General features: G+C 39.7%; 2 protein-coding genes and 1 long non-coding RNA gene across 3 annotated transcripts; all 3 read right to left on the bottom strand.

Moving 5' to 3' along the window:
• Positions 1 to 34926: 34926 nt before the first annotated feature.
• On the bottom strand, positions 34927 to 36974 carry LOC127971922 (uncharacterized). Its single transcript, XM_052575249.1, has 2 exons — positions 35596 to 36974; positions 34927 to 35417 (listed from the first exon to the last, which is right to left on the bottom strand). The coding sequence occupies exons 1-2, from the start codon at positions 36972 to 36974 to the stop codon at positions 35201 to 35203; spliced, it is 1596 nt and encodes a 531-aa protein (XP_052431209.1). The 3' UTR covers positions 34927 to 35200.
• A 598-nt stretch (positions 36975 to 37572) lies between these two features.
• LOC127971927 (uncharacterized) lies at positions 37573 to 39206 on the bottom strand. Its single transcript, XR_008156970.1, has 3 exons — positions 39059 to 39206; positions 38624 to 38665; positions 37573 to 37622 (listed from the first exon to the last, which is right to left on the bottom strand). It is a non-coding gene; the product is annotated as an uncharacterized LOC127971927 (long non-coding RNA).
• A 24921-nt stretch (positions 39207 to 64127) lies between these two features.
• On the bottom strand, positions 64128 to 66796 carry LOC127970802 (uncharacterized protein K02A2.6-like). The gene is given in 3 exon segments (XM_052573542.1): positions 64128 to 64146; positions 66085 to 66280; positions 66283 to 66796. Coding segments are annotated over 3 exon segments (729 nt in total).
• Between the last annotated feature and the right edge of the window lie 5293 nt (positions 66797 to 72089).

Below are 72089 nucleotides of genomic sequence, written 5' to 3'. Positions count from 1 at the left end.
GAAAGTAGGGACACAAGTCGGTTGTGGGGCATTTTGAGTTATTCACAGATTCTTAAAGTGTAGTCTCCAAGCTTTCCAACGATGTGTAACACATGGAAATCTGATAATATTTGGAGAAGTTGTGGCCATTTGAAGGTAGGCACTCAAAAAAGCTCAAAAAGCAGAAATAGCCTCTGAAGATTGTGCAGTTCTCACTGCTACGAGTGACAATGGGGCTCATTTACATCTCATTTAGATAAGCCATACCCCCTGCATAGCAACAACAGACACAACGGGAAAAATCGGACCGCATACTATTAATAATAAAGGAGAATGTGCATTGTAAATGTCAGTAATTAATCTTTTTTGACTTTTATAAAAATTATTTAGAGGCTGAAATATGTGAGTTTTATCTTTTTATAAAAACTCTTTAATCTTTCAAATGTGGCCATCATTTAATGTTATTATTTTAATGTTTATGTAAACAAAAAGTACATATTGATGCTAATTTTATTTGTTATTTGCTTGTTTTCTACATAAAACTTGGTGAATTGATTTCATTGTGTAGCATTAGGACTTTTTTAACAGGATTCTGTGACAAACTTTGATGTTTATGGAAACTCGCCCCATAAGAAACAGAAAAGTATTCTTGCAGATCCGAAGCTTGCACTCCGTCTGTTTGCCTCTAAATGTTACGGATTTTCCCCATTTCTCTGTCTTTATCCCCATCAAATGTTACTATCGATATAGCCTCTGATATCTTACGGTCCAACTCGTCTGACGCCAGTCCAATACATTCTTCCTCGTCGTCATCTTCGCTCAGTTGTAGATTAGGGATATTATACAGTCTTATTATGCCGCTTTCATCGTCACTCAGATCGTCTTCAGAATCAGTGAGTGCTTGTTTATAAGCATCCAGCTTGTCGAAGAAGTTCTTCAAAGCATTTTCGGTGTAACGGCCACGGTTCAGCTCGTCTGCGTTCATCTTTGCGGCGTCCATCTTCATTGAATTTTGATATCAGTTAGAGCCGGCCAGAGCGCTGCATACTCAGTAGCCACACTTCCCTCGGAGGGTGGGGGCAATAACAAAAGAAACAAAAGCCGGCTTATCCAGTATGGAAATACAGACAGACAATGAAACGCCCCTACTGCGTGCTAGAATCTCTGACAAACAAGCTGATTTCAACCTCAAAATGTACACTTTTAAATATACCAATACTGCTATCTCAAACACGAAGAGGCTTCTTTGTGATATCAACTAACAGATTCTGCAAAAAAAACGAAAATCACCAATTTTGAAAAAAAACGATTCTTTCTCATTTTGCTCGAAAGTTGTGCCGCCGACTTGTGTCACTGGTTTCCGTGACGGGTCACATATGTTCCTGGCTGTTACTTCTAAACACTTCTAAAAGGGAAAATATATATATCTGTCCAAGCATGCTTCTACCTATACGTATATAGATGGCTTTTATTAATTTAGTTACATCGTACAACAATCTTGGAGGTTAAATACTGATCAAACACTTGATTAATAATTACACAATATTAATGAGATAATATATTTTGAAGAAAGGATATGATCAGCGGCATCCATTCAATCCTCTCCTTCAGTCCCCCGTTTTAGACCGGTATGGAGTCCAATAATCCACGTCTGGTCTATCAAGTGAGTTCACTATGGAAGGTGGAGTGGTGACGCATGTTTCCCCTAAGGGTCACACTTGTCTCTTCACCCTATCATGGACAAACTGGATACTAGTTAATCCAGTCCCCATGCTTAGGGCTCTCCCTGCCCTTCCACTCACAACAGGGCATTGACGTCATCCTTTGTCAGCTGCTGCACACTGTTGGTCAGCTTCCGTAGTCGCAAATCTTCCTCGACCGGATTTACATTCCTGCAAGCAGATTTATACACATAGGACAGACAACAGCGTACAAATCCCCACGCAAATAAACACAGGACAACAATTCCCACAAATCCTCCAAAAACATACAAGACATATTTTAAGATTACCATAAGCGCGTCCTCTGAGGCTTCCACAAAATCTGTAACATCTGTAAAAACAGCCCCTACTGTGAAAGCAAACATCCACGCTAATGCTAATGCCGTGGGTTCTTGAGGATCTGACAAGAAAGGGGTACCTGTTGATCGGAGCCATAATGAATTTGAATATTCATAACCAGCAAACACATCATAAGTCTTGACCTATTTCAAGAAATTATTAATGTATTTCTTACTTGCTTGCTGCGATTTTACTTGAGGGTAGTATTCTGTGGAAGTAGTCAAATTAGCAACACAATACTCTGTCTCAGAACAATCTTCCTTTTCACACCTCTCAGCTGGATACCACTCAGGACCTATAGTATGGACAATGTTCCGTTTTCTTCCCACGGAAAGGGCAACCCAGTGTACAAAAGGATATTACTCGGTATTCCACATTTGTTTGTTTATTTTTTTCCACAAGGATAATCAAGTAACCAGGTAATAAACCTGAAACAATAAGAAATACAACGTTTCACTTTTCAAGTGCATACTACAAACAGCCTCTGTTATTTACCTCAATAGCCCAATAACAATAAGCAACATTAATCAAAATACAAATATATAATATCATAATCATCATTTCATTATTTTCATGTACAAGCTTCACACTTCAAACATTATTCAACATACTCAAATCCTACAAAGAACGTATGCATACAGTCTTATCAAAAGCAGAAAACTACAGCTCCCAAAATACCCCACGGCAAACCAGGAAGTATGTTAAATACCGATCTGCGATTCATACTTAATCAAACGTTTACAAAACTAAAGAAAGTAAAAACAAATAAACACATATGACTTAACAATGTTAGAAGTTTAAACGTTGACTATGTCCCAAGGCTTCGCCACCCCGTCCAATTATAACATTTGAACATAGCATTATCTTTAACAGTTAACTAAACTGCTTAGATCTACCAAACAATAATGTTATCTTTAACATGCAATGAACATAACATGATACAACAAAATAGCATGGTGACAGCAAACAACATGAAGCATACATACTAACAGACAAGAAACCATTTAAAATTAAGAGAGCTTACCAAGTGTCTGCACACCAGGTTGAAAGTCATTACAAACAAATGAAGTTCATGCTTCCTTTTCACTAATAGACATCGGTCACATGTACTCACAGCACACTCCTCTCTTAAAGAAACACTACACTATTGGGCTGCTAAACCTCAAACATTTTCCATAAATTCTACTTACAACATTTGTAGCTCTAGTTTAAGGTTACCATTTGATTAAACATAAAATAACAAATAACAAACTTCAGAAATGACAGAACTCCAGAGAAAACACAACAGACAACCTTATGATGCAGACAATGACCTAAATTCAACCTACAATGTAACTCTCGTAGCTCTTGAACGGAGGGAATTGGCCTTATGAATTGACTAAATTGTTTCTCTCTGTCAAACCACTCATCTCCCATAGCAGCATCAGATACTTGTGGCCACATGTAGACTTGATGGGGCTGGAAATCTTTCCATATCAAATCCTCCATGGTTTGAGGAACCCGCATAGTGGTTTTCCTGCTGGCAATCATCTCTAAACACAAATGAAACACATTCAACTGCATCCATGCAGTGACATTATAGAGCATTGAGGTGGGACTATGACACCTACTTCCTTTGTCTTCTGGTGACTCCTCCTGTAAATGCCCCGTGACTTTGACCACAGCTCCAGCAGCAGACAGGTTGCAGGCCTCCATCAGTTCAATGCCCTACTTTTGATGAGAAATAGGAAGACCAGCAGTAGTAAAAAATTGTGAGCAGTTCCTTCTTCTGGCAGAAGGGATGCAGGGTTGATTACATTGTCAGCACAGTCACAAATCCGCAAGCATGGATGCTGACCGGCCATGGAAACGGGAATAGTTGTCGAGAAATACCCCACCATACCATAAGACGTTCTTCCAGGAACACGCTGACCCAGGGCAGCTGAGTAGGATTTCTTCCCTACCCAAGTACATAGGTGAAAGGCCCGCCGGGCATCTGCGTGTCTAAGTGCAGGACATGAAGAAAGAGTCTCTTTGATACTTACAGACGCCTCTTCCATCTCCTCTGTCCATTCAATAAGCTCCTGTCCAGGCTTTCCTCCCTTCAGTGCTTCTGTGAGGGAAAGTTCATTATATTCAGACACATACTGGCGGCAGTAATTCAAAAGTCCCATTACCTGCCTTAGACCAGTCACAGTGTTAGGCTTCGGCAGCTCAACGATAGCTTTGACCCGTTCAAGAGTGATGCGTCTGCCATGGACTCCAACGATCTGTCCCAGATACATCACCTCGGGTCTTGCCAACTGCACCTTCTGCAAATTAATCTTAAACCCTCCCTGGTTTAACGTTTTCAAAACAGTCTGAACAGCATTCAAATGTTTAAGTTTGGTAGGACTACAGATCAAAAGGTCATCCACATACTGGAGTACGACAGACCCATCAGTTTCAAGTTCTTTTCGAATGGGATAAATAAATGAAGACTTGATTGAACAGACTGGGTGAGTGGCAGATGGGCGAGTCCATGTCCATTGTCGTCCGGAACAGGAAAATGCTAATTTCAGTTGATCCTCTGGTGCTAAAGGGAAAGTCCAAAAGCCATTAGCAATGTCTAAAGCAGTAAAATAGCAATGCTCAGATTCAATCTCATTCAAAATAGTGACTGGGTTGGCCACCAGGGGGTGCATTGGAGCAGTGACTGCATTCAAGGCGGTATAATCGATTGTCAAACACCAGCTTTTATCAGCTTTTTGTACCGGCCACATAGGAGAATTAGTGGGGGCGGAGCATGGCACAATTATCCCCCGTTTATGCAACTCATTAACAACCTTTTCAGCTCCTAAGCGAGCATAATTTTTCAAAGGATATTGGCGTTTGGCATCATGCATGGGACCTGGGATGCTGAGTGGCTGAATGTTTGCCTTACAACAATCAAATTGTCTTTAGCCCATACATTAGGAAATTTAGAAATAAGGTATTTCCACTCAGGCCTATTTTCTGTTATATTTGAGGCACTTACAGCTCCAGCCACTGCACATCCAGCTCCATGGTGTGGCCTCGCATGAGATAAGCGAAGTACTTCATTGCAGCCAAGCACAAGCTTATCTGTAGAAAGCAAAACATCAGCTTCAAGATTATTCAGAATGTCAACACCAATTATGGTTCCTACAGTATTTTTCCCAACCCAGGATTCTGTCCAAAATACTTTCTGAGAGTCTGCAATAGAGAGAGGAACAGGAACAGATTTATAATACATTTCTTTGCCATTCAATCCTTCAATGTACATGAAATCAGAAGTAGTGTCTGAATTAATGTTGGTGATGCTAACTTGAGCCCCAGTATCAATTAATGCTATACATTGCCGGCCTCCTAACAACGCATGAATATAGGGTCTAGGGTCAGTCACATCACAAGAACCAGAGACCCCTAGTCCACTACCAGTTTCTTCAGCTTGGCGATGTCAGCATCAGACAGATTCAGCCGATATGGCTGCCTGTCTCTTCTACCCTTTTTGAAGTTAGATTGGGACAAATTAACTCGACATTGTGTATGTAAATGCCCTTTCTTATGTCATCGGCTGCATTTCACAGGTTCTTTGGGACAATTACGGCAGAAATGACCTGGTTGGTGGCAATTATAACAACTGACCTCAGGTGGATTTTTTTCCGCTTCAGCCCCTGCAGCCACCGCCGCGGGGTGAGCACCTGGTTCACTCTGCAGACGACTCCAACCTACTGCACTCCACTGGAGCAGAGATTCCCAATTTGGGATGTTAACAGAGCCTGAAATAAGCAAATCTCGATAACGTTTAGTCAGTCCGCTTATAGCGGATTCAATGATGATCGCTGAATCATAATCCTCATAATTATTATTAGCAGCACAGTAATTCTCATATGCATTACGAAAACGTTCAACATACTCTAAGGGACTCTCTGTGGATCTCTGCTTAATTTGGGTCACACTAGTCCAGGGAAAGGAACCCCTCCCTAACAGAGCTTGCACCTGCTCTTTGTGTTCTCTATATGCTATACAATACTCCTCCCAATTAGCAGGAACAAGAGGTTCAATTCTGATAGTTTGAACTCTGCCTAATTTACTGTGGGGCACAATTGTTTCTATCATATATTGAATGTCTGCAATTCCTAAATTTTGTCTAGCTACAGACTCTAGTTTATCCCATGACACCTTATTTGGACTAAACAGTTTGAAGGGTTCTATGCCACTCAACAAATTGTTTTTCTCAACCGCTGTGAGTCTATTCCAATCCCCTACTTCATATCCCGCCCCCATTTCAGTGTTTCTCTGTTACCCAGCAACAGCTCTAATGGGCGCATCAGAGCCTCCCCGGGAGGAGGAGGCTTCACTACGCTCAGGAGGATGAGAGAGTGGAACACCAATCTTTTCAGCCCTCTGGTTGAACACCAATCTTTCCAGCATTCAACTACTAAGGGGAATTGTGCCATCTTCAGTTAAGGGAATTCCTCCCTGTTTACAAATCGAATAAGCGCATACAGCTAAGAATTTATGCTTTTCTGGCTCTTTCTTAGACTGTAACCATTCTAACTGTTTCTCTACTTTCCAGTCAGAGTCAAATCCTTGACTAACCATACACTTAATTAGTTCAGAGAATTTCTTTGAAGTCAAAGTTTCAGAGCAAATCTGCTTACAGAGTTTACTCGGATCTGTTTCAACAGATTCTAGTTTTGTAGGCTGCTTGTTACTTTTGCCTGCCATTTCAAAATACTATATATCAAACTGTATATACTGAGAAGAAAATTTATATTTTATTTATTGATATATATATATATATATATATTGATATTTTTAAATTATTTTAATTGAAGTCCCTGAGAAATGCTAGCAGCAATCAATTTGAGGTATTAAGACTATAGCTTATCAAACAATAGCTTAACTTCTGCGTCTGAAACTGCGAAGTATTCCTGACAACACCTGTCCACTATACATTACCAATTTAGCTCATTCGGGTTTTCCAGATGCATCCCAGATAAATCAATACTTTCCCTTAACCTACAGGGAGTGCAGAATTATTAGGCAAGTTGTATTTTTGAGGAATAATTTTATTATTGAACAACAACCATGTTCTCAATGATTCCAAAAACTCATTAATATCAAAGCTGAATATTTTTGGAAGTAGTTTTTAGTTTGTTTTTAGTTGTAGCTATTTTAGGAGGATATCTGTGTGTGCAGGTGACTATTACTGTGCATAATTATTAGGCAACTTAACAAAAAACAAATATATACCCATTTCAATTATTTATTTTCAGCAGTGAAACCAATATAACATCTCAACATTCACAAATATACATTTCTGACATTCAAAAACAAAACAAAAACAAATCAGTGACCAATATAGCCACCTTTTTTTGCAAGGACACTCAAAAGCCTGCCATCCATGGATTCTGTCAGTGTTTTGATCTGTTCACCATCAACATTGCGTGCAGCAGCAACCACAGCCTCCCAGACACTGTTCAGAGAGGTGTACTGTTTTCCCTCCTTGTAAATCTCACATTTCATGATGGACCACAGGTTCTCTATGGGGTTCAGATCAGGTGAACAAGGAGGCCAAGTCATTAGTTTTTCTTCTTTTAGACCCTTTCTTGCCAGCCACGCTGTGGAGTACTTGGACGCGTGTGATGGAGCATTGTCCTGCATGAAAATCATGTTTTTCTTGAAGGATGCAGACTTCCTGTACCACTGCTTGAAGAAGGTGTCTTCCAGAAACTGGCAGTAGGACTGGGAGTTGAGCTTGACTCCATCCTCAACCCGAAAAGGCCCCACAAGCTCATCTTTGATGATAGCAGCCCAAACCAGTACTCCACCTCCACCTTGCTGGCGTCTGAGTCGGACTGGAGCTCTCTGCCCTTTACCGATCCAGCCACGGGCCCATCAAGACTCACTCTCATTTCATCAGTCCATAAAACCTTAGAAAAATCAGTCTTGAGATATTTCTTTGCCCAGTCTTGACGTTTCAGCATGTGTGTCTTGTTCAGTGGTGGTCGTTTTTCAGCCTTTCTTACCTTGGCCATGTCTCTGAGTATTGCACACCTTGTGCTTTTGGGCACTCCAGTGATGTTGCAGCTCTGAAATATGGCAAAACTGGTGGCAAGTGGCATCTTGGCAGCTGTACGCTTGACTTTCTTTTTTTCTTGCGCCTTGGTTTTTCCACACGCTTCTTGCGACCCTGTTGGCTATTTTGAATGAAACGCTTGATTGTTCGATGATCACGCTTCAGAAGCTTGGCAGTTTTAAGAGTGCTGCATCCCTCTGCAAGATATCTCACTATTTTTGACTTTTCGGAGCCTGTCAAGTCCTTTTTTTGACCCATTTTGCCAAAGGAAAGGAAGTTGCCTAATAATTATGCACACCTGATATAGGGTGTTGATGTCATTAAACCACATCCCTTCTCATTACTGAGATGCACATCACCTAATATGCTTAATTGGTAGTAGGCTTTCGAGCCTATACAGCTTGGAGTAAGACAACATGTATAAAGAGGATGATGTGGTCAAAATACTCATTTGCCTAATAATTCTGCACACAGTGTATATCTCTATCTATATATGTGTAGGGTTGGGAATCGTTAGAAATTTTCCGGTTCCGATTCCGGTTCCGGTTCCACCTAACGGTTCCGGTTCTTATTTCGGTTCCATTAAAATCATTAAACAATTATTAAGAAATAGTGGTAAGTAAAAATGCACAATACTCAACTACTCAATGCTCAATACTGTTTATTACTTACTGTCAACTTAAATTAAAGGTTGGTAATGTCAAAATGCAACATATATTACAGTGTAAAGATCTTTTTAAGTAGGGTGGGATTTTTTTTTGACATTTTCTGGTTCGGCTTCTGGTTTCATTTAAATTAACTATGTTTTTTTACTATTTTACCTTCACTGAATGTAGCATTGCTGGAAGGTAGTAGGTAATGTTTACTAATGCTAGTCCATCAATCAGCATATGTTTCAAAGTTGTTGTTTTTTACAATATCAATAACGTTTTGCTTTTCAAGCAGGAATAAGCTCCTAAATAGTCCCTTGAGGGCTGAGACACTTGTTAATTTCACTTAATTAATGAAATATAAACGGTTAAATATTATAAACATGTATACACACTCTCCATAAAGTCCCTATTTTACAAATAATAATGCAGTCAGGAGATGCTGTGATGCCATGAGTGGTTTCCACATTTTTAAACATTTAAAATGCATTAAAATTAATATTTCCTATCACTTTGTTTACCAGTCTTGAAATGACCTGTACACTAAATAATCTAACTCTCATACTTTCATAACAATAGCAGTCTATTTATTTAGTGGTCCAAGTTGAAGCCAGTATGTATATGAATGACAATATGGGACAAATATAATGTAATTTAGTGGCGGCAGGTGCAGCGCGCTGCTGTTAGATGTACAGTCAGGCCGGTGACACACTGGCTGCATTGTGTTTCTGCTGCGTGGCGCCTGCTTCGCGTTTTCTGTGTCTTTACACACCAGAATCGTGCCTGGCGCGCTGCTGCTACTGTGGGTGACATAGAGGGAGACTGCCGACAGACCAGGCTCTTGTCTTCATGACAAAAATATAAATATATAAATATATATACGCGTTTTCCGCGCGGCTCGAGCGTGGCTGAGACTCGCATCTCACGCAGGCAGTCTGCAAGCTCTAACCTGTTAACATGGGAGCCGAATTCAAAACGGACACGCCACGCAGCTGAGACGCTTGCGCCATGCATCCAGTGTATCGCTGGCTTCAGACAAAACGATGTGCAGTTATCAAAGGCGCGAGTGCACATACAGTCGTGGGAAACAATGTGTTCGGCAATTAAATACGCGACAGCGCAACGAGTCTGTGGAATGTGCGTTATTGGAATCAATGTGCGCAGTAATTAAAGAGGCAGAGAGGTGTGTCTGTCATTCGGTTCGTGACATCCTTTACGGGAAACGCCGAATATTCAGAACAGCGGCGCAAGGCTGCTCACAGCGCTTGGTCACGTGTTGCACAAGAACCGTTTTTAGAACCGAAACTTAGAAAATGCTCACGGTTCCGGTTCTTTTCAAAGAACAAAACCGGTTCCGAATAAGAACCGGTTTTCGGTTCCCATCCCTACAGTATTGTTCAAAATAATAGCAGTACAATGTGACTAACCAGAATAATCAAGGTTTTTCGTATATTTTTTTATTGCTACGTGGCAAACAAGTTACCAGTAGGTTCAGTAGATTCTCAGAAAACAAATGAGACCCAGCATTCATGATATGCACGCTCTTAAGGCTGTGCAATTGGGCAATTAGTTGAAAGGGGTGTGTTCAAAAAAATAGCAGTGTGGCATTCAATCACTGAGGTCATCAATTTTGTGAAGAAACAGGTGTGAATCAGGTGGCCCCTATTTAAGGATGAAGCCAACACTTGTTGAACATGCATTTGAAAGCTGAGGAAAATGGGTCGTTCAAGACATTGTTCAGAAGAACAGCGTACTTTGATTAAAAAGTTGATTAGAGAGGGGAAAACCTATAAAGAGGTGCAAAAAATGATAGGCTGTTCAGCTAAAATGATCTCCAATGCCTTAAAATGGAGAGCAAAACCAGAGAGACGTGGAAGAAAACGGAAGACAACCATCAAAATGGATAGAAGAATAACCAGAATGGCAAAGGCTCAGCCAATGATCACCTCCAGGATGATCAAAGACAGTCTGGAGTTACCTGTAAGTACTGTGACAGTTAGAAGACGTCTGTGTGAAGCTAATCTATTTTCAAGAATCCCCCGCAAAGTCCCTCTGTTAAAAAAAAGGCATGTGCAGAAGAGGTTACAATTTGCCAAAGAACACATCAACTGGCCTAAAGAGAAATGGAGGAACATTTTGTGGACTGATGAGAGTAAAATTGTTCTTTTTGGGTCCAAGGGCCACAGGCAGTTTGTGAGACGACCCCCAAACTCTGAATTCAAGCCGCAGTACACAGTGAAGACAGTGAAGCATGGAGGTGCAAGCATCATGATATGGGCATGTTTCTCCTACTATGGTGTTGGGCCTATTTATCGCATACCAGGGATCATGGATCAGTTTGCATATGTTAAAATACTTGAAGAGGTCATGTTGCCCTATGCTGAAGAATACATGCCCTTGAAATGGTTGTTTCAACAAGACAATGACCCAAAACACACTAGTAAACGGGCAAAGTCTTGGTTCCAAACCAACAAAATTAATGTTATGGAGTGGCCAGCCCAATCTCCAGACCTTAATCCAATTGAGAACTTGTGGGGTGATATCAAAAATGCTGTTTCTGAAGCAAAACCAAGAAATGTGAATGAATTGTGGAATGTTGTTAAAGAATCATGGAGTGGAATAACAGCTGAGAGGTGCCACAAGTTGGTTTACTCCATGCCACACAGATGTCAAGCAGTTTTAAAAAACTGTGGTCATACAACTAAATATTAGTTTAGTGATTCACAGGATTGCTAAATCCCAGAAAAAAAAAATGTTTGTACAAAATAGTTTTGAGTTTGTACAGTCAAAGGTAGACACTGCTATTTTTTTGAACACACCCCTTTCAACTAATTGCCCAATTGCACAGCCTTAAGAGCGTGCATATCATGAATGCTGGGTCTTGTTTGTTTTCTGACAATCTACTGAACCTACTGGTAACTTGTTTGCCATGTAGCAATAAAAAATATACTAAAAACCTTGATTATTCTGGTTAGTCACATTGTACTGCTATTATTTTGAACAAAACTGTATATATGTGCATATAGATTGTCTAGGTATATATTTTACAAACTCAAATTTTGGATACTCTGTTCCCTAACCACTGACCTGACCTATTTTCTAAGCTCGGGCGCGCCCCTGTCTGTACAGACGAGTGGTCAAGAACTGGAAGAGCGAGATACGTCTAAAACCCCTGTCTAGCGTCTTACATTCTTCTCGGAATTCCTAAATCCCTACTTGGCTCCCCCTGGCCGTAAATGCACTCCCCTCGGCTATCAATTGTTGCGACACCAATTTACCTTCTCCACTCCGGAGCTGGTGTCTACCCCCTCACATCTGAGTCTATCGTTCTTCCCTCTCTTGACCCCCATCCTTTACAGACAGTCCCGAACCAATAATATTAAATATAAAATCTTTCCTACCTTGGTTTTGATGATTGATCGGGGATATCACCAAAGAACGATTGCCCGACGATCCTCCACCATTAACTGTTGGGGAATTTACAGTTAAAACCCAACTCAATCCTCTCCTTCACTAGAACCAGGAAGTATGACCATATTAGCCCGGTCCTGTCAACACTGCACTGGCTCCCTATCAAACATTGTATAGATTTTAAAATATTGCTTATTACTTATAAAGCCCTGAATGGTTTAGCACCTCAGTATTTTAATGAGCTCCTTTTACATTATAAACCTCTACATCCGCTACATTCTCAAAACTCAGGCAATTTGATAATACCTAGAATATCAAAATCAACTGCGGGTGGCAGATCCTTATCTTATTTGGTGACTAAAACTCTGGAATAACCTACCTAACACTGCAAGAGTGCGTATGCCACCCGAACAGTTTAAATCTAGATTAAAGACCCATCTCTCAACCTGGTTTACACATAACACACTAATGTGCTTCTAATATCCAAGTCCGGAAAGGATTTTTAGGCTGCATTAATTAGGTAAAACAGAACCTGGAAACACTTCCCATAACACCAGATCTACTTGCTACATCATTATATACATCATTAGAAGAATTTCTAATGATGTATATAATGATATATATATATATATATATATATATATATATATATATATATATATATATATATATATATACAAATATATATACAACTTCTAATATAATATTTCAACCTTTATTAAGTTTTTACAGTATACAAAAATAAAGAGGCACAGAAAATTATATTACTATGGCAAATATGAGTTAACGATAGTGTTTATAATTAAACCACAGTAGCCAAAAATGTACAGTTGTCTGAGACGTCATGAAATGTTCGTTAGCATCACAAACCATACAATGTAGTCAGGGTTCTGCTATGGTTTATTTTCATAATGGGTAAACACAAGTTACAGGTTACTCCTGTCTTGAATCCAGAGATCTGGAGCTGATTCAGTGTAGATCGGTAGCTTGGTGGTTTGTGACTGTTGTCTCGTGGCGCGCCGTCTTTTAACGCATGTTCGAAACCCACACCAACACAGGCTTACTTTATTTTTTTGTTTATCCTACTTACTTCAGCTGCTACGGGTGATCATACCAATAACTTTTAATCTTTACAATAATATAAGAATCATGCAATGAGCAAGTCTTTATTAGACACTTAATAAGATCACATCAGTTTGTGCTTTTAGAAACACAGAACCTGCTGCGGTCGTTCCATCACATCTGCAGCGGAAACCTGAACAAGGATAACACGGTAACCAGTTAAACCGTAACACCGGAGAGCCCCAGAATGTTTTCTTCTGAAGTACAAGTGCATCGCAGTTGTGCTGCCGTCTTGCACCATATCAGTTTTGCAAATGGAACAAAGGACCATTTTATTTGGCTTCTGTTTAAAGTATTCCCATACTTTTGAAAACAGTGGCCTCTGTTTTTTTGATAGAATGCAACTTTCTCCATTCCCAGGAGCAGAAGCCGCCATTACGCGAAATGTAAACACTGTGACGCGTCGACGCATTTTACGCACGTCAACGCATTTTTGTAGTCAATGTAATCGATGACGTCCACACGTCATTGCAGCACTAGTCCATACTATAAAAGGAACCCCCGAGCCTTCTAACCAGTGGCGCCATTCCTCCAATGCCATCTTGACTGCCAACAATTCTCGGTTACCAATATCGAGCGTTGCGTTAGTTCAGTCAGGTCACGTGAGTCACGCTTGCATCAGCTGACAGTCAGCTGTTCCTGACGTGTACCAATCCAGTCTTGACACCTATCACCTGCGGTCTATTTAAATTCCCATTATTCTCTCCATGGCATTGCTGCTTGCAATTAACTGATCCCATCGCTGCTTGCAAATCAAACTGTTGCATCGGTTCTTGCAAATCGAACTGTTGCAGTTTGTTTCAGAACATCTGAAATCCGCATCTAAGATAAGTGAATGCTTTTTAATCCATATCGCTGTGTATGTTGCCTGGTGGTTAACATGGTTTTGCATCGGTTGCAGGAATGAATATTAAGCATATTTGCAGCAGCATTTATACATCTGTGTTCATACAGCTGGAGCAATACGCAGCTAGAGCATGCAATAGCTCTAAGGACACGCCGATAAGGCCATGAGAATCGGGTTAAACGAGACCAGCATTCTCGTGTAAGCGTTTCAACGGGGGTTTGCTGTATTTAGCGGCGAAATATCAATGTCACTGGTGTTTATTTCTAAGGTTGAGGTCACATTAAATGTGTTTCAGATGCACGCAGCTTCAAAAGCAGGCATTTATCGCTCTATGGCTTCTATACATAGGGTTATAAGAACATGACAAAAATAGCCATGTTTACATGTATTTTATTTCTTCATCCAGATTTAAAGATTCGGTGGACCACATGAGACGTTATCTAATCCGATGTGGTGTTTACATGTGCTTGTGCTTCGATTTTGGGACATAAGTGGCTACGATGACATGCAAATTATCAGAAAAAAAAAAAAAGAGATTTCATTCATATTTTTAATAGCTGCTGCATTCATATTTTTAATAGCTGTTCGCACTTGCTTGGAATTAATATTGAAACCGTAGTGTTCATTCATGTGCTCCGTGTGTAAGTGACCGTGTTCAGTTCACATGACCAATGCCGACTTCTGTCGTACCACTGGTGTGGTCGGGGCCATTAAGTGTATACCCACTTGTTTTGTTGCTTCACAAAATCTGTAATTTACTATCAGGAATCGTTCCCTTTAATGGTGTACCATACAGTTGAGAAACTAGTGGTTCTTTGTTGTAATTGGTGCATTATCAGTTCTGTCATCTCACATTTCCATGCCCATCATATACTGAGTGCGAGTGTCCGCCCTCTGGTGCACCGGGACATTTCTGGTCCGGTTGAGTGAGAGCTGATCGCCAAATCGAGGGAGTTCTCCCCCACTTTAGGCACCGTTTCTAAATTACACCAAACTGCAAAAAAAGTGTGAGGCGGCGCTACGCACTGCATCCGCCAGCTGAATGCAAGAGCAGAGTCTTCCGCGCAGCGCTGCGTTTGCGCAACAATGTAAAGTGATAAACCGCTTCAGCCATTCGGATGTTACACAGAATTATTGATACTGTTTGACGCATGAGAAAATTTAAAGGTTCTGTAATGTTGCTGGCTGAAAACATCCAGAATCATGTTAATGGAATGAAGAGGGAAAACTGGGAAACACCAAGGCATGTCAATTCAGCAAGGGGAAATAACTGCCTAAGACCTTTAATGGAGCTCTGAAATGAATTGTATTATGAAATATATATATATATATATATATATATATATATATATATATATATATATATAAAAAGGGGGGGGGGGGTAAATTTTAATGGTAAAATACATTATTCTCTCCAAGTTTTGTTAAAACATGAAGCACGAGGGGGGCAGCTTATGAATGCAAAGTGCTTACAATGAGCTACAACATTTACAATGGGCTTATGAATCTGTAATAATTCATACAATAACAGGCAAATTTTGGTCAAGTGTTTTCATTGAGCTATTCACTATCATAAGCTGCATACGAAAACTAAAAAATGCTGTCTTCGGAGGTTGCATTCCAAGGTAGGAAGGCTTCAAGGCACGTCCGAAATCAATGTCAGCTTCATTTCCTGTCTCCTGAGATGACTTCATCTGGCCGGTTTTGAAGGCAGCATAGATGTATCCTTCGCTGCCTATGATATTCCACAATCCCATGCGTTCCATTCTGTGACAGTTAGCCAAAAATAAAGCTGGCGTCTGAAAGTTGCGGTCGATGGTCAGTTTGTGTGTAAATGTATGTTTCTGCACAACGTTTTCCACTTATGTAATATTAAGCGAGAAATTAATATTGCAGTAATGAAATATCCACTTAGTTATAACCAAAGCCTCTATATTTTCATGTAGATCATTAAAACATTACTCTGCCTCAGAAGCCTGTCCGAAATCCGTTGCATGAGGTTCCTTTGGGAAAAAACACTGCCTGCAAAGTCATTGAATGATTAGACCGCAGCCAGCAAGTCATCTGCCTAAGTTTTCAGATGCAGCCATAGTGTTGTTTTTAAGCTGAAAAGCAGTTAATTGTGCTTCACTTATTACATCAGCTTTCTGCTCTGGTCATGAGATTCCAGATTCCATTCTAATGTGTGTTATTGTATAACTGGAGTTTTATTATCTTTGTCCACGATTTCCCAGTCTCCACTATAATGTCAGTTTCTACTAATCATTGAATGCACAGCGTTGCCGACATCACTTTCCCATTCTGATGACCGACTATTGATGCGATTACTTGGGTACAAGTAATCAGTTTAACATGTTTACATGGCAGGATTTCATTTAGTTGGTTCTAGAAGGTTATCCTACCTCTCAACAGATTACCATTTCGGTTTAGGCATTTTTATACTGAGGGAGGTGTTTCTATAGAGCACTTTCATTCATACTGGACGCCATTCTAAGTTTCCGAAGGGTGCATGCTTCCCCTGCTGGAATACAACCCTCCATTATGTAATCTAAAGCATTAATGCATATTACGTGTTCCTCATGCCGCAGCAAGGGGTTGTATGTATCACACGTTTGCTTAAAGGGGGGCTGCAATGCTGTTTCATGGATTCAGAGTTGTTCAGTGTTAAAGAGATGGATTTTCATGCTAAACATGGCCAATTCGGTTGACTGGAGAAATCTTATTTCTGGGTGGTACAAGTTTCGGTAGTTTTCGATGATGGGTCTATGATGTAGACGATGATGGAACTCCATATGAGCATTTCTCTTGGGAAAGCACGCCCATGCGCATTTCGACCAGAGGAGAGCGAGACCTCGCCCGTAAACATGCTTCATCAGGAAATTGTTGGCAGCGCTGCATAGGATTTGTTTGAGAATGTCTCCAAATAAGTGTGTTTTGGATGTGAGGGGAAATTTACCACATTCAGCTTCTCAAAAAACCTAGCATTACATGGACCATGGATGCAGTTGCTTTTCTGGGGCAGCAATGGAGTGTAGCAAGTGTTGTTTTCGTCATTTCAGTGATGAATGTTTTATAAACAAGACCAGGTGGACGCTGGATTTGCACATCGTTTGCTATTAAAATATGGTGGAAGACCCCAGTCAGGTAAGTACAACTGCATCAGATTCTGTCTTTTGTTGGAAATCAGCACATAAGTGAATATATGTTATGGAAACAACACAATCAGTATTATAGCTCTACCCACAACATGCCTACAGGAGCTTGGTTTTCCAGAGAGAATCGGAAGCTGTATTTTTGTTTTGCAGATATGACCAGGCTGGGGACTTTTGGAGATGGGGATTCGTACTGCTCTGTGGGTACTCTGGATTGGCATGAGATTTAAGCATTTTCAAGAAACTTGCTTGTTGCACATACTCAGTTGCTTAACTTGGGGTGACGCTTCCCCCTTTGTGAATTTTGCAGCATGGTAGATGCATAAAATTGGATAATACTGCCATCATATCAGACTGCTGCTACTAGGGGCGAATGCTTCCCCCTCTACAATCACAGCTGCTTAAGCAATCTAAGAACATAATTGTTGCACATCTTCAATTGCTTAACTTTGGGTGACGCTCCCACCTCCCACCTTAATGTGATTTTTCAGCATGTTAGACTTAAATTGAATGATATACAACTGGCATCGTATTAGGCTCCTGCTGCTAGGGGTGCATGCTTCCCCCTTAATGTGATTTTTCAGCATGTAATACTTCCATTGTATTAGGCTGCTGCTGCTGCTAGGGGTGTATGCTTCCCCCTTAATGTGCTTTTTCAGCATGTAATCCTTAACTTCCATCGTATTAGGCTGCTGCTGCTGCTAGGGGTGTATGCCCCCCCCCCCATACTGTTCTCTCAAATATTTTACATAAGCAGCTAAGCAACATGCTTGTTGTATGCTTCTCTCTGAGTTTGGGTGATGCTTCCCCCATAAATATAGTATCAAGCAACATTTCTCATTGCTGGCCATTCAAATTGCATCAGTTGTGTTGGGGAGTTTTGGCATATGGTTGTTTTGGGGGTTTGTCTTGCTGCTTTCCCCGCTCTGTCCAAGCATGGCTGCATGGACAGGCGTGTGGAGTGTTGCCCAGAACATAACCATACCGCCAACACTAACTGTATGCAATTATAATTGTCATTAAAAATACTTGATGGAAGTGGTCCTGATTGAAATCGAGCGTTGCGTTAGTTCAGTCAGGTCACGTGAGTCACGCTTGCATCAGCTGACAGTCAGCTGTTCCTGACGTGTACCAATCCAGTCTTGACACCTATCACCTGCGGTCTATTGAAATTCCCATTATTCAGTGTCTCTCCATGGCATTGCTGCTTGCAATTAACTCCCTCCTCCAACCCCAACTCCACCAACTGAACCTGTAATCTTATCTAATTTGTTCTTTCTTTACAATGTCTTCATTGGAAGCAGTCTCCATGACATTTTGTTTACAACTCATGTAATTGAGAATTGTAATAATGTATGCTTATGGTTCTGTTCTGTACCCCAGGGGGGTTTGTCTTGCTGCTTTCCCCGCTCTGTCCAAGCATGGCTGCATATACAGGCATGTGGAGTGTTGCCCAGAACATAACCATACCGCCAACATTAACTGTATGCAATTATAATTGTCATTAAATATACTTGACGGAAGTGGTCCTGATTGAAATCATAATTACGTTCGGCAGGAGATAATCTGCAAGAAAAAAATGCTCTCAAGGGTGCACCTTGTCATCTGTGGAAAATGTTAGGATAACACCGCACCTACCCCCACCTCTGACGCGTCGACCTCCACCACAAACTGACGTGATGGAACAGGGGTAATTATGATGAGGGCCAAAACATAGCAACCCTTCAGTTTGGCAAACACAGCCTTGGCTGTGTCTGACCACCAGAACGTAGTTCTGGGGAGGTCAAGGCGGTCAGAGGTGCAGCTAGTTGGCTGAAATTGCGAATAAAACCCTGGTAGAAGTTGGCGAACCCCAGAAATCTCTGTAGGGCCTTACGGTAATCTGGACTTGGCCACTCTACCTCAGCCTTAACCTTCTCAGTATCCATAAGCATTTCCTCAGTCAACACGATGTATCCAAGAAAAGCAAAAGACTGTGCATGAAAAGCGCAATTCTCTGCTTTGACAAAAAGCCCATTCTCTAACAACCACTGAAGTACCCGTTGGATGTGCTGCACGTGTTCCTGCAGAGAGGAGAAAAAAAAAATCAATATTTCATCCATGTAGACATGTATTAATTGATTGACCATATCTCGCAGCATGTCGTTGACAAATGCCTGGAAGACTGCTGGGGAGTTGGACAGCCCAAAGGGCATGACCAAGTATTAAATGTGCCCCCTAGGGGTGTTAAAAGCGGCCTTCCATTCATCCCCCTCCCTAATACAGATGAAATGATAAGCATTACATAAGTCCAATTTCGTGAAGATCGATGCTCCCTGCAACCCCTCGAAGGCTGAAGACATCAACGGTAAAGGATAAGTATTCTTTACCATGATGCTGTTCAGTCCCCGGTAATCAATACAAGGTCGCAGAGACCCATCTTTCTTTCCCACAAAAAAGAACCCCGCCCCTGATGGAGAAGAGGAAGGGCAGATGAATCCCAAAGCTAGAGAATCAGAAATATTCTCGATAGCCTCCCTTTCTGTAACTGAAAGTAATAATAATTTGCCTTTAGGCGGAGACTTACCTGACAGTAAATCTATGGCAGAGTCATAGGGACAGTGCGGAGGGTGAGAAGCAGCACGAGACTTACTGAACACTTCCTTCAGGTCAAGGTACTCCGTGGGCACGTTAGACATATTCACTGCTTCCTCCTGAAACACAGACATAGAAACAGACGGACAAGCAGACACAAGAGAAGACTCATGACAATTATTACTCCATGCTAAGATAGAATGTAGTTGCCAGTCCACTTTAGGGTTGTGGCGGAGGAGCCAGGGGTGTCCAAGAACTATGGGTGCAAGAGGGGAAAGAGGGGAAAGTCTAATATATAGAAGGAGGTGATCTCAGAGTGGTTGCCTGATGTGATGAGGTTAATGTCTCCAGTGGCGAGTGAGATGGCAGGAAGTCTTTGACCCTTGAGGGCGTGAACAGCGATACGGTGAGTGAGGGGTTTAAGTAGATTAAGTGGATTTAAGTTTGTGTGCAAGTGCATGGTCCATGAAATTACCTTTAGCCCCGGAGTCCAGAAGTGCTTGACAGTCGTGAGATTGTGAGGACTATCTGTCTTACTGGGAGAAGCATAGATGATGATGAGGTCTTTTCGGAGGAGATCCCACCTGATAGTAGCCTCATACTTACTACCGGGTTTGGCCTTTTACCGGACAGATGTAGGCATGATGACCGGTTCCCCTGCAGTAGAGACAAAGGCCCAGGGATCTCCGCCTTTCCTTCTCCTCCTGGGAAAGCCGAGCTCGCCCTACCTGCATGGGCTTGTGATCGTAGAGGGGGCTGGCCGCGTCCCTGCCACTGACCCGGGTACCAGCAGGATCTCTTGGATTAAGACTGGGTAGGTTACATCATTCTACTCGGGTCAGTCCTGCATCTACCCTAAGTTCCAACTCTATAAGTCTGTTGACAGAGGTCCGAAAGTCCAGGGCGTAAATCTCCTTCTGGATGCGGTCAGCCAGCCCATGCAGGAACATGTCCCACTGCGCCTCCTCATTCCATTGACACTCCACCACATAGGTACGGAATTCGATGTAGAAATCCGACACTGATCCCTCTACTTGACGCAGTTCAGCTAGCCTCCTAGCTGGCTCTCTCCCGGCGACAGCCCGATCGAACACCCGTTTCATCTCCGCGGCTAGTGTCTGGAACGAGGCGCAGCATGGCTCTTGGTTCTCCCACACCGTTCCCCATAATGCTGAATGCAACTTGCTTCCTGTCAGTTATGCCCTGACAGTTTCTCTCTTAGTCCGAGGTCATCGTAGCCACCAAATCCAGTCTGTATCCAAGTCAACGTGGATACCCTAAAAGGCAGCGGAGACCAGGACAACTAGAGCCCCAGAGTAAAAACCTTGTTTCAGATGACCACTGGGACAAGACAACAGGAAACAGATGATTCTTGTGCACAATCTGAATCTGACTTTGCTGCAGCCTGGAATTGAACTGCTGGTTTTGTCTGGTCAGAGGAGAACTGCCCCCCCCCAACTGAGCCTGGTTTCTCCAAAGGTTTTTTCTCCATTCTGTCACAGATGGAGTTTTGGTTCCTTGCCGCTGTCGCCTCTGGCTTGCTTAGTTGGGGTCACTTCATTTACAGCAATATTGTTGACTTGATTGCAAATGATTGCACAGATGAAATCACTGAATTCAATGATGGACTGCCTTTAACTTTCATTTTGCATTATTGACACACTGTTTTCCTAATTAATGTTGTTCAGTTGCTTTGACGCAATAATTTTTGTTTAAAGTGCTGTATATAAATAAAGGTGACTTGACTTGACGGTGTGTTTTTTCCCCTGTGACTAAGTTTCTATCTCTCCTTGATTATTGATTAGTTCCCAGGTATGTCTCCTTAGTGCCCTCGTTAGCTTGTCTTTTCAGCTTTGTCGGGTCTACAAGTAACATACTGTATGTGTGTCTTTCTCCTGTTCTCCATGTTGGATATACTCCTGTGTTGGGTTAATAAAGACTCTTTTGATAATTCTTGGCTCTGTGTTCCTTCCGGCAGCGTATAGTGTGACACTGGCTCACAAAAACAGGCAATTATCACTACTATAATAACTAAAAATATTTACAACGTTTTTGTCCTGCTGGTGCATTTTCCCTCAATCTTCCCTATTAATTATAGCCATCCAACATTATAGTATAACTGAAAGCCATTCATTTTAACATTTGATAGGTTCTGAAATATAACTTTTAGTTGAAGTTATTTTAAAACAATCAGTAGTGCTGCTTCCTAGACAGACACGTGACGTGCCATTCCCACAGCCACACGCGCACACTTTCACCTCATGTTTGCGGCTGACTGCAAATGATCATAACTGATGGATATCTATACCCAGGAAAAGACAACAGTAGTCTGGCACCAAGATAAGAAAAAAAAGCCCAAGATGAGGCCCTTGTGTCACTTTTAGGTAGCCTACGTTTATGTGAAGTGACATTCAATGAAGTATGGTGATTCTATTGTACGGAACGTGAAGATAGAGACACCAGCCACCATAGTCAAATGTTTTCAAATCAACTGCGGGCGGCAGATCCTTTATCTATTTGACACCTAAACTCTGAAATAACCTACCTAACATTGTTCGGGAGGCAGACACACTCTTGCAGTTTAAATCTAGATTAAAGACCCATCTCTTTAACATGGCTTACACATAACATACTAATATGCTTTTGATATCCAAATGCGTTAAAGGATTTTCATGCTGCATTAATTAGGTAAACCGGAACCGGGAACACTTCCCATAACAGGTTCTGAAATATAACTTTTAGTTGAAGTTATTTTAAAACAATCAGTAGTGCTGCTTCCTAGACAGACACGTGACGTGCCATTCCCACAGCCACACGCGCACACTCTCACCTCATGTTTGCGGCTGACTGCAAATGATCATAACTGATGGATATCTATACCCAGGAAAAGACAACCGTAGTCTGGCACCAAGATAAGAAAAAAAAGCCCAAGATGAGGCCCTTGTGTCACTTTTAGGTAGCCTACGTTTATGTGAAGTGACATTCAATGAAGTATGGTGATTCTATTGTACGGAACGTGAATATAGAGACACCAGCCACCATAGTCAAATGTTTTCAAATCAACTGCGGGCGGCAGATCCTTTATCTATTTGACACCTAAACTCTGAAATAACCTACCTAACATTGTTCGGGAGGCAGACACACTCTTGCAGTTTAAATCTAGATTAAAGACCCATCTCTTTAACATGGCTTACACATAACATACTAATATGCTTTTGATATCCAAATCCGTTAAAGGATTTTCATGCTGCATTAATTAGGTAAACCGGAACCGGGAACACTTCCCATAACAGGTTCTGAAATATAACTTTTAGTTGAAGTTATTTTAAAACAATCAGTAGTGCTGCTTCCTAGACAGACACGTGACGTGCCATTCCCACAGCCACACGCGCACACTCTCACCTCATGTTTGCGGCTGACTGCAAATGATCATAACTGATGGATATCTATACCCAGGAAAAGACAACCGTAGTCTGGCACCAAGATAAGAAAAAAAAGCCCAAGATGAGGCCCTTGCGTCACTTTTAGGTAGCCTACGTTTATGTGAAGTGACATTCAGTGAAGTATGGTGATTCTATTGTACGGAACGTGAATATAGAGACACCAGCCACCATAGTCAAATGTTTTCAAATCAACTGCGGGCGGCAGATCCTTTATCTATTTGACACCTAAACTCTGAAATAACCTACCTAACATTGTTCGGGAGGCAGACACACTCTTGCAGTTTAAATCTAGATTAAAGACCCATCTCTTTAACATGGCTTACACATAACATACTAATATGCTTTTGATATCCAAATGCGTTAAAGGATTTTCATGCTGCATTAATTAGGTAAACCGGAACCGGAAACACTTCACATAACAGGTTCTGAAATATAACTTTTAGTTGAAGTTATTTTAAAACAATCAGTAGTGCTGCTTCCTAGACAGACACGTGACGTGCCATTCCCACAGCCACACGCGCACACTCTCACCTCATGTTTGCGGCTGACTGCAAATGATCATAACTGATGGATATCTATACCCAGGAAAAGACAACCGTAGTCTGGCACCAAGATAAGAAAAAAAAGCCCAAGATGAGGCCCTTGTGCCACTTTTAGGTAGCCTACGTTTATGTGAAATGACATTCAATGAAGTATGGTGATTCTATTGTACGGAACGTGAAGATAGAGACACCAGCCACCATAGTCAAATGTTTTCAAATCAACTGCGGGCGGCAGATCCTTTATCTATTTGACACCTAAACTCTGAAATAACCTACCTAACATTGTTCGGGAGGCAGACACACTCTTGCAGTTTAAATCTAGATTAAAGACCCATCTCTTTAACATGGCTTACACATAACATACTAATATGCTTTTGATATCCAAATCCGTTAAAGGATTTTCATGCTGCATTAATTAGGTAAACCGGAATCGGGAACACTTCCCATAACACCCTATGTACTTGCTACATCATTAGAAGAATGGAATCTACGCTAATATGAGTCTGTTTCTCTCTTATTCCGAGGTCACCGTAGCCACCAGATCCAGTCTGTATCCAGATCAGAGGGTCACTGCAGTCACCCGGATCCAGTACGTATCCAGACCAGATGGTGGATCAGCACCTAGAAAGGACCTCTACTGCCCTGAAAGACAGCGGAGACCAGGACAACTAGAGCCCCAGATATAGATCCCCTGTAAAGACCTTGTCTCAGAGGACCACCAGGAAAAGACCACAGGAAACAGATGATTCTTCTGCACAATCTGACTTTGCTGCAGCCTGGACTTGAACTACTGGTTTCGTCTGGTCAGAGGAGAACTGGCCCCCCAACTGAGCCTGGTTTCTCCCAAGGTTTTTTTCTCCATTCTGTCGCTGATGGAGTTTCGGTTCCTTGCCGCTGTCGCCTCTGGCTTGCTTAGTTTGGGTCACTTCATCTACAGTGATATCGTTGACTTGATTGCAAATAAATGCACAGACACTATTTAAACTGAACAGAGATGACATAACTGAATTCAATGATGAACTGCCTTTAACTGTCATTTTGCATTATTGACACTGTTTTCCTAATGAATGTTGCTCAGTTGCTTTGATGCAATGTATTTTGTTTAAAGCGCTATATAAATAAAGTTGACTTGACTTGACTTGACTATGGTGACCCATACTCAGAATTCATGCTCTGCATTTATCCCATGCAAAGTACACACACACAGCAGTGAACACACACAAACCGTGAACACACACCCGGAGCAGTGGGCAGCCATTTATTGCTGAGGCGCCCAAACCTTTTTGGATTTTATAACATTAAGTTAATAATGTGTTTTAATGTCACCGCTGCATCTGCCTTAATATTCTATGAGTTTCCATGTTGTTCCCATTGGAACATTAACCATTATTTTACTACGAAAAAACAAAACAAAACATGGTTCTTGTAGTAACAGTAATTACAAATTAACCAATAATAATTTAATCTGAAGCATTCAGATAATATTTTTGTGGTAATAAAAACACACCTAAGTGAACAAAAACCTTTTAAAATGCTATAAAATGCATTATAAAAAACAATGAGGCAATAATGATTGGTTAATTAATAAATATTGAATAACACTGTTAAAAAGCATAATGTAATACAAAATAAACTAATTATGTACATAAAATAGGATATTATTACAAATGTCTACAAAGGGCGCTAAAAGGCCTGATAATTGCGGTTTTAACACTTATAGGATGATCAAATCCTTGTTTAATATTGACCAAAACATTTAAATCAAATATCCACTATATCTTTAATTTGTGGCCATATTTTTGTGATAGAAAAGCTAGCCTCTATAATTTCTTTAACAAAAACATGAACATCACAACCCTTGGTTTTATTTAAGTTAAATTGTCTTTTGTGTCATTTCTGAATGCTCGACACTATAAAATCAATCAGACAACTGTATATCTACAATTGTAATTATTAAAAAATAAAATTTAATTTACAATTTAGTTGTTTACTTTTATGTTTTATTAAAGTTATATTCTGACCCCTATAGTAGGTGTTTTTTATTTTTATTAACTTCCATAATAATTTTGGGAGGGGGCACAACAATACATTTCTGCTTAGGGCACCCATTTGGCCAGCAGCAGCCCTGAAAACAATATTCATATAAACTATATCTATATACAATACAATTCAATCTTTATTCAAGCTACAAGTTAATCAGCAATTAGAACAATCCCAGGATTTCTCTTTTTCTTTGATTTACATCAATGACAAGACTTCAGTAGGTTACACTTTAAAATCAGTACTGTCTCTTTAAAACCTGATGTATATGACGCGGCTCCAATTTTTTCCAACTCTGAGCTGTCTGAAGTGGCTCTGAATACAGCCGAACATATACTTTAATTCACTGCACCGTGTAGGCGGCGTAACCCCAGGTATGTGTCGCCTCATTCTCAGGTTATGAGAAGGTTATCACCTTTCCCAAATGAAGCAGCAAAATCTTCTCAAGTAAAGTTATTAGAACAATGTCTAGGGACAAGTGGGCCATCTATGCCATCTATTCTGACATTATCAGCCCATTTGTATCCTATTGTTTGATTTGCTTTTGTCACTTATGACAGAACAGCTAATCATTGTCTTCTGAAAATATTATTTTGTCTGCTTAGTTCAGAAACTCTTAAAAAAAAACTGGCTGTTGTTTTCACTTCATTGCATTGTTATAATTGGTAAAAATTTAACTCGGCAAATGTCAAATGACACTGTTACATATACTTAATATGCTAATGTTTACTCATATTTGGCGCTTGACCAGTGTTAATTTTAGGCCCTGCCTGCATACATACATTAGATAATAAATTCAACTCCAAAACTGTATTACCTTATATAGCTAAGAAGAGAGAGAGAGAAAATATTTAATATGGATGAATGTCTAAATTTAATCATCTGGGGGACAATGTGTCTTATGTATAAATTCAAAAAGCCTCACGCTGTAAAAGCATTTTATTGGTATCACCCACGCGACGTGGACACTTGACTACGTCAATACTTATGTACTGTAGAGTGGAAACTGATTGTCTCAAAAATACTTTTTGAATCGTGATATCTTATTGCACACCAATGTTCTGAAATGCAACTTTTTGAGGTCTGCTTATCTTACCAACATAACACAGACCACAAGGCAATGCAATGCAATGTCAATGGGGAAGTCATGGCCTAATGGTTAGAGAGTTGGACTCGCAATCGAAAGGTTGTGAGTTTGAGTCTCGGGCAGGAATTGTTGGTGGGGGGAGTGCATGTACAGTGCTCTCTCCACCCTCAATACCACGACTTAGGTGCCCTTGAGCAAGGCACCGAACCCCCAACTGCTCCCCAGACACCGCAGCGTAAATGGCTGCCCACTGCTCTGGGTGTGTGTTCACACTGTGTGTGTGTGTTCACTGCTCTGTGTGTGTGCACTTCGGATGGGTTAAATGCAGAGCAAGAATTTGGGTCACCATACTTGGCTGAATGTCACGTCACTTCACTAAATAACATTGGCAGTCTTTCACAAAATAGTACCTTGAGTTTTACAAATTTTTGCCATGTGAGGATATGTAAAAGTAAATATTTTGTATGTGAAATTGCACTGTTGACAGTTTCCACATCTATTATTCCCATTAGTATTTTGTTCAAAAAATTAGGAGCAGATTTCAAATCAGCTCTAACCATAATATTTCAGAGGTAGAACAACACAATGCAATGCACAAGATAAAATCCAGGAATATGTGCAACAATGGGTGTTTTATCAAAAATAAGGGTGTACATTAAATGTGTTGAAAAAATTATAATCTCAGTATTTAAGGTAACAATGAGTTTTTACTGTGGATCCTGTATCATTAATATAGTAAATCTAAACTGTTAGTTTTAAATATTATGTAAAAACACATAACCTACTGTTTAACTTTAAAGTAATGCAGTTACTATAAGGCAAGGCAAGTTTATTTATATAGCACATTTCATACACAATGGTAATTCAAAGTGCTTTACATAAAAGAAAGTAAAATAATCATGAAGAAAAATAATAACAAAAATAAAAGAAGCCATTTTAAAATTTTTAAAATGATTAAAACATTTACTAAATAATTTAAAACAGTTAGAAAATTATTTTAAATTAAAAAAACAGTGCTCATTCAATAAATCCACAGCTAAACAGATGAGTTTTGAGTCTAGATTTATATGTGACTAGTGTTTTAGCACTTCTTTTTAGCACATAAGGTGGCACTTAACCTGTTAACTGTCACCCGTCCACCCTGTGGGACGCCTACATTTACTTCACTATATTACAAATAAATCTAATCTAATCTTGACAAACTATATATCGTTGGAAAGGTCTAAGACTCCCAAATATATATTTTACCAATACTTTTTGTTAAAAATTATGTAGGAAAAGTAATCGATTAATGTATAACAAGAGTGCACCCTCAAAAATCTAAATTATAACTGGAGGTTTGACCTTTGTTTAAAAAAAAGACTTCTTTGTTGCCTTTTTCTCTATCACATTTTAGAAATCATCACAAATGATATATTGACTGAAAACTTAAAATCTCAAAATTCATCCTTTAAAACCCATTTTAAAATCAGACATTGCATTACCATGAAAATGGTACATCAATATCATGTTACAAAATGTTTTCGTTCATGAATTATACAAATTTAAGTTTGGATCGTGCACTACAAAGTCAATGTTCCAAAATGTGAGTGACAGTTAAAGGGGGGTGAAATGCTCGTTTTCACTCAATATCATGTTAATCTTGAGTACCTATAGAGTATTACTGCATCCTTCATAACTCCAAAAAGTATTTAGTTTTATTATATTCATAAGAGAAAGATAGTCTGTACCGATTTTTCCCGGAAAAACACGAGCGCCTGGAGGCGTGACGTGTGGGCGGAGCTAAAGAATCACGAGCGCCAGTTGCGTTGAGAGCGTTTGGAAGCTGTGACAGCTGTGAAGGCTGAAACTGAACGAGAGCAGCAGCAGCAACGACTCGCTCCGAGCGGGGCTCGAACCCGGGTCTCCGATGGGAGGCGGACGCACTAACAAGGAGGCAGAGATATTTTAAGCAGTTTTACTCACCGCCTGTGGTTCCAACACACAATCGTGACCCTTTTTTGTTGGGATTGCATCATCCTTAAGAAATAAACGATACGCAAATCCGTCATCAAACTGGGCTTTGTTTGTAAAACAAGCATTTTAGAAATGCAGGGAACAAACACAAACACTTGCACAACTCCGTTGATGCTCTGTAAAAATAAACTCCATCCACTGGTCCCTTAATGCTGTTTTTTCTTCGGTAATCTGTGCAGGGTTGTCTTGCCCTGGCAACCAAAAACACACTCCTTTTGTGACATTTCGCGATGCTCTCGCTCTGATCAGTGATTAGCTGTGTCCAAATTCAGGGTCTGCATCCCCCTTAGGATCCTTCCTACCCGGTTGAAGGAGGATGGGTCCTCCGACGACCGCAAAAACTGGAAGTCGGTGTTTGTGAATTTGGACAGCCTACCCTTCTTTCAGTTCCCTCCCTTACCCGTTGCTCATATCCTGTCGCCTAGCAACCATGACAGCGCTAAGCAAGATGCGGGTGAAGAGCTCATCGTTCTCTCCCTGGAGCTTTATAAACACTTCTGTCTGCTCTTTCGTCCTTAGAAGCATTAAAAACAGCATCAATCACTAACAAATAAGCTGTGTGTAAGGGGATATTCACACAGGCAGTAAGGAAGAAGCTAGTTTACGAAAGTAATTTTTTTTTTTTTACATATAAGTTACATGTACAAATGTAAAAAAAAAATGCTCAACGCTAAAACAAAATGCCTAACTATAGAAAAACACTGAAATATATATTTTTGAAAAGCCAGTTTTTAAAAAACATCGAAAATAATACTCCTCCCCCACTCCGCTACCGCTCGCTTCGTCCTGCCGAAAAGAATTATGCGAAAAGGATCCATCACACCCATCCTTCCAATTCGGGGAAAAGGAGGACGCATTTGTGGGCCGCATTTGAAGGATCCTACGAATTTGGACAGCCTTCGTCGCGGCGCTGTGACGTAACATCCTTCAAATGAGTCCTCCGAAGGATGTAGACCCTGAATTTGGACACAGCCATTGTCTGTGCACAGCCTCTCATTGCTCTGCTATACGGGAGCGTGCGCTCTTCCGGCAAACGTGGCCTCAGGACCCATATAAGGAAATTCCACTCCATCTAACGTCACACAGAGCCATACTCGAAAAAAACTTTCCGAAACTTGTGACAAACCGGAAGGAGTATTTTTGGAACAGAAATACTCCTTTAAACGTACAACTTAATTTTTGAAACTTTGTCCATGTTTAGCATGGGAATCCAACTCTTTAACAGTGTAAAAAACTCAGTATGCATGAAATAGCATTTCACCCCCCCTTTAAGGGGTTAAGAGATATTGCACAAGGGTGTATTTCTTTTAATTTTATACAGTATATAATTAATCAATCACTAAGTATTCATACTGTGTAAGGCTGTATGATACATGACTTTGTTAAAATATATATATATATTTATTATAATTAATTTGTCTTATTAAATTTTTTACAAGTATTTTATTCGGTTTGAATATTAATGTTTTCTCTGAGCAGATTCTCAGAAGTGTTTTCTAAGAGCAGATTTCTTAGAACCAGAAACCATGATGAAATCAAAAAGTGTGATGGTTGGTAGAACCGTCGTCTCTGTTGATCACTATGTGGGTGGAGTTATGTGTCTCTCGTGTGCACTGATGTTTCATGTGGGCGTCACCGTTAATCAGAGGTGTCAAGTAACGAAGTACAAATACTTCGTTACTGTACTTAAGTAGAAATTTGGGGTATCTATACTTTACTTGAGTAATTATTTTTCAGCCGACTTTTTACTTCTACTCCTTACATTTTCACGCAAGTATCTGTACTTTCTACTCCTTACATTTTAAAAATAGCTTCGTTACTGGTATTTCATTTCGCCTTGTTTTCATTCCGGCTTGTCATCCGGTATCCGATCGCCTCAGAGTCAGTCGGCTTAAATTTCATATGAAACCGGCGTCAGACCGGTCTCCTCCCCGTCTTTCAGCGCGCTCTTCAATCCGCAGACCGCGGCGGAGCAGCACGAGCTCAAACAGAGACAGAGGACATAAGGTGTGTGTTTATCAATAGATTGTTAGAATCTGTATCAGTGAAGTTATTTGTCATAAATACAGTTTACAAAAGGTCGCGAAGAAGCTGTCGCTTTCTCATCTACTGTAAAGTTTTCGCTTGTCACAGCCGTTTCCTCCAGTGAAAATCTAGCCCTTAACACATATGACCGAACAAATACTTTAATTACACTTATTTAAATATACTTATACTAAATATTAATTTAATCATACGTACTTTATACATACACTAACTACTGTACAAAAGTCTTAGGCACGTTAGTATTTTCACTTAAAAGAATGGTGTTCGGCTATTTATATATTTTGCTGTAGTGTGTCGGTAGAAAATATCAGTTTACATTTCCAAACATTCATTTTGCCGTTGTCAAACTGCTTGTGCATTCAAAATCGCACTAGATTATTATTAAAATTAATGGCAAACTGATATTTACTATGGACACACTAAAGCAAAAGATTTAAATAACTGGCTTAAAACCCTTTTTTGGGGTGAAAATACTAATGTGCCTAAGACTTTTGCACATTACTGTACTTTACAAATGACATTGTTGCTACTTTATAAAGAATGAGCATACAGTCATTCACAGAACTGATTTAAGACAGTGACAGACAGCACTCATCTTAACTAAATATCAGAGTGAGTGACAGATATACAGTAGAATTATGTGTGGTTTTATATTAAATAATGACCCAGATTTTGTGAAATACATTTATTAGCCTTAGATTAAGGGAAGCACAACTTGGGAAGTGAGAGCATCCAAGGTGAAAGCTATGGATTTATTTAAAATATTTGGAATGTTCTTTTAAGTTATCCATAGTTTTTTTTTTTTTAGGTTCTTTTTTTTAAGTATAGGTTCAGGCACCATTTAGGCGCCTGTACTGTTTTAAAAGTATCGAAAAGGCACTGGACCCTATTTAAAAGTTATTATTTCTCACTGGCTCATTTACCAAATGGGTGCTTTATCTTCGTTCTCCACAAATAAAGCTACTGTTGGTAGTTCGGTAGTGAGACGTTTTAATAAATTATCGTTTGCGATTGACAATGTTGTGATATCTAGGCTATACCAACTTTGTAACTTAACATAGCATACGTATGTACCGAATACAGGAAGCTGTCAATCAAGAAGGTATCGGGATTATGAGTTAATTTTCCTTTTTAGTTATTGATTAATTACTTGGATTAATCATTAATTTTGACAGCACTATAATGCTTATTGTAAATAGACAACGTTACAAGAGTAATTGTTACTAAGCCTGCACCAATGTTCTTGTCCATTGCCCTCGCAGATTCCTGCAGCTAAGCTTGGATGTACATTTACATTCCATTAAAGGTTATTGATGACATGCCTCTAAAGTTTGACTTTTTGCACCATAACAATACTTATTGGCAACTAGTAATCATATCTCTAGTCCTTTAATGTATTTGCATTGTACTAAAATGCGTTCATTTTCAATGGGCATATATGTTGCTGAAACATGTAGCCTAGTGCATCCCAAATTTTTCAACATGAACATTTAATATAACATTATATTCATTATGGCCTTTAGAAAAATGTTTTTTTTAGGAGGTGGGGTAGTGCACAATAGGCCCCTGTGGTGCGGCCTAAGCTTTTGTTCTTAATGGCATTTGTTCCCTTACATTACTTTTACTTTTATACTTTAAGTAGTTTTTTAAACCAGTACTTTTACACTTTTACTTGAGTAAAAAGCGTGAGTTGATACTTCAACTTCTACAAAAGTCTTTTTAAGACCTAGTATCTATACTTCTACTTGAGTAATGAAAGCCAATACTTTTGACACCACTGCCGTTAATTGTTCCATCAGCGACAGCTGCCACTCATTACCTGCTCCCTATTTATTTCCCTGTCTTTCGTCTTGTGTTTGTCAGATCATTGTTTGAAGCTTCTTGTGTTTGTGCCTAGTTTATCGCCCTTGTTCTTCCTGTTTATTCGCAATGTTGGATCGCTTCACTCCTGGACCCCATTTACTCACCTCTTCACTGGATCGCCCATCTCAGTTCCTGCGTCACACTCTCCTGCTGTCTGATTCCAGCTATACTCCCTGGCTGCCAGTGTTTTTACCTCTCTCTATCCAGTTTTCCTGTCTGTTTCTCTCTGACCGTCTGTACTACTACCCATTAAATCATACTTCTACTTGCATTTGCTTCCTCGCCTATTTCCATCATTACAAAAAGAGAAGAGAGAAAAAGAAAATTAATGGATAATTCTTAGGAAAGTAGTTGCAGATGATTTAGTTAAATGCAACTACAAATGTTTCAAGAAAAATTAAGCACACTTCTTTAAAAGTAGATATACACACTATAAAAATTTGGCCTTGTGTTTGAAAATAATTTTCATATATAATAATTATTTTTATTTAATTGAAAAGTCACATTAAAGATGAAAAATATCTGCCATTGTTTAAAGCTTGTACCACATGTATCCAGTAATTTTACATTCATTGTTTAATGAGACCTATTTTGCTGAAACCACTGGCATCTACTGTATATACACTACCGTTCAGATGTTTGTGATCCGTAAGGGGTCCCAATACCTGTGTACTTACAGCGTAACTAGATGTGTACATAGTAAGTAACCACAGTGTAAGTACACAATAGTACATATTATCTACAGCTCGAATGTTTGTGTAACTACACACATGTAACAACTGAATGGTATGTGTAAGTACAAATGTGTAACAGGACACTGGTAACAAAACCTTTTGGTAATGAAAGTACAAATGTGTAAAAGGGCTAACAGCACTTTTTGGTAAAGAAAGTGTTACACTTTATATCAGATTTATCAGTTAATTACTCTGATGTTACACAGCGGCTAGTAAGTTAGGCTTTACATATGAATTGTGGTTGGTGTCAAGAATGTTACACTTTCTATTTAGTGGACTGTCCTGTGGACTTACCATGTTAGTACACAGGTATTTCAGTGGTGCACCAAATCTAAGTCGAGATCCAACTTCCTCCAACTTTACATATCGTCGCTGCCCGATGAAACTCACGTATGTCCAAAACGGTTACTTTTCAGGAAGTGAAAAAAACACCGTATTTCAAAAGCAGTTGAATGTAGCGTTGTCATACTTGGTACTTCATCTTTACATGTAACCATATTCTTGCCAGTGTAATGATAGAATCCACATTTGGCCAAAATTGAGTTTAAATGGACATACGTGCATATTTTACAGTAAGGGTGGTCGATACGCGTTCTTCCGATCATTAATTAGAATGGCCAAGTCGCGTTTCATATTGACATAGGAATACGCTCAGTTTATTAAATAGCCTATACGCTTAGTTTATTTAATATTAATTATAAATTTATTAAATGTCTCTTGCAAACTATGAAGGGACAATGAATCAATACACTGACATGGTAATGCTAGACAGATACTTTGTTTGCACAGTCCTACCGCAATTTTGTCACTCCTAGACGTACGTCTGGCGTCAGGGGGGAAACGTGTACCTCGATGAAGGAATGTCATTGTTTCGCCAGGCTATGTTTATTTGGCAATGTATTGCAGAAAAGAAAAGTGAAAATGAAGATGCAGTTCCAGTAAACTCCAGTTACCCTTTCATGTTTATTCTTCAGGTGATTCAAGCAATAAAAACTAATCAGACTCAATACTGACATTACAGGTGGAATTATATAATAGCAACAGGCCTTAAAGGGATAGTTCACCCAAAAATGAAAATTCTCTCAGAATTTACTCACCCTCAAGTTGTTTCAAACCTGTATGAATTTCTTTTTTCTGCTGAACACAAAATAACTTTTGAAAAATGTCTGTAACCAAACAGTTGATGGACCCCACTAACTTCCATAGTAGGAAAAAAAAAAATCTATGGAAGTCAATGGGGTCCGTCAACTGTTTGGTTACAGACATTTTTCAAAATTTCTTTTCTTTTCTGAAAAAAGAAATTCATACAGGTTTGAAACAACTTGAGGGTGAGTAAATGACGACAGAATTGTCATTTTATGGTGAACTATCCCTTTAATGCAAGATTTGAATCATGTCTTTCTGATCAGAATTGGCTGATAGGAATTCCAAAAATTTCAACAGATAAGACAAAGTCATTTTAAAACATGCAAATAAACAATTACATGACAATACACAATAAATAGAACATTTAATTAATAAATTAACCAGTAAGTCAGGACAGCCCATTCATCCACGTAGTAAAATTGCATCACTCATGGTCAAGTGCATTGTAAAATGGATGAAAGTCCTTGGGTAAAACATGTTTCAGTTCTTGAAGGTGCTTGAACTTCAGGGCTTTAATTTTTGGGGCGGATGTATAGAGTGGGGCCACGATGACACACGTCTTCCTCAGGGATGGGGATGTGAAGGGTTGCCAGTTGTCAGAGTGTAGTAATTTAAACTCCATACTGCCATCCACATTGTATCTAATAGATAGATCAAAGAAAAGAAGGGGGAGGGGTGTCGGGGGACATAGGTCACAGAGATAAGAGGGAACCAAAAGCATGTTTCGATTTATGAAACCAAATATTTTAATATGATATGGCTAATGTTTCATGTATTTGTGAAAAAGTGTGTAACAAAAAAAAACAAAAAAAAAAACACCTGACTGCTCGAAGGTCATGCACCGTAGGATCTCCAACTTTGCTACCAGGTCGGATTGACTTACAGATGTTGACTTTGCTGAAGTCTTGGAAAAAGCTGTAACCAACATACTTCACCTCGTATGGTTTTGGACTGGAACGAGCTCCTCGGATAACTGCAGCATACTCAGCTGGAACATGTATGTCACGGTTTCTCAACTTCCTCTCAATCACACTGTGCACAGAGTCACATTCCATTTGTGTGTGACCTCTTTCAAGGTACTTCTGTGTCACACGTTTCTTTTTCTCAGTAGCAAACTTTAAGAGGGCATTGCTCAGGACCAGATTTCTGTTTTGATAGCCACACCCATCACTCCAAAGGATGAATTCATTGTAAGTGGGGTGTGCTTCAAGGTAATCCACAATGCAGGAGGCGAATTCGTTGGCAGAGACCCCAGCTTCACCCTCATGCCAAAGGTAATTTTTTGCTTCATGTGATGCCATATTGTAGATGGTAAAATTATGGACACCAAGCTTCATTTTGTAGTACAGGGCAGACGCTTGAAGCTTTGGGCACAGGAGAAGGCCCTGCAGATCCATGCATGCAACCAAGGTGGTGTTGTTTGCAAGTTGTTTGTCCTTTACCTTTTCTGCTCGTGCATCGTCCTTTTTAACACAGTGTTCCTCCCACACGGCAGCCTCGATGTTCCCGGCTTTGAAGGCACAGCAAGTGTCACACTGATCTTTCTTCGGATGGAACAGAGAAAGATTTAAATCGTTGAAGGTGTTAGTGAATACTTGCCGTGACAGAGGCTGGATACTGTGGTCTGCACATGATTGCTTATACTGTGTGTGGAGATGACTGATGGACTTGAAGAAAGGCTCCAGGTACATCTTTGATGAGGAGGACCTGCAGTAGTGCGATGGAACTTTTGGCAAATCCAGAAGGAAGGTCTTTAGGAAGTCCTGCTCCTCTGTCCTTACAGTCACTCTCGTCATCTTCTCAGGACTTTCCCCTCTTCGCCCAACCCATTTTAAAAAAGTCCACTGCTTGATGCCAAGTGTAGACAGGAACATCCTTTGACAAACTCTGAGCCTTTTACCATCTACACATAAACAACAAGAGAGAGATGCTGACCTCCGAGATTGAACCGCTTCTGTTCGGCGCCGCTTGACATCACTCACCTCCACCGATGTTTTCACATACATTCTCCTCTCTTTCCATTCCAATTTCCCCCAAAAATATTTGAAAATTTCCTCCCTCTTCCCTTCATCAATTTCGGAGCAGTGTAGTTTGCTTGATTTCTTGCAGGACACAGATTGGCACCGGCCGCCCATTTTTCTTTCTTCTTTGATGACAAATTCTTTTTTTTTCCGTCCAAGATAAAATTGGCCCCTCATTCTTTTCCTTTTCTGGATGTTACCCTTCCAAGTGTCTGGGTTGGTCCTCTTCTTTGACCTTCCCCGATTATCAATGGCACCTTCATATGATTAAAAGAAAAATAAAATAAAAATGATGTTCTACAAATGCACATTTCTCTTACATGGTTTCCTAGCATGTGGAGATGTGTGTGTGTGTGTGTGTGTCAGTGTGTAGGCATGCATTTAAGTTTGGCATTGCTGTTTGTGTGTGTGTGTGTGTGTGTGTGTGTGTGTGTGCGCATGCGGCTGAGCCCACTAGTAGCTGACAGAAATGTTAAAATAATGACAATAAGTTACTCACCTTCATTGACAAGTGTGTAATCCGGCTCATTTTCTGGATCGTGTTCAAGTGGGTCTTAGAATAATAAAGAGGAGCACATTTAGTACAACGAATGCACTGTTCACATCATTCAGATATAAGATTGCATTTATTTTGACTGGTAATCGATTAAATATGCTAGATTTGTAATTAGTAATGGGGTTTAGTCTTTAAGTCCTACTCAAAACTAATGTGAGGTGGAGGCTGTAGTATAGTCAAATCTGATAAGAAGAAGAAAAAAGAAGAATAATACTTACTCTCACTGGCAGCTATTTCGGAATGATTTTCTTTATCACTTTCCAGAGAATCTAACAACAATAAAGATAAAATGCATTTAGCACACTGAATAGCCTACAATGTTTGAATAATTCAGAACTGAGCTTGCATCAGTAGCTTTGACCAGCACAGTAACTATACATTTTGAATTCTTTGTGATTAAAGGGATAGTTCGCCCAAAAATGATATTTAAGCCATGATTTACTCACCCTCAAACCGTTCGAGATGCAGCTTTTTTCAGACGAACACATTTTCAGTTATTTTAGAAAATGTCTTAGATCTTTCAGTGGTTATAATGTGAAGCAATGGGGTCCGGATGCTTCAAGTCCGAAAATGTGCCTGCATCCTTCACAAAAATAATCCATCCTGCTCCAGGGGGATAAACGAAGGCCTTCTGAGGGTAATCTGTGCGGTTTTGTCATAAAAATATACATATTTAAAACTTTATAAACGAAAATAACTGGCTTCCGGCAGTGGTCTGCGCGCATTCATGGAGATGGATGGTGGCGTATAACGTAGGACGTAGCCCAGTTATTTTCGTTTATAAAGTTTTAAATATGTATATTTTTACGACAAAACCGCAAAGATTACCCTCAGAAGGCCTTTGTTTATCCCCCTGGAGCCAGATGGATTACTTTTGTGAAGGATGCATGCACATGTTGGGACTTCAACGATGTGGACCCCATAACTTGACATTATAACCACTGAAAGACTGAAGACATTTTCTAAAATAACTGAAAGTGTGTTTGTCTGAAAAAAAAAGATTGACATAATGCATCTTCGAACGGCGGCTGAGTAAATCATGGCTTAAATATCATTTTTGGGTGAACTATCCCTTTAAAATGTTTTAATTTAGCCACATACAATTTGATGGGTTAGTACTTGGAAATGCAACAGCAGTTTTTTGGATCAAGGGAACCAAAATAAGATGTGTGACAGGCTTTCATCTTAATGTGCAACACACCAATAGGCTTTAGGTTGCTGTATAGGTAGCTGCTACTGGAAGAAAATCATTTAGGCCTAAATTACCTACCCTCATTGGCAGCTGTCTGAGAACTGTCACTTTCAAGTGAATCTAAGAATGACAGAGAGAAAAACTAGTTAACATTTCAGTAGGGCTCCTCCGATCACGATCAGCCGATCGTTATGCGCATCTCGTCAGTAAAGCTGGTTCTCTAATCAGTGGTAAATTCCCTCAGGTGCGTGATTTCACATAGAGCAGCTGTTAACTGAGAAGATGCGCAAATCCACTTCATTTCGAGCGTTTATTTTCGCATCTTCTCAGTTAACAGCTGCTCTATGTGAAATCACGCACCTGAGGGAATTTACCGCTGATTAGAGAACCAGCTTTACTGACGAGATGCGCATAACGATCGGTCCGATCGTTATCGGAGCAGCCCTACATTTCAGTAATGAATACAATGTAGACTTAATTGTTTGGCTGACTCAATTCTATTTTCCTACAAACCTTCCTCCTCATTGTTGACCCTCGCAATCGCCTCAATAACAGCCCTATCATAGTTGACGTTCATCAATTCACACAGCTCCTTTACAGAGACAGACATCCTGAAGGAAGGGAGAAAAACAGATCAGAAAAAAATATAGCGCTATGCCCAGTCAACATTGTTTCACTTCACTTCGGAAATCCGTGCGTTAACATCTTCACAATAAAAACGTAGCAAGATAACTCTAGTACTGGACATTTTCAGCCTCTGGCAAGCGGTGATAGCAGTATGAGTGAGGCATGTTCTAGTCACTGACAATCATGACAGTAGCATTACAGGCTATAATTTGATCAGTTTGACTAAGAAAAAAAAAGTTTGAATCTTATCAATGAGACCGAGTTTATTTACATACTAGCAAGCAAACTAATCTGTGAAGAACTAGATTAGAACTAACTTAAACTGTGGAGAGCTTCAATATCGTACTTTCGTCAGCCAGGTTCACAAAAATAAAAATAAAAAAAATATTCGGTGACAATTAATTCGTCTAGACCATTTACCGATAAATAATAGTTGTGAATATATAATAAACTTGAGAACAGTTGTCAAAAACAAACGTTTGCTGATACTTTACCTCACAGTGTTAATCGGCTATCCAGTGCTGACTGAGCTTGAAACTTCACGAGACCAGCGAGATGCTTCCACAGGGCGGGAGATACGCGGGGTGATTGACAGCTTTGACACCAAATGGATATACGTGAAAATCAGATGACATGATTTCACAACTTTTCATTGGCCATTTAGATATGTGAAGCATGCTGTATACGGAAATGAACCTGGACATTCAATCCGTCGAAAAATCTCAAAATCGGCAAAATGGACATACGTGGTTTTCATCGGACAGCGACGATATCCTATTCCCACCCGCAAACCTACCCATCTCCACCCCCTGGATCCCATTCCCACCTCTAAATCTACCCATCTCCACCCCCTGGATCCCATTCCCACCTCTAAATCTACCCATCTCCACCCCCTGGATCCCATTCCCACCTCTAAATCTACCCATCTCCACCCCCTGGATCCCATTCCCACCTCTAAATCTACCCATCTCCACCCCTTGGATCCCATTCCCATCTCCAAACCTAACCATTTCCACCCCCTGGATCCAATTTCCACCTTTAAATCTACCCGTCTCCACCCCCTGGATCAAATGGTTCCAATTACTATCATAGATATTGTTGTTACAAAAAGTAGTAATTCTTGTTACACAAGTACATTTAAAACGTAGCTGCTGACAGCAATTAACAGGCCGAGCACTACAGAGGCAAAATGAGAAAACAAGTAGGTAAGCATCAGACCAACTGTAGAAATTAGTAATTAAAGACATTTGAGATGATTTTAAGCAAAATGGCTGAAAAATCATAAATAGTCGTGTAAATTATGACATAACTGACATTGATATTCTTGGCATGTCTAGGCCAGTCTCTTGACAATAGGCAAAACTAATAAAAAATATTTTAACATTTTTGAAATTTCATTATAGTGACACTGCCCGAAACGCTATGAGTACCTTCAGGGTATCGAGCTAAAGACAACAGAGCAGCATGATTAATTGTTGAAAGATTGCAATCTTGATTCAGACACCCACACAGTTTAGTTTCTAAATGACAATTATTCGTGTCTATTCAACTTTGGTCAAGTGATACCAGAGCATTCAAATCTATGTAAATATTAACAATACCACAACTGAGGTGCCTTTGAGCAAGGCAATGAACCCCCAACTGCTCCCCGGGTGCTGCAGCAAAAATGGCTGACCACTGCTCCGGATGAGTGTTCAAGAAAAAATTGTGATTTTTCATTTATTCATAATCATGCAGATCTGGAAGACACATATACGTTTGTAAAATGTAGCATTTTATGAGATAATACAAACTAAACCAACAGCCTTAACTTACCTTCACAGCAAACATCTCAACAGATTTTACTTCATCCCAATTATAAGCAATATAAACAGCTTGCATGATTAATATTTGCTCTTTACCTTTGTTAGATCAAATTTATGAATTAAATTGCTACAACCTTGTGTGGGAACGGCAGGGGCAGAAACACTCTTACAGACTCTGACTGGGGGCTGGGGGGAGGGATTGGGATTATATATGTGTCATTGAAACTTCTGATATATGTTCTTCACAGTAGAGTTTAAAAGCCAAGTCTGAGTTTGAAACAACAACAACAACAATTATTTCTATAAAAAATGAAAACCATACAAGGTTTAAACTTCTCAAGAAGTCTGTGTTTTAAGCTGATATGCCAGTCATGGAAAAATGTTTGCACGGTGTAAAAACAAGCAAGAACATGTGGTTAGGCTATGTGACCATTGTGTCTGAGAGGGAAGCCACTTATGAAAGCTTAACTGTGGGAACTTGAAGACAGGAAGTCACAGACTGAAATAGAAAACAAGCCAATGTAGCTTTGTTTTATATTATTAAAATATTTTTACATAATATCTTTAAGAAGTCTTTAGTGATGAAATACTTTACAAATATAGTGTGAAGGTGCATTTTGAAATATTTTTACTAATAATCTTGAAATGAAAGCCATTTCAGTTCTACTTTCTAAATATGAATGATCACATGTAGTAAACGACAACAATAGTCTATACAGTCACTGTAAATTACACTGAAAGCATTGATTATTGCCACAAACTCAACTGACTGACTTCTCTGCTGTATAATTTTACAAGAATCTCTCGAGACCTTAGAACTGAACATGAATTATGAGCTTCTAGAACTCTTGATTGAAACGGAGTGTGAACTCCTAAATGAACTCTTTACACAAACTGAACAGAAATAAAAACAGTATAACCAAAATAAAATATATATTTTATTAGTCTTAATAATCCACACAAACACACTGAACCATTTGTTGCACTTTCTGTTTCTTGATCTGTCAAGGTGATAAGAAGTTAACCCACATAATTATCAGTTATCAGGTTAACCCACATAATTATCAGTCTCTCCAAAAAGGATTCCACATTCTGTGGTGCATTTGTTTGCAAAGCTCTTTCATCTATGCTTTTTTAGTTTCAGTGTCTTTTCACAGCAGCAACAATAGGTTCTTCTTGTAAAGGAAGAGCACAGCAAGTGCACAGTTGCTGACTTGTTTCAGCTACATGGACTCCATTGACACCATTAAGGGCTTCTTGTTTAGTGTAGAACTAAGAGAGAGTATTGCAGGGGCAGATATTTTTAACTGCTTGATTCAATCCATAATGGGCAAGATTTTTCAGTGGGAAAACTGTGTGGTCCTATGCATGAACGAAGAGACTGCAATGACAGGCAAGATAAGTAGTCTTGTTGCTTGAGTGAGCAAGGTTGCCATCAGCTACATTAACCTACTGTTGTGTGTGTGTGTGTGTGTGTGTGTATATATATATATATATATATATATATATATATATATATATATATATATATGAAGAGTTCACATGCAAAAGCCTCTAAATGCCATCTGAAATTTTCATCTAAAATTAGGATTTTTATCAGGCTCCTATATATATGTTCAGTTATTTCACTTTAATAGCCTGGAAAAGGACCTGCACATTGCCATTAAAGTAAAATGACTCAACCTTAGCATAGGAGCTTGATAAAAATCCTAATTTTAGATGAAAATTTGAGATGGCATTTAGAGGCTTTTGCATCTGAACTCTTCATATATATATATATATATATATATATATATATATTAGAGAGAGACCCTTTCCATCATGTTGACGCGTGTATTTTAGCTCATACTGGCATTTATTTATTTACTGCCACACTTTAATGGGTAAATTAGTTTATTAAATGGAGAAATTCAACACAGACACACGTGTTTTAGGCTTTTATTTAGTGCATATCCCATTGAAACTTACAGGGCCCGAGACATGACATTGGAGGGGAAAAAGATTCATTTATTACCTAATTTCAGTGAAATCATATCTAAGTTTTACCCTTAACTCCTGTCTTGAAACTTCTTGCAACTTATTCCAGCGGTTCCCCCAAATTGAGTTTTTTAAGGCGACCATTATTTTAGAACGTTTCCCTTACTGTTACCATGGATGCATCAGGCTTCTCAGATGGATCACTTTTAATTTGTTTTTCCTTTTTTATTTCAAATATTCACAAACTTATATACCATGTAATGAACAAACTGATATTCCGAGTCATGAATATGTGTAAATGAGTTTTGGGCGATACCACATTTTTTCCATGCGATACGATACTGATACTTTTTGTTACAATTTTAACGGTTCCGAGACTAATTTGTATCTCTATTGTATTTGTCTAATTATGCTTCAAGTCATGAAATACATTAATATGCCTTTTCAGAATATATTTCACCAATTTTAAGAAGTCCTTGACATCAAAATGTAAGTCACACTCAACCTAAAACAAAAATATAGATTCTGTTATTTTAAGATGATATTAGAATTTTTTTGATATTAGAAGAGTTAGTACAATTTGTATATTATGTATGTTATTATAATTGTTATATATTATTCTGTCTTTTATCTGCATTTTACCTCTGCTCTAGCTTGTTTCTTTCTAATGAACCTGGAACTATTGATTAAATATTGTTGTCTCTGTGACAGATTGCTTGTTTTGTTCCTTGACTCTTCAGTGATGATGAGCAGAGTTGGAGTGAACCTACTGTCAGACAGTGAGTACCATGAGGTTTCAGTTAAGGCATTCAGTAAACAACAGTAAGATACCTGTACACATCTTGCACATCTCTGTTACAGCTAATGCAGCTGTATGCGTAATGCACATATTATGACACACACAGGCTCTCAACAACAATGACAGCTGATCAACAACTTTAACAGCAGGCTAAATTAGTGAAGAGATAGTTCACCCCAAAATGAAAATTTGCTGTTAATTTACTCTCCCTCAGGTCATCCAAGGTGTGGGTGACTTTTAACTTTAAAATAACATTCAGTTGTAAGTCATTTTTAAGTGATTAATGATGAACAATTTATTTACAAAACATGACTATGCGTTCATAGAAATAAATGAAATGTTAACATTTTTATCTATGTTCTGTAGATTAAGTTATGAATAATTTCCAAAGCTTTCTGCACCCCCTAATCTAAAGTGTGAACTACTCATCAGTTTTAAATGTTTTACAAACTTTGTGGTTTCCAGTTTGTACACACACACACACCCAACCAACCTGTAACCGGAAAGTTTACATTTACAACTGATGGGTAGTTTACACTTTAAATTAGGGGGTGCAGAAAGCTTTGTAAATAATTTATAATTTCATCTACAGAACACAGATAAAAATATTAACATCACTTATTAATCATCTATGAACGCATAGTCATGTTTTGTAAATGATTAGTTCATCATTAGCTAATTACTTTTATTGGCTCTGTGGAATACTTGATTCTGATTGGTCAGTCGTGACATTGCGAGGTATGTTATTGTAACAAGGAGTCAGAGGCGTTCGGATCCATGTGCAGAACTTTATTCAAAGAATGGTCAGACAGGCAGAAATCAGGAAGGGCGTCAGGTATGTTAGGAGCAACCAGAATCGAAAACAGAACCAAGCAGAGATCGGGGCAGGCAGCAGAGAATCAGAGTCGAAATACACAATCCAAGATCAGACACGGGAAAAACAAACACAAGGGAAAATGCTCAGAAATGCTAGACAGGCTAAACAAGACTCTGAAGTGATTGTGCTGCTTTTATGTGTGTGTAAATGAGGTGCAGGTGTGGCAAGGAAATTGGCTGATGAATGTGGTGCAGGTGTGGCAAGGTGATTGTGATGCAGTGACACATGGGGAATGTAGTTCGGGTGTGGTACAACAGTATAAGAGGTGCTAGTGCCCCCCCCCCCCCCCCCCCCCCCCCAAAGGAGCGGCTTCCAGATGCTCAAAACAATCTAGGAGGGCGGTGGAGTGGCGGAATAGGGGGAGGGACGGAGGGCTGGGCCATGTGGATGTGCAGTGGCCGGGGACCGGGGCAGAGCAGGCAGAACTGGGCCTAACATTGGAAACAGGGGCCCTTCCTGGGCCTGACAGGGGAAACAGGGACCCGCCATGGGCTTAACTCGGAAACAGGGCTTAACTCGGGAACAGGAGCCCGCCATGGCCTTAACTCGGGAACATGGGCCCGCCATGGGCCTAACTCGGGAACAGGGGTCCACCAAGGCAGAGCAGGTGGCGTGGCAGCCCACCATAGTGGAGCTAGAGCCCACCAGAGTGGAGCAAAGGAGCACCACAGCCGAGACAGAAGCCCACCAGGGCGGAGCAGAGGACCACCACAGCGGAGTCGATGGCACAGGAGAGCAAGTCTGCTCAGGTGGGACTGAAACAGAGAACATAAACAGGTTAATAGCAGCCTCCGTGGCCATGATGAGATGGTAGCTGGCCTCCATGGCTGTGACAGGGCAGGCAGTGAGTTCATGGATGGCCTCCTTGGCCGTGACAGGACAGACAGTGACTTGGTGGGTGGCCTTCATAGCCATGACAGGATAGGATGAGAGTTCTGGAACTTCGGCTGACCCGTGGTGACTCGACTTGGCTCATGAAGATCAACTGTGACTTGACGTGGCTCATGAAGATCAACTGTGACTTGACTGGGCTCATGAAGATCAACTGTGTCTTGACTGGGCTCATGAAGATCAACTGTGACTTGACTGGGCTCATGAAGATCGTTGGTGACTTGGATTGGTTCCTGAAGATCAACTGTGGTTTGATTTGGTTCATGAAGATCGTTGGTGACTTGAACTGACTCTGGATGGTCAACGGTGACCTGACTAGACTCATGACGTTTAACTGTTGTTTCACTTGACTCTTGGGTGTTAGTGGTGACCTGACTTGACTCTGGAAGATCAAGATCATGATGTCCCTTAAACTGCCCTTAAAATCCCTTCCAGGTAACAATGATTTAGTTGGTTAATTGAGTCCAAAACGGAACAAGTCCTTAAACAAAACCTCATCATAGAGCTGTACTTAATATGATAGCTCACAGAACTGTTGAACATACTCTTCAGTAGGTGACAAAGGTACAATAGCTGATCTACTGGGTCAACGATAGAGCGGGAGAGTTGATATGCTGACCTTGAAGTGGGAACAGACATCTCAGTAACGAGAGTATACCGGGCTGCTGGATCCTGGTATGGCGAAGTCTTCTGTAACGAGGAGTCAGAGGCGTTCGGATCCATGTGCAGAACTTTATTCAAAGAATGGTCAGACAGGCAGAAATCAGGAATAGCCTCAGGTATGTTAGGGGCAACCAGAATCAAAAACAGAACCAAGCAGAGATCGGGCCAGGCAGCAGAGAATCAGAGACGAAATACACAATCCAAGATCATACACAGGAAAAACAAACGCAAGGGAAAACGCTCGGTTTGTTGGACAGGCTAAACAAGACTTCGAAGTGAGTGAGAGTGACTGTGCTGCTTTTATGTGTGTGTAAATGAGGTGCAGGTGTGGCAAGGAAATTGGCTGATGAATGAGGTGCAGGTGTGGCAAGGTAATTGTGATGCAGTGACTCATGGGGAATGTAGTTCAGGTGTGGTGCAACAGTATGAGAGGTGCTAGTGTCCAAGTGACATCTGGTGGTTGATGGGTGGAATGGTCCTGAGTGGAGTGCCTTCTACTGAAGTTCATGGGCACTCCATCTAATGATCATGACAGTTATCCATGGATAACAACCTGTAAAAGCTAATAACACATAGGCTCATCCGGGTAACAGCAGTCTGTGCTGTACTCTTGCTTGAACTATTTTTTTTCTTGGTGAAAGCTGTTCATTTGTTTAGCTAATAAAATATTAAAACTTTATTCAAAATGGTGTACAATTGTTTAATTATGTCATCCTGGTTAGGTGTGGGCCGATAGATGATGCCATGGTCCATTGCCGATGGCTGATAGACATCACGATGTTGCGCCGGCAAACACCATAATCAGCTCCAGTATCGCGCCCGTGCATCCGTTGTCATGTGACAGAGAAGTTGCGTTCTACAAACAGTTCTGAATGCGCTGACGGCTGGTTGCCCAGGCTTTGGATTAAAGGTAATTCTGTTATAAGTAGTGTTCATTTTCTTGTACAGATTGATAATTTAGCTTCATTAGATCTTAATGTATCACCAGGAGCCACCGGTATTGATTTGGTCTTGTTTTTATGTGTTTTTTAATTTTTTTCTCAAAAACCGGGAGCCGCTGACTTTAATTTAAGAATCACCAAGGACAACGGTTTCACCTAAAAATCTTTTCTGTTCTACTGCAGAAAAAAATCACCCACACCTTGGATGACCTGAAGGTAAGTAAATTAATAGCAAATTTTCATTTTGGGGTGAACCATCCCTTTAAATGCAGAGTAAATTTCCCTACATGCTCAGTAAAAGTAATCACCCAATACATGGGTGACTATGCACATTCACGTCACTCTAAAATGACGACACCCAACGAAGCAGAACTGTACAAATGCTGGACATCCACACATTGCACCCTAGTATTATATACTTGAGGTCGACCGATAGTGGGTTTTGCCGATACCGATAGCTAAGTTGGACCACACTGGTGGATACCGATTTATCAAACAATAGTGTTTAGAATGGATACTGAACAAAACTAAAATAGAATTTTACTATTTTTTAAAAAAAGCAGTAAAATTACTGAACCATACTTTGTAGTATTAATATGAATTATTATATTGATCATTAAAGTTATTTCAAAGTTTACTAATGTTAAAAGAAGAAACTTTAAATTTAACATTTTAAATTTAAATTAAGCATATTAGTAATAGTAAATGTTTAAATGAAATAAACACACTCTAACAAGGAACAATACTTCTGCAGCTTTCATTAATGTTACAAATGGACTCTTATTTTTAAGTGTTACAATTTAATTTAAACAGTCATGCTTAAAGATAGCCATCTTGAAATACATACACAAGGCCATATTAAAATTACATGCACAAGTTATTGATATTGTATGTGTACTCTCACATTTTATTTAATGCTACTTTAGAACACTGCATGATTATCTAATCAAAATATATTGTAAAAATTTTTAACACACTGTACAAAAGCGCAGTGCTGCATCTTTGAGAAGTCAAAGTTATCACACACTCCGGAGGTGTCACATTCAATTCAAGCAGTGGTCTAAAACTGTTTATTTATTCAACAAACGGACATACGTTTGCTTCAATAATGAACTAAGTGGCATATACTGTATGAGTTTGAAGTTTGGTGTTTAAAAAAACAGAGCAAACTGAAAGAAAACTATTACAGCTCTGTATTACAGCTCTCTGTATGAAGCTGTCACGCTGTCAGTCTCTGTTTTCCTGAGTGTTCCCTAGTGAGCTCACTTCTCCTTAGGCACTTCACCATAGGCACTTTAATTCCTCTAGTCTGGTTGTGTCTTCACAGTAATTGCACTCCAATTAGAATCGCACAGGTGCTGACAATCCTGTGTCATTAGTCTCCCTATGTATAGCTGTCTTTCTCTGTCATCTGTATGGAGTCCTTACCCTATGTGTGAGTTGTGCTTGTCTCCCGAGTCTTCCCGTTACCTTCTTGTTCCTCCGAGTTCTTATCCGTTTCATCCGGTTCCCTCTTTTGTTTGGTTTGTCTCCCATGACTGTTTATTTTGTATTTTTCCCTTCTGTTAATAAAACCCATACTTGCTATTGGATCCTACCCTCTCCTTGTGTTTATCCTAAACCCAACCGTCACAGAAGCATACAGACTCTATTAGAGCCACAGAAAGACAGTTTTGCTGAAAAATGCACAATAAATATTTTATAGCCTAGGCTGTAGTTATTTAGTTAAATTTACAATGATTTGGGACAAATATAATTTTATTTAATTGAAAACTGTGTGAACGGCTGCATTTAAATTAGTGTTTGAAGTTTCCCACTCTGGGGTGCGTTTCCCAAAAGCATAATTCGTCCCCTTGGAATTATAAGGTTCTATCTGACATTTTTGTCAAAATTAAGTTATTCACATATTCTTATTCTGTGACAATTTATTTACATTATGTGATGTTTTATTTTAAGTTGTGTACATTTTGGGATTTTTTTATTGAAAAAACAAAAAGGTTCTATCCACAGTAGTCTATGGAACACAAAAACTTTAAAGCTCAATATCTCAAAACTACTCAGAACGCAGCTAGAACCTTATAATTCCAAGGGGACGAATTGCTAACCTGTTAGCAACTTGGTTGGCAATGGGAAATTGTATTGCAACCAACAAAGTTGCTAACTTAGCAACAATGGTTTTGGGAAACGCTCCCCTGTGCAGCGCGCAGTGTCACATGCCAAAACAAACAACACGTGTTGTCAGTGATTTCCGCCTCTAGAGGCCTGCTCTCTTACAGCAGACCATTTTAAGCCACTCCAGATGCAGGGAAACTATCTCCATGGATTTTTGCAGATAACCAATAGTTCCACAAATCAACTATTGGTGCCGATTATTAATCAGGTCGACCTCTGTTATAACACAATACTCATCGAATAATAAAGCACTCATTTCATGTCCCTTGACTCGGATTAACCCTTGTGTTATGTTGCGGGTCAATTTGACCCGTTTAGATTTTCTAGTTGTTGGAAATACTGGTTAACCTATGTTTTTTTTTCTTGATATTTTGTGTCTTTTTCTCATTTATCATCATGAACATGCATGCAAAGTTTCAACATGCTGGGGTTTTTTGACATATACAAACAAAATTACTTTTAAGTTTGTGATGTTCGCGGGTCAACTTGACCCGCATATTTTAACGCTCTAAGTGTGTGTGTGTTCACTGCTCTGTGTGTGCACTTCGGATGGGTTAAATGCAGAGCAAGAATTCTGAGTATGGGTCACCATAATTGGCTGAATGTCACGTCACTTCACTAAATAACATTGGCAGTCTTTCACAAAATAGTACCTTGAGTTTTACAAATTTTTGCCATGTGAGGATATGTAAAAGTAAATATTTTGTATGTGAAATTGCACTGTTGACAGTTTCCACATCTATTATTCCCATTAGTATTTTGTTCAAAAAATTAGGAGCAGATTTCAAATCAGCTCTAACCATAATATTTCAGAGGTAGAACAACACAATGCAATGCACAAGAGAAAATCCAGGAATATGTGCAACAATGGGTGTTTTATCAAAAATAAGGGTGTACATTAAATGTGTTGAAAAAATTATAATCTCAGTATTTAAGGTAACAATGAGTTTTTATTGTGGATCCTGTATCATTAATATAGTAAATCTAAACTGTTAGTTTTAAATATTATGTAAAAACACATAACCTACTGTTTAACTTTAAAGTAATGCAGTTACTATAAGGCAAGGCAAGTTTATTTATATAGCACATTTCATACACAATGGTAATTCAAAGTGCTTTACATAAAAGAAAGTAAAATAATTATGAAGAAAAATAATAACAAAAATAAAAGAAGCCATTTTAAAACTTTTAAAATGATTAAAACATTTAATAAATAATTTAAAACAGTTAGAAAATTATTTTAAATTATTTTAAATTGCGTTGAGAGCGTTTGGAAGCTGTGACAGCTGTGAAGGCTGAAACTGAACGAGAGCAGCAGCAGCAAGGACTCGATCCGAGCGGGGCTCGAACCCGGGTCTCCGATGGGAGGCGGACGCACTAACAAGGAGGCAGAGATATTTTAAGCAGTTTTACTCACCGCCTGTGGTTCCAACACACAATCGTGACCCTTTTTTGTTTTGATTGATTGCATCATCCTTAAGAAATAAACGATACGCAAATCCGTCATCAAACTGGGCTTTGTTTGTAAAACAAGCATTTTAGAAATGCAGGAAACAAACAAAAACACTTGCACAACTCCGTTGATGCTCTGTAAAAATAAACTCCATCCACTGGTCCCTTAATGCTGTTTTTTCTTCGGTAATCTGTGCAGGGTTGTCTTGCCCTGGCAACCAAAAACACACTCCTTTTGTGACATTTCGCGATGCTCTCGCTCTGATCAGTGATTAGCTGTGTCCAAATTCAGGGTCTGCATCCTCCTTAGGATCCTTCCTACCCGGTTGAAGGAGGATGGGTCCTCCGACGACCGCAAAAACTGGAAGTCGGTGTTTGTGAATTTGGACAGCCTACCCTTCTTTCAGTTCCCTCCCTTACCCGTTGCTCATATCCTGTCGCCTAGCAACCATGACAGCGCTAAGCAAGACGCGGGTGAAGAGCTCATCGTTCTCTCCCTGGAGCTTTATAAACACTTCTGTCTGCTCTTTCGTCCTTAGAAGCGTTAAAAACAGCATCAATCACTAACAAATAAGCTGTGTGTAAGGGGATATTCACACAGGCAGTAAGGAAGAAGCTAGTTTATGAAAGTAATTTTTTTTTTTTTACATATAAGTTACATGTACAAATGTAAAAAAAAAATGCTCAACGCTAAAACAAAATGCCTAACTATAGAAAAACACTGAAATATATATTTTTGAAAAGCCAGTTTTTAAAAAACATCGAAAATAATACTCCTGCCCCACTCCGCTACCGCTCGCTTCGTCCTGCCGAAAAGAATTATGCGAAAAGGATCCATCACACCCATCCTTCCAATTCGGGGAAAAGGAGGACGCATTTGTGGGCTGCATTTGAAGGATCCTACGAATTTGGACAGCCTTCGTCGCGGCGCTGTGACGTAACATCCTTCAAATGAGTCCTCCGAAGGATGTAGACCCTGAATTTGGACACAGCCATTGTCTGTGCACAGCCTCTCATTGCTCTGCTATACGGGAGCGTGCGCTCTTCCGGCAAACGTGCCCTCAGGACCCATATAAGGAAATTCCACTCCATCTAACGTCACACAGAGCCATACTCGAAAAAAACTTTCCGAAACTTGTGACAAACCGGAAGGAGTATTTTTGGAACAGAAATACTCCTTTAAACGTACAACTTACTTTTTGAAACTTTGTCCATGTTTAGCATGGGAATCCAACTCTTTAACAGTGTAAAAAACTCAGTATGCATGAAATAGCATTTCACCCCCCCTTTAAGGGGTTAAGAGATATTGCACAAGGGTGTATTTCTTTTAATTTTATACAGTATATAATTAATCAATCACTAAGTATTCATACTGTGTAAGGCTGTATGATACATGACTTTGTTAAAATATATATATATATTTATTATAATTAATTTGTCTTATTAAATTTTTTACAAGTATTTTATTCGGTTTGAATATTAATGTTTTCTCTGAGCAGATTCTCAGAAGTGTTTTCTAAGAGCAGATTTCTTAGAACCAGAAACCATGATGAAATCAAAAAGTGTGATGGTTGGTAGAACCGTCGTCTCTGTGGATCACTATGTGGGTGGAGTTATGTGTCTCTCGTGTGCACTGATGTTTCATGTGGGCGTCACCGTTAATTGTTCCATCAGCGACAGCTGCCACTCATTACCTGCTCCCTATTTATTTCCCTGTCTTTCGTCTTGTGTTTGTCAGATCATTGTTTGAAGCTTCTTGTGTTTGTGCCTAGTTTATCGCCCTTGTTCTTCCTGTTTATTCGCAATGTTGGATCGCTTCACTCCTGGACCCCATTTACTCACCTCTTCACTGGATCGCCCATCTCAGTTCCTGCGTCACACTCTCCTGCTGTCTGATTCCAGCTATACTCCCTGGCTGCCAGTGTTTTTACCTCTCTCTATCCAGTTTTCCTGTCTGTTTCTCTCTGACCGTCTGTACTACTACCCATTAAATCATACTTCTACTTGCATTTGCTTCCTCGCCTATTTCCATCATTACAAAAAGAGAAGAGAGAAAAAGAAAATTAATGGATAATTCTTAGGAAAGTAGTTGCAGATGATTTAGTTAAATGCAACTACAAATGTTTCAAGAAAAATTAAGCACACTTCTTTAAAAGTAGATATACACACTATAAAAATTTGGCCTTGTGTTTGAAAATAATTTTCATATATAATAATTATTTTTATTTAATTGAAAAGTCACATTAAAGATGAAAAATATCTGCCATTGTTTAAAGCTTGTACCACATGTATCCAGTAATTTTACATTCATTGTTTAATGAGACCTATTTTGCTGAAACCACTGGCATCTACTGTATATACACTACCGTTCAGATGTTTGTGATCCGTAAGGGGTCCCAATACCTGTGTACTTACAGCGTAACTAGATGTGTACATAGTAAGTAACCACAGTGTAAGTACACAATAGTACATATTATCTACAGCTCGAATGTTTGTGTAACTACACACATGTAACAACTGAATGGTATGTGTAAGTACAAATGTGTAACAGGACACTGGTAACAAAACTTTTTGGTAATGAAAGTACAAATGTGTAAAAGGGCTAACAGCACTTTTTGGTAAAGAAAGTGTTACACTTTATATCAGATTTATCAGTTAATTACTCTGATGTTACACAGCGGCTAGTAAGTTAGGCTTTACATATGAATTGTGGTTGGTGTCAAGAATGTTACACTTTCTATTTAGTGGACTGTCCTGTGGACTTACCATGTTAGTACACAGGTATTTCAGTGGTGCACCAAATCTAAGTCGAGATCCAACTTCCTCCAACTTTACATATCCTATTCCCACCCGCAAACCTACCCATCTCCACCCCCTGGATCCCATTCCCACCTCTAAATCTACCCATCTCCACCCCCTGGATCCCATTCCCACCTCTAAATCTACCCATCTCCACCCCCTGGATCCCATTCCCACCTCTAAATCTACCCATCTCCACCCCCTGGATCCCATTCCCACCTCTAAATCTACCCATCTCCACCCCTGGATCCCATTCCCATCCCCAAACCTAACCATTTCCACCCCCTGGATCCAATTTCCACCTTTAAATCTACCCGTCTCCACCCCCTGGATCAAATGGTTCCAATTACTATCATAGATATTGTTGTTACAAAAAGTAGTAATTCTTGTTACACAAGTACATTTAAAACGTAGCTGCTGACAGCAATTAACAGGCCGAGCACTACAGAGGCAAAATGAGAAAACAAGTAGGTAAGCATCAGACCAACTGTAGAAATTAGTAATTAAAGACATTTGAGATGATTTTAAGCAAAATGGCTGAAAAATCATAAATAGTCGTGTAAATTATGACATAACTGACATTGATATTCTTGGCATGTCTAGGCCAGTCTCTTGACAATAGGCAAAACTAATAAAAAATATTTTAACATTTTTGAAATTTCATTATAGTGACACTGCCCGAAACGCTTTGAGTACCTTCAGGGTATCGAGCTAAAGACAACAGAGCAGCATGATTAATTGTTGAAAGATTGCAATCTTGATTCAGACACCCACACAGTTTAGTTTCTAAATGACAATTATTCGTGTCTATTCAACTTTGGTCAAGTGATACCAGAGCATTCAAATCTATGTAAATATTAACAATACCACAACTGAGGTGCCTTTGAGCAAGGCAATGAACCCCCAACTGCTCCCCGGGTGCTGCAGCAAAAATGGCTGACCACTGCTCCGGATGAGTGTTCAAGAAAAAATTGTGATTTTTCATTTATTCATAATCATGCAGATCTGGAAGACACATATACGTTTGTAAAATGTAGCATTTTATGAGATAATACAAACTAAACCAACAGCCTTAACTTACCTTCACAGCAAACATCTCAACAGATTTTACTTCATCCCAATTATAAGCAATATAAACAGCTTGCATGATTAATATTTGCTCTTTACCTTTGTTAGATCAAATTTATGAATTAAATTGCTACAACCTTGTGTGGGAACGGCAGGGGCAGAAACACTCTTACAGACTCTGACTGGGGGCTGGGGGGAGGGATTGGGATTATATATGTGTCATTGAAACTTCTGATATATGTTCTTCACAGTAGAGTTTAAAAGCCAAGTCTGAGTTTGAAACAACAACAACAACAATTATTTCTATAAAAAATGAAAACCATACAAGGTTTAAACTTCTCAAGAAGTCTGTGTTTTAAGCTGATATGCCAGTCATGGAAAAATGTTTGCACGGTGTAAAAACAAGCAAGAACATGTGGTTAGGCTATGTGACCATTGTGTCTGAGAGGGAAGCCACTTATGAAAGCTTAACTGTGGGAACTTGAAGACAGGAAGTCACAGACTGAAATAGAAAACAAGCCAATGTAGCTTTGTTTTATATTATTAAAATATTTTTACATAATATCTTTAAGAAGTCTTTAGTGATGAAATACTTTACAAATATAGTGTGAAGGTGCATTTTGAAATATTTTTACTAATAATCTTGAAATGAAAGCCATTTCAGTTCTACTTTCTAAATATGAATGATCACATGTAGTAAACGACAACAATAGTCTATACAGTCACTGTAAATTACACTGAAAGCATTGATTATTGCCACAAACTCAACTGACTGACTTCTCTGCTGTATAATTTTACAAGAATCTCTCGAGACCTTAGAACTGAACATGAATTATGAGCTTCTAGAACTCTTGATTGAAACGGAGTGTGAACTCCTAAATGAACTCTTTACACAAACTGAACAGAAATAAAAACAGTATAACCAAAATAAAATATATATTTTATTAGTCTTAATAATCCACACAAACACACTGAACCATTTGTTGCACTTTCTGTTTCTTGATCTGTCAAGGTGATAAGAAGTTAACCCACATAATTATCAGTTATCAGGTTAACCCACATAATTATCAGTCTCTCCAAAAAGGATTCCACATTCTGTGGTGCATTTGTTTGCAAAGCTCTTTCATCTATGCTTTTTTAGTTTCAGTGTCTTTTCACAGCAGCAACAATAGGTTCTTCTTGTAAAGGAAGAGCACAGCAAGTGCACAGTTGCTGACTTGTTTCAGCTACATGGACTCCATTGACACCATTAAGGGCTTCTTGTTTAGTGTAGAACTAAGAGAGAGTATTGCAGGGGCAGATATTTTTAACTGCTTGATTCAATCCATAATGGGCAAGATTTTTCAGTGGGAAAACTGTGTGGTCCTATGCATGAACGAAGAGACTGCAATGACAGGCAAGATAAGTAGTCTTGTTGCTTGAGTGAGCAAGGTTGCCATCAGCTACATTAACCTACTGTTGTGTGTGTGTGTGTGTGTGTGTGTATATATATATATATATATATATATATATATATATGAAGAGTTCACATGCAAAAGCCTCTAAATGCCATCTGAAATTTTCATCTAAAATTAGGATTTTTATCAGGCTCCTATATATATGTTCAGTTATTTCACTTTAATAGCCTGGAAAAGGACCTGCACATTGCCATTAAAGTAAAATGACTCAACCTTAGCATAGGAGCTTGATAAAAATCCTAATTTTAGATGAAAATTTGAGATGGCATTTAGAGGCTTTTGCATCTGAACTCTTCATATATATATATATATATATATATATATATATATATATATATTAGAGAGAGACCCTTTCCATCATGTTGACGCGTGTATTTTAGCTCATACTGGCATTTATTTATTTACTGCCACACTTTAATGGGTAAATTAGTTTATTAAATGGAGAAATTCAACACAGACACACGTGTTTTAGGCTTTTATTTAGTGCATATCCCATTGAAACTTACAGGGCCCGAGACATGACATTGGAGGGGAAAAATATTAATTTATTACCTAATTTCAGTGAAATCATATCTAAGTTTTACCCTTAACTCCTGTCTTGAAACTTCTTGCAACTTATTCCAGCGGTTCCCCCAAATTGAGTTTTTTAAGGCAACCATTATTTTAGAACGTTTCCCTTTCTGTTACCATGGATGCATCAGGCTTCTCAGATGGATCACTTTTAATTTGTTTTTCCTTTTTTATTTCAAATATTCACAAACTTATATACCATGTAATGAACAAACTGATATTCCGAGTCATAAATATGTGTAAATGAGTGTGTTTTGGGCGATACCACATTTTTTCCATGCGATACGATACTGATACTTTTTCTTACAATTTTAACGGTTCCGATACAAATGAGACTAATTTGTATCTCTATTGTATTTGTCTGTATTTGTATGTGCCGATTATTAATCAGGTCGACCTCTGTTATAACACAATACTCATCGAATAATAAAGCACTCATTTCATGTCCCTTGACTCGGATTAACCCTTGTGTTATGTTGCGGGTCAATTTGACCCGTTTAGATTTTCTAGTTGTTGGAAATACTGGTTAACCTATGTTTTTTCTTTCTTGATATTTTGTGTCTTTTTCTCATTTATCATCATGAACATGCATGCAAAGTTTCAACATGCTGGGGTTTTTTGACATATACAAACAAAATTACTATTAAGTTCGTGATGTTCGCGGGTCAACTTGACCCGCATATTTTAACGCTCTAAGGAAACTGTACTGACCCATAATAATAACATTTATTGGTTATATTTTGTTATTTAATTTTTTTTACTACTTTATGAAGCTAAAAAATGAGGGTTTCCACACTTATTTCAATACAGAAAAATATTTTGTCAGCCACAGATGGTAAAAATGACCTATTATTTATTTTTTCAAGCTACCTGGAATAATATTAAACCTTTTTTCTTTTTTTGATATTTTATGACTTTTTCTCATTTATCATCATGGACATGCATGCAAAGTTTCAAGATGTGTTTTTTGACATATACAAGCAAAATTACTATTACGTTTGTGATGTTCAAAAGAAACTGTACAGACACAAAATTAAAACATTTATTTCATGCATGTCAGGACATCAACTCCAGTTCTAAAGTGTATGTCTATCTAAAAGTGCTCTAACACTTACCAAACACACTCCCAAAAGCTAAATCATGGTGTTCAAAATTAATGGCAAATTACAAATGACAAACCTGAGCTATCCAGAGAGATTCTGAACATGCAGGGCAGAAACATGCATCTGGAGTCAGACCCACAGAAAATAAAGGAGTGAACACAGATTATGGGGGGGGGGGGGGGGTGAAATGCTATTTCATGCATACTGAGTTTTTTACACTGTTAAAGAGTTGGATTCCCATGCTAAACATGGACAAAGTTTCAAAAATTAAGTTGTACATTTGAAGGAGTATTTTTGTTCCCAAAATACTCCTTCCGGTTTGTCACAAGTTTCGGAAAGTTTTTTTCGAGTGTGGCTCTGTGTGATGTTAGATGGAGCGGAATTTCCTTATTTTGGGTCCTGAGGGTACGTCTGCCGGAAGAGCGCGCGCTCCCCTATAGAAGAGCACTGAGAGGCTGAGCACAGACATTCATTCACTGATCAGAGCGAGAGCATCGCAAAAAGTAACAAAAGTGTGTTTTTGGTTGCCAGGGCAAGACAACCCTGCACAGATTACCAAAAAAAAACAGCATTAAGGGACCAGTGGATGGAGTTTATTTTTACAGAGCATCAACGGAGTTGTGCAAGTGTTTGTTCCCTGCATTTCGAAGATGCTTGTTTTACAAACAAGGCCCAGTTTGACGACGGATTTGCGTATCGTTTATTTCTTAAGGATGATGCAATCCCAACGAAAAAGGGTCACGGCCGTGTGTTGGAACCGCAGGCGGTGAGTAAAACAGCTTAAAATATCTCTGCCTCCTTGTTAGTGCGTCCGCCTCCCATCGGAGACCCGGGTTCGAGCCCCGCTCGGAGCGAGTCGTTGCTGCTGCTGCTCTCGTTCAGTTTCAGCCTCTGGATCATAAATAAACTGCTGAATCTGACTGTTAGCCATGGTTTGTTTTGGATGATGTTTTTTTTTTCCTCACGCTAATGTCACAACTTCCAAACGCTCTCAACGCAAAAGCCTACTGGCGCTCGTGATTCTTTAGCTTCACCCACATGTCACGCCTCCAGCCGGTCGTGTTTTTCCGGGAAAAATCAGTACAGACTATCTTTCTCTTAAGAATATAATAAAACTAAATACTTTTTGGAGTTATGAAGGATGCAGTACTACTCTATATGTACTCAAGATTAACAGGATATTGAGTGAAAATGAGCACTTCACCCCCCCTTTAATAAAAATGTAGTTAATTAGATTTCTACTTGTTTTACTACATACACTGTATAGCAAGATTAAAACATTGAACAGATGAATAATTTGTTAATATTGTAAACTTTCATCTGAATACATTAAGTAACTGTTTAATTAATAATGTTATGCACTTTGTTTGCAACCCCACTGTTACTGATAAATATTTTATGTGATTTATTTTACATTCAGTTTTCAGTTAAATATATTTCAATCAAAGTTGATTGTAGCGAGGGGGGCAAGGTTCAATGAAGTCTTCAGCAGGAGAGAAGGTCAGGAGATGAGCAGTGAGTAAGTGGGTTAAGTGATGATCACTTGTGTCTGATTGCAGTAATTTGGAGGCTGGGGAATGTGGTGGCAGAGAGAGACGGGATGGAGACTGAAGGGGGTTGCACACGCCGCATCACGCCACGTCTATAAAATTCGAACACATTGTTTTCTATGAGTGTGAATAAAATGTATACATATATAATTAAACGTATAATAAATGTAGTCCTTTTAATCTTTAATTTTTCTCTTGAGATGTTTAATACTTTGCCTGTCGTGATTACATTCAATGTCGTCTGCAAGCACCTACTGGATCTACCAGGTCACAACCGTCACAATACACTTCAGGTAATTTAAATAGCGGAGTAGTGGACCGCAAAAGATTAAAAACGAATCAACAACGAAGGGAAATACCCAGAATTATATGCAACCAACCATAGATTCTTCAAAGACAACATGAGGAATTGATAAACGTGGAGGAAGATTGTTTGTGTCATCGTTTTTTCAGTTAAGAATTTCTAATTTACAATCTGAGGCAAAATGCCCAGTGACGGTCCTTAGAAACGCTAAGAAATAAGCATAGGCTACTTATAAAAATTTTTAACTTTGTTTTTATTGAGCAAACTAATTCGGTATTAGTAGCTACAGCATTAGAAATGCTGAAATTGATTATAATAAACAAAACAACTGATGAATGGCAATCTAGAATGCTAATTATAATCTAGACCAAATTATAAAACATTCTTTTCATTAATTTACATTCAAAACTCAGCTATTTTTTTATTAAAATAATATATGTAAAATAATAATAATAATAAATGAAGTTAAATCTCATTCATCTTGCTGCTCAGAACTTGATTCGGTGTGCGACCACCTTCAGACACTGCTCTGCTCAGAAAGAGAGATCTGGGAGAATTGAAAGTGTGCCTTTAATATTTTGTGAATGCGCTATTTTTGTTTTGTGAAGTTGTAAATAATTATTCAAAGTCTCCTAACGCCAACCCTGGTAACTTCATTCTTTTCACTACAAACTTTGTTACACTGGTGCCAAAACCCAGGAAGGAAATGACAACGCCGCCACCATGTCAACTCCGTCAAGTTTGCAGTTTGCAGAGGTCATCCAATCGCTCACTGAGTCATGTGGGTGGCCCCGGGTGAACTGGCCAGTGCGCCTCATTCCGCTGCTGTCGGGGGAGGCACAAATGGTCGCACAGTTGCCAGTTCCGAACCTCCTAGTCTATGACGACCACAAACGAGCCATCCTCCAGTGTGTCGGCCTGAACCCTGAACAACACCGTCGGCGCTTCAGATCACTGGAGCTGGGGGAAAATGATCGCCCCTTCGTAAAAGCTCAACAGCTCCGGGACGCATGCAGTAAATGGCTGTTGACAAGGGGAAGCGACGTCGACAAAATCATCAATTGTGTGGTGCTAGAACAGTTAATCACATGATTGCCTAAGAACACAGCACAGTGTCGCTGGACCTGGCCATTAAATTGGTGGAGGAACAGATGGTGGTGTGCCATGGAGCTGCCCAACCAGCTTGAGTGCTTCATCAGTTCACCTTCCCCCACTCTCTCCAGGCCAACTGCTTGATCCACTACCTGCCACTAGGGTGGCGGGGAAATCTGGGCCGGCCTATTGGCATTGCGGGGACCCAGGACACTTTATTGATCAGTGTCCGGTGATGGAGATGGGAACACTGATCCGGGTCCCGGATGCCCCGCATGCTACCCCCGATCAAGCTGGCATGCACTAAATACCTGTAAGTATTAAGGTGGGTACGTATTGAGCTTTGGTGGATTCAGGATATAACCAAACCTCGATCCATCAAAACCTATTTCAGCCATAGGCATTGGATAAGAGCTGCATGGTTCGGGTGTGGTGCGTACATGGGGATTTGGTGAAATATCCTCTGACACTCCTAGCTATCCTGTTTCATTGTCAGAAGCATAAACACCTCAGGCATTGTCTAATTTAGGGGACCAATTGGCCAGCTTTTAGTCCTTTTTTGGGGTATTTGTGTGCAAATGTCTCTTGGAGAAAAGAAGAGCAGGGAGGGGAGGCAGAACCACGACTGACCAATTCTCCTCCAGAGGAACAGAGCGTTGCTAAGATGCTAATCCTCCTGGAGTGTGATGATTTTCCCCTGGAGCAGTCTCGCGATGAGATGCTGAAAAAAGCATTTGAACAAGTCTGCTCCATTGGCGGGCAGAATCCCTATTTTGCTATTTTAAAAGATAGGTTGTATCAAGTGACCCAAGACATTGTAATTCTATGCCAGGACATTTGGGACAGGCAGCAACTTTGAACCGTTTAATAGCCGTTTCTTTTGGTCAGGCATTCACGAGAATATGCGAAGGTGGTGCGCGGCTTGTTGTGAATGTCAGTTAGTAAATCCCCCGGCCTCCCCAAAAGCGCCATTGCGCCCACTTCCTCATGCAGGTCCCCTTCGAGAGAATTGTTATGGACCTCATCAGGCCATTAGTACAGTCAGCACGAGGGCATCGCTTTGCATTAGTCCTCATGGATTATTATATTACGCGATACCCTGAGGCAGTGGCACTCCACAACATTTCTGCAAAAAGTGTGGTGGAGGCCCTGTTTCGTATAATCTCCCGAGTGGGGATCCCAAATAAGATCCTCACTGATCAAAGCACGGCATTTATGTCGATGCCAAAAATTGGGATAAATGGCTGGATCCCCTCTTATTCGCTGTGCACAGGGTCCCGCAAGCTTCCACAGGGTTTTCCCTCTATGAGCTTCTTTACGCTTGCCACCCCCATGGGGTTTTATTTTATTTATTAACTTTTTATTATGAATAGACAGAGAAAATACATAGAGGAAATACATAGTCTTGATTGCAGGTACTATTATTGTACAAAATGACTGCAGATATTGCAAATTCTTGCAATTATTTATTATATAAAGTGTTTTGTGTTATATAATTATTTGTCTATTACATTGTTTAATGCAGGATTTTGTTTGATAACTGTTTATTAAAATACAAAGTTTCTGTTCCTTAAATCACGATACTAAAAAAACAACACAACCAGAACAACAAACACACCATTTAGTTCATTAAAGTATGAATAGAAATGTGTGTGACATTGAGTTTTTGCTACAACGGTAGAATCTGCAGCTGGACTCACTGGAACAGGATGTAGAAAAACAGAAGAGACCACATCAGGAGGAAGCTTCTCTTATACACACCATCTAATCAAAACATTAAGGAAACTACTGTTAATGACCGCTACTACTACTGATATTAAAATGATTATTCATTAGAGACAAATTTAATCACAGTTTTTTAAAAGCAATAAAAAAACTCGGAAGGCACTAGACTAATAAGTTTCTCACTTATTATTCAGGACTACTCTTGAAATCTGATATTATGCTACTTTGAGTAGTCACTTGTGTTTTTAGTATTATTGTTTGTTTTATTTATTTATTTTAAGTCACTGTGGATAAAATGGTCAGGCATGGTCAAATAAATAGCAATACCTGCTGCATTGCAAAGGTCAGTGTTACAGCACTGGAGAGTCCCAGTAATCCCATCTATTATCTTATGGGTCCCTGGTTTACAATCAGCTTCAGGTACACAGCTTTTAAATTTGGTGGTCACCTTAATGGAACCTGCAAAAAAGACAAACTTTTAATTGAATAGGATGTTGAAACAATTCCAACATTTGCAGTTATGTGAATAGATCAAAATCAGAGCAAGCGTGGCCGTTTGTAACCTGAACCCACTTCCAGTTATTTTAGCCATAAAAAAACATTTCCGCTACAATACTTGATATTTCATATTTCTTATATTATTTAAATGAATCATAAACATAGTTTGTAGCTCAAATATTTTGACTGTTTACTACACTTTGTTATTATAGTTATTTACCTTTACTTAACTTTAGAAGAAGTCACATATAGCAGCTCTGTGATAAGTTACATTTCCATTGAATCATTCAATTATAAAAGTATTGTAACAATTATAACAGTAATCATATTGGACTCACCAATTCCCAACTCTGGTGTTAGAGTCGCGCACTTGGATCCACTTGGACATTTTTCCACCTTTGGATTTTCACATGAAAGATTGCACGTATAACAGTCGAGAGACTGTCCTTTAGTAATAAAAGACAGAGAGGGTGAGAGAGAGACATGTGTGATCTGTATTTGTATCCAGAAACATTACAAATGTGATTTGTCTTTGTACCTGCAGTGAAAAGCAGAGACAGAAGAAAAACTGGGATCTGCAGATCCATCTTTGACCATGAGGTGAATGAAATAACATGTTGGTTTCAGTGCTCATTTTATAGCTTTTTAAAACGGGAGGGGGGGTTCATGAGATTATGAGATGATAACGTTTTTGTAAACAGACACTTCAGCCTGCGTAATTTACTTGGGAGTTAATAATGGGGTGGGGAGGAATTACAAGGAATTATAAGGAATATATAGGTCTTCCTAAACCATTTTAAAGACACAGTCCACCCAAACATGACTGTTTCACTTCATATTGTTTTATTTAGTCATTTTATTCCAAACCTCTCTATCAACATCTCTTTAGCAAAATACTTATTTAAATATTATCATAAATATTAAATATTTATTTATTAACTGTACACATTATAATAAGGTTCCATTTGTTAACTGTATTTAATGCATTAATTAACATTATCAATGAGCAGTACAATGTTAAATTTAAAATTGACATTTAAAAAAAATAAATGTAAAAAAAAAAAATAAATGTATAAAGTACTAGGAAATGTTGGAATCAGCAATAACTGTTATGTATGCATCAATATGCTTTAATAACACAAGTTATTTCTGTTACTTTATAGAGCAAACACCAGGAAGAACCGGAGATGTGACTGCACTGTTTTCATTGCTTTACTCGCAACACTGCAGACTGCAACAACAACAACGTACAACACGGGAGCGCACTCTAGTGGCCATCAGGTATCATAACATAAACTCAAATTCATTACATCTCCTCCCTTCTTAAATCGATCTACCCCATGTTTTTTTTTTTTTTTCTTTTTTTTTTACATTATAACACCAACTCAGATTGGGGAATAACAATTAATTAACAACCCTTAGATACACACCCTCAATCATATCAACTTATACACAAGACAACCAAATCTTAATTTCAAAAGGATGTAACACTTCTACACATTTTACCGTGTACATAACATGCAATACTTTACAGATCAAGTCTCTTTGGTGGTTTATGGTTTCTGGCAGGAAATCTTCTCACGTTCGGGAAGAAGCAAAAAGCTGGTTCCACAAGTTTGGTTACATGCTGATCTAGAGCATTTGATTCTGTGTCATTAAATGTTAAAGACAGTTCTTGTCCCTTATCATCTAGTGTTTGTTACATCTTATTTTCTGCTGGTAGTGATTCTGTGTTTTTTTTAACTTCTGGATGACAGTCTAATATTTCATCTTCAAGTCTTTTCCAGTTTTGTGCACTGTCTACTTGAACCATGTATGACACTGGTCCCAACTGTGAAGAAACTGTTCCAGCTTTCCATTTCTCCTCCTCCCGTCGATAATCTCTGACCAGCACTGAATCACCTACATCAGTGGTTTTCAACCTGTGGGCCGCGGCCCCCTAGTGGGTCGCCAATTACTTTTAAAATAAAGAATAATATTGTTAATATATGTAAAAATTTCTAAGTCATAACATAACATCCTTTCATATATATATATAATTAAATAACTAAAAATAAATACTAAACTGTCACTATGCTTCCACTATTTGAGCTCGCTAATTGGTTTAAGAATAAACCACCAATTTATCTTAGACATTTTTGCTGCATATGCTACAGAACAACAAATTCAAACATGCATAAATGGCTTACAGCATGTCCCCTCCTGACTGCTTGCTCTGCTGACTGTCTACCTGCTGCCGAGCTTTGCCTGGATCTTTTCCCGTTTTGCTGAGCGGTGCTAGGCCGAGTTATTTTCTGTTCATTTCCAGTCCGTTCTAGGGCTGTGTGATTAATCGAAATCGCCATAAAATAACGATTTGAGCATGCACAATTTCTAAATCACTTTATAGCACCATTTTTCACAGCCCTGACTTCCCGCAGTATGCTATCCGATCCAATCATGGAGACATGTTTTAAGTGCGCACAAGAACGTCTGGTTTTATGACAGAGCAAAGAAAATCTGCGTGCGAACATTATTTTATTGTGCTTTCGCGTTACAATAACGTGCTGCTGCTTCTGCACCGCTCACACATAAGCCTACTGTATACACACTGCGGAGTACCTGTGAACCTGTATAATGTATAACAAATCTATTTCAACACCTGAGGCACCGCTACAATTAGCTCTATGAACAATGCATGGCAAAAAAAATTTGCCATTAGGCTATACATTTTGTTATACCTTTACTATAGTGATTATTTTGACTTACAGTATGTCTGTTCTAGAGATGTTACAACCTTTTATTAAGGCTCTTATTGTTTTTCTTTAGGAAATATGTTTCAAATTCATCCTGAATGCATTAAGCATATATGGGTGTGCCAAAACAGTTACCAATCTAGTTTCTGAGTACTAAATTATTAACTTAATAATAGTTGGGTCAGTTAATTTTTTTGCAGTGGGCCGCGCAAACATATGTGTTTGGTTGTGTGGGCCGCGAGGTGAAAAAGGTTTGGAACCACTGACCTACATGAAAGTCTCTTTCTTTTGCATGGGAGCAACGGTAAGAACATTGAACTTTTTGTGCATGCTCCACACTTGGTTTCAGTAGATCCAGTTGTGTCCTCAATCTGCGACGCAAGAATAACATAGCAGGTGTTTCTTTTGTTGTGCTATGTGGTGTATTCCTGTACTGTAACAAGTAAGAGTCTAATCTCTGTTGTAGTGGTATTGGTTCTTTGGATGCTTTCAGTGAGTGTTTAAAAGTCTGTATGAAACGCTCGGCCAGACCGTTGGTGGCTGGATGGAAAGGTTCTGAGTGCAGATATTTTACACCATTTGTTTTCAGAAAATATCCAAAATCCTCTGAAGTAAATTGCGGCCCATTGTGCTAACTACGGTCTTAGGAATACTGTAGCGACTGAACAGACCACACAGAAATTGAATTGTCTTCAATGATGTTGTAGAATCCATCACATAAACTTCTGGCGATTTTGAGTGTGCGTCCACAACTACTAGAAACATTCGTCCATCAAATGGTCCTGCAAAATCGATGTGAATCCGCTGCCAAGGAGCTTCTGGCCATGTCCAGGGGTGTAAAGGTGAGAGACATGGAGTTTTTTGATTCTGTTGATAAGAGATGCAGGTCTTTGATTTTTCTTCAATTTGTGAATCGATATTTGGCCACCAAATGTAGCTACGTGCCAGAGCCTTCATTTCTACTACACCTGGATGTCCTGTGTGTAAATCCTCCAAAACTTGTTGTCTCAGATTCGGTGGAACAATGACCCATTGTCCCCCAATCAGACAGTCCTGCATTAGTGAGAGTTCCTCCTTCCTCGTGAGATATGGTTTTAGTGCATTTTCAGAGTTTTTGATAGGTGGGAATAATCCTGTGGATACCATCTCTTTTATACGACAGATAATCGGATCTGCTCAGGTTTCCATCCTTATGTCACTGCTGCACACTGGAAGTGCGTCCATATTTTTGTATGATGTAAGACTCCGCTGCCTGTCACTATGCTGAGCAGGCAGTGGCAATTGAGATAACCCATCAGCATTTCCATGGTCGTTAGCACTTCTATACTGAATTGTGTAATCATGTGCTGCCAGCAGAAGGGCCCATCTCTGAAATCTTGCCGCAGCCATGGATGGAGTTGCTTTGTTAGGATGGAGTATGGTGGTAAGTGGACGATGCTCTGTTAGTAATATAAAGTGATGTCCATATAGATAAGTGTGAAACTTCCTTACTCCGAAAATTATTCCTAGTGCCTCTCGCTCCAGTTGTGCTAATTTTATTCTGATTTATTTAGGGTTCGGGACACAAAGGCTATGGGTCTTTCCTGCCCATCCGGCATCGTGTGAACGTACAGCTCCCACCCCGTAGGGCGAAGCAACACAAGCCAAACGAAGTGGAAGTCTTGGGTTATAGTGTGTGAGTACGTTGGGTGTTAATAGCTGCGTTTTAACATCCAGAAACGCCTTCTCACACTCAGAAGACCACTTCCATTTTGCCTCTTTGTGTAGCATTGCATTCAGGGGGTGAATCAATGTGGAAAAGTTTGGCACGAATCTGGCATAGTGATTAACCAGTCCCAGAAAAGAGTTGGTTAATATTTATGGGAGCTGGTGCTTCTGCAATAGAACGCAGTTTGTTTGTGGACTTGCGAAGCCCTGATGCATTGATCATATGTCCCAGATACTCCAGTGAACTTTTGAAAAACTCACTCTTCTTTCTTTTAACACAAAGACCACATTTCTCCAGTCTACTCAACACAGCTTCCAGGTTAGACAGATGATGAGCATCGTCTTTTCCTGTGATTAGGATGTCATCAAAAAAAAAATGGACAAACGGTAGCCCTTGTAGCACTTGTTCCATAACTCACTGGAATATCGACGGGGCTGACATGAATGCCAAAGGATAAACTGTTATGTACAAACATCCCTGTTATATACAAACATCCCCCACATATGAAACATTTCTCTTTGGCCAATTCTGACGACACTGACATAGCATTTACTTTCACTGAATTGCTCAGATGCTGTGATTCTCTAGATACAGCCTCCATTGACATTGCTATATCCACAGCTTTTTAATACGTGAGCGTCGATTTAGTCAATAGCTTTTTCTGTATTGACTCGCTACTCAGGCCACACACTAATCTGTCTCTTAGTGCATCGAAACTAACCTCTAACCCTAACCCAAACTCACAGTGCTCCGCCAATCTCTTTAACACCGCAACATATCGTGCGACACTCTCCCCCTCTGCTTGATTTCTTTTATGAAATTTGAATCTCTCAGCAATCACAATGTGCCTGGGGGGTAAAATGTGCTTGCAGTGTGTTCACGATATCATCATATTCCATAGACCCGGGCTTATCTGGTGCAATGAGACTATGTAAGAGTCCACAAGTGGATGCCTCCATTACACTGAGAAACACTGACACTTTTTTCTTCGTTAATGTCATTGGCATCAACAAAGTGTTCTAAACGTTCTACATACATAGTCCATCGCTCTCTTGCCTAGTCGATCGAACATGTTGGTGCCGACACAATTTACCATGCTGTATTAATGTTAACTCAGCAACCGTTTGAACTATGAAAAACAAATCAAATTGCATCTGATAGAAGACAACATGCGCTTTAAGACAATATATGGCTTAATACGGTAACTGCATGCTTTCCCTCAGCAAATCACAGTGGCTTTCGGGGAGAGGGGGGAAGGGCGGATTTGAAGCGGGAGTTACAGAGCGCAGCAGGTTTGAAAGTTTGATATTGGAAGAAAGGTTTTTACAAGAGAGGAGGCTATTGATTTGATCTTTGATGACACCTGGGAAGAGGCTGAGCATGACTTTGGACAGAGTCTGTGTTTTCAGACTTTTTAGGAGGTGTGTGCTGCTGGCATTGTCAAGACGTGGACTGGTAAGTGAAGCTTAAGTTTCTTTCTGACGAATGGATGAGAAATGAGTTAAATAGTCAGACTCCGTGTTTCACACACTTATATGTGCGTTGCACACGTGTGCAAATGCATTTGTGCATGCATACATAACGTTACGTGTTTGTGCGTATGTAAGTGCATAGACATATCTGTGTGTGTGTGTGTATGCTAATGTGTGTATATGTGTATGTGAATGTGTGTATATGTGTGTATTCAAATGTATGTGTCTGTGTGTGTGTGTGAATATGTGCATGTGTATAATCTGTATGTGTGTGAGTGTGTGAATGAGTGTGTATGTATATGTGTGCATATGTGTATCTTATACAGTCTATGGTGTGTGAGCGAAAGTGTGTGTGTGTACATGCATGTGTGTATGCAAATGTGTGTGTACGTGCAAGCGTGTCTGTGTGCATGCATGCATTTATGTGTAGATCTGTATATTTGTGTATGTGTGTACGTGCATGCATGTGTGTGTGATTGTGTGTGCATGTGTGTTTGCATGCATGTGTTTGTGTGTGTGTAAGTAACTGCAAGCTTTATTTTTGTTATTTCATTGTTATTGTATAATTATTATTATTATAGTTTCTTTTTATCTTACTAGTAATTTGCTTTATAATGAAAAGTATTTTATGAACATATATAGTGAGTTTGTAACATAAGCTTCTTTTTTTTCCAGTGTGGCTTCTCCAGTTACTTACGAAGAAGCAAATGGGCCATCCATATCTAATACAACACCATCTCAGAGGGGCCTTGTTCGCAGCTGTAGCTGTACAATAAGTACATGGGGGGACTTGACACCTCCAACAAGATGCTTGGATAAAAGTAGCTGCACCAGAAAACAAGTGGTACATGACAATTTTCCAGCACTTCCTGGACATTGCAGTGACCAACAGCTTAATTTTACACAAAGAGCTGTGTGCCATCCACCATGACAAGCTCATGACACGGCAAAACTTTCAGGAGCTGCTAGCTGCTCCGCTCACAGGTGTTCCCCTGGATGGCAGCTTGAGAGAGATGCGATCATCTGCATGTTCCTGTGAATAATACTCAAGACCTTTCACAGAGTTGCATACAATGCAAAAGGAGCACCCCATGGAAGTGCCGGGAATGTGATGTGGGACTATGCTTGCAGTTAGGCAGTAACTTCTTCAGAGAGCACCACATTTAAATGACTGGATTGAAGGATCCAAAAACGCCTGGAGAACTGCAGTACAACAAATGGCTCCTGAGTGAAAACCGTGCAATCCAGTGTCTCAAAAAGACTTGTATATATGTATTATATTTCCTTTTTCAGTATTAAGTCATTTGATTATTTCGAGAGTTTTAAGATTTTTTCTAAATAAAAACCAGTACAATTTCTACCCGTTATAATTTTTTTTGTCTATTTCAATTATATATACTAACTCACCACACAAAATAATGTACAATAAGTATTATTTTCTGAAAGTCAATAATTATCTGGAAAAAAAAGACACCTTGGACTTGAAGATACCACATTGTGTAATAATTTTGAAACCGGCCTATTTTAGCTTTAGGTTCTAAGTTATTTCTGTTACTTTATAGAGCAAACACCAGGAAGAACGTCTTGGTTACGTATGTAACCCTCGTTCCATGAAGGAGGGAACGGAGACGTTACGAATGGAATCTCGCCCGAGAGCCCAATCACCTTCGAGTGGTACAAAACGAGCCAATGGTACACAAAGTACCTTGGTCTGCGTAATTCGCATCGCGAGCTCCGCCCCGCAGAAAGGGTATATAAGGAGCAACGCAAGCAACTCGCATTCAAGTCTCCGCTGAGTGATAGCACCCTGTCGTGAGGCCAGCACGAGTGAGGGCCTATAGCTCGCACAGAATACACTGGGTAGCATATTCCAGCTGGACATATGCTAGCAGGCTGCCTGCCCATGGGAGGACTTACAGAAAGCAGGTATCTACCAAGGTGGTGATACATAAGAACTCTGTGGTACCCAGCCTGCAGGGTGGAAGTTTCAACGACAGAGCTGGCAAGGGGCTTGCCAAGGGAAAGACACATGCTGCGGAGAGACTTACTGTGGACATACACACGTGGGATTACCCAGAAAGGGGAATTATGACACATGGAGGCACCTAGTCTCACACATGGCTGACCAAGGGGTATGTACGCAAGTGTTGGACATCAACAGTGCTGGAGGAACCCAGGGTTCTGACTGAGGAACTCACCTGAGGGGAATAGCGCACGCATCCAGTCCGCGGAGTGGAATGGCGCAGCAGGCGGATTGACACCGAGCAGGTCCTTACTGGCCCGAAGGGGCGAGTACCCGGGAGGATACAGGCTCTACACGGAGATTATAAAATCTCGCGAATGTGTTAGGTGTCGCCCAGCCCGCAGCTCTACAGATGTCTGCTAGCGAGGCGCCATACGCCAGCGCCCAGGAGGAACCTACGCTCCTAGTTGAGTGAGCTCTCACCCCTAGGGGGCATGGCAGGCCTCGAGCCTGATAAGCCAGGACAATAGCATCCACTATCCAGTGGGATAACCTCTGCTTGGAGACAGCCTTTCCCTTCTGCTGGCCTCCGTAACAGACAAAGAGCTGGTCTGTGGTCCTAAGGCACCGAGTTCTGTCCACGTAGGTGCGGAGCGCACGTACTGGACAGAGCAGCGCCAGGGCTGGGTCTGCCTCCTCCAGGGGCAGCGCTTGTAAGTTCACCACCTGATCCCTAAAAGGAGTGGTGGGAACTTTGGGCACGTACCCAGGCCGGGGTCTCAAGATAACGTGAGAGTTAGCCGGCCCGAATTCCAGGCACGCTTCTTCAACTGAAAATGCCTGCAGGTCCCCGACCCTCTTCACCGAAGCCAAAGCCGTCAGGAGCGCAGTTTTCAAAGATAAAAACTTTAGCTCTACTGAGAGCAAGGGTTCGAAGGGAGCTCTCTGCAGTGCTGATAGAACCACTGCGAGGTCCCAAGAGGGGACTTGCTGAGGGCGAGGCGGATTGAGCCTCCTTGCTTATGATCAGATCGTGCCTCCCAAGAGACTTACTTTCAACAGGGTCATGGTGAGCCGAAATGGCAGCCACATAGACCTTGAGGGTGGAAGGAGACAGCCTTCGTTCCAACCCCTCCTGAAGAAAGGAAAGCACTGACCCAATCGTGAATTTCCAGGAGTCCTCGCGTCGTGAAGAACACCAAGTGAGGTCCATGAGGACCTGCTCCTCGTCCTCCCTGATCTTGCACAACGTCTGTGCAAGAAGGCTCACTGGGGGAAACGCATACTTGCGCAGGC

Source organism: Carassius gibelio, chromosome A4 (assembly GCF_023724105.1).
Source record: "Carassius gibelio isolate Cgi1373 ecotype wild population from Czech Republic chromosome A4, carGib1.2-hapl.c, whole genome shotgun sequence".
Taxonomy (NCBI): Eukaryota; Metazoa; Chordata; class Actinopteri; order Cypriniformes; family Cyprinidae; genus Carassius; species Carassius gibelio.
This window is presented reverse-complemented; position numbering and strand designations above follow the sequence as displayed.

Coding starts and splice junctions, on each gene's coding strand:
- LOC127971922 (XM_052575249.1), bottom strand. CDS start 36,974: ATGAGGGGCCAATTTTATCTTGGACGGAAAAAAAAAGAATTTGTCATC. Junction 35,418..35,595: donor CATGACCTTCGAGCAGTCAG/GTGTTTTTTTTT, acceptor TCTATCTATTAG/ATACAATGTGGATGGCAGTA.